At 33.0% G+C, this 72,089-nt stretch overlaps 1 protein-coding gene across 4 annotated transcripts; it reads right to left on the bottom strand.

The window, feature by feature from the left end:
- Window positions 1-28,353: 28,353 nt before the first annotated feature.
- LOC143054529 (RNA-binding protein 24-like) lies at window positions 28,354-44,988 on the bottom strand. 4 transcript variants are annotated; one of them, XR_012971716.1, is made up of 5 exons: window positions 44,570-44,988; window positions 43,212-43,350; window positions 39,362-39,419; window positions 38,134-38,222; window positions 30,761-30,927 (listed from the first exon to the last, which is right to left on the bottom strand). XR_012971716.1 is itself a non-coding variant. In XM_076227551.1 (4 exons), the coding sequence occupies exons 1-4, from the start codon at window positions 44,741-44,743 to the stop codon at window positions 30,621-30,623; spliced, it is 678 nt and encodes a 225-aa protein (XP_076083666.1). In that variant the 5' UTR covers window positions 44,744-44,980; the 3' UTR covers window positions 28,354-30,620. The 4 variants fall into 4 exon arrangements, 2 of the variants coding, with proteins under 2 accessions (XP_076083666.1, XP_076083667.1); XR_012971717.1 differs by having other exon boundaries at window positions 43,239-43,350; window positions 44,570-44,983; XM_076227551.1 differs by lacking the exon at window positions 38,134-38,222 and having other exon boundaries at window positions 28,354-30,927; window positions 44,570-44,980.
- Window positions 44,989-72,089: the final 27,101 nt, after the last annotated feature.

Here is a 72,089-nt window from a genome sequence, read left to right as displayed (position 1 = left end):
GTTCTAGTAGTTTTAAAATAAATATGCAAATCTGTTAAGACCCTTCTGACCGAAAGGGACATTAAAAGACCTAAGCTATTTTACCAATATTTCAATGTTCTATTTGTATGTCTTAAACCGTTCAAATAGAATATATAGAAAAGCAAACTGTTGCATACCTGTATAGTCAAGTGAACCTATAACAAGCGAATAACTGTCCTTACAATAATTTATGATATTGTGTTCCATTATTTTGACACTCGGAAATCTCTCTCAAGCACCACGGATAATACTTAAATAAAAAGACAAATATGAAATCTTGCATCAGGTAACTACAATCAGAATAATACAAAAATGACACAGAAATTAACTATATAGGTCACCATACGGCCTTCAATAATGAGCAAAGCCCATATCGCATAGTCAGATATAAAAGGCCCTGAAATGACAATGTAAAACAATTCAAACGAGAAAACTAACCGCCTTATTTATGTACAAAAAAGAACGATAAACAAATATGTAACACATACACATACGACAACCCCTTAATTATAGGTTCCTGGCTTGGGACAGACACATACATATAGAATGTGGTACAAGCATGCGCACTGTCTTTGAAAAGGTATTGGGGGAGTCCATCACTTCCATCGGAGTCATTCGTCACAACTCGGCCGATTCCGTACCTTCATCTAACGAAAGACGGAGAGTAGCGGAGTCAACCGAGGATTGCCGATTGCCCTCTGAGTGTGGTAGGAACATGTCAAATGGTTGTCATTTGTTCCTTTGGTTGGTATAATATAGATAGATAGTTTATTCTCATAAAACCATGCAAGTACAAAGGTTACAGAGAAGTTAAAAAATAATATACATAAAAATAAAAAAATGCATTAAAAATGCATAAAATTCAAAATTTTGTATGAGATAACATATAAAAGAATATATATATAGACTTATATAGTCAAATGTAAAGTTAAAATTGTTAATCGAGTATTTCTTTGTTCGGTTTTGTATTGTTGACATTGTCTTTTCTAATGTACCTTAAAGTTTAGTTTTGTTTAAGACTTTATTTATGCAATCGAATTGCCTTTTGGGTTGTTGGCATTTCGATGTTGTCAAAGACTGGAATGTTTGCTTCAAATAATAAATGTTCGCTTGTGCCATTGCTGTTGTTTTACTTGTGTTTTTTTTTTAATTGTGTGTCCTCTTAATCGGGCTTTCAAAAAGAAAGTTCAGACATTAGTATATGCTTGTCCAAAGTCAGGAGCCTATGATCCAGCGATTATCGTTGGTAGCTGTCAGTCATATTTGTGTTTTCGTTTATTGTTTTGTCATAAATCAAGCGGCTGTTACGGGGCATTTTATAGCTGACTATACGGCATACGTGTTGATCATTGTTGAAGTTCGTACAGTTACGGCAATATGAATAACGGTAAAGGGGGTATATGTTCATGAACCAACAAACTCTCCAGAAACAAGATAAAAAAATGTTTAGTCTAAGAGGTCAACAACAACAAACATGTATCTATCATTCAGCGCCCAGAATCCCCTTAATGATATTAACATTGTAAACTTAGATCTTTAGATCGTATATTTGATAGAGACTACAATATATCTCTCATCCACATCCATTCGCCGTTACAGAATCTAATGCATCCTGGGTAATAATTTCAAGAGTGTACACCAAAATGTCGTGATTTGTTAAAAATGTCATAAACAATGGAAATTCAACCTATGATGTGACATTATTTTCCTTTTGGGGTATGAACCATGAAATTACCCATGATTCTTTGGATTCTGAAAAGGTGAATTACCAGAAGACAAAAGCATTACGATATGTTTAAAGACAACCACTAACAAGGTTCATAATCGAGCACAGATATACCAAACATGCGCATGGCGGAATAAGCTAACGCGTATAAACTAGTAACAGTCTCTCTGACCCTTTTTGACAGTGGTATTCTAAGCTACATCAAAGAACACATATTATTTGTTCAGACTAAACACTTCTACATAGTACTTGTTCAGACAAAATACTTTTACATAGTACTTGTTCAGACAAAACACTTCTACATAGTACTTGTTCAGATAAAACACTTCTAAATAGTACTTGTTCAGACAAAACACTTCAACATAACACATCCAATCCGATCACAAATTTGGTGTAAACAAATTAAAAACAAACAAAATATTGGAAATTCACAGGTTGTAGTAAACTAGGTTTCTTTATTTGTACGTGTCAATGTCATATTTTATTGTCCGACATTTAAATTTTGATGCTCTGCATGCCAAATTGAAAATTTTTACTGCATACGTAAAAAAATGGTCAAAGAGCAAAATAACTTTTTTTCGCTGCTCAACAGGTTAATTTAAATGGTGCATGTTTACCGTGAAATTGAAAAAAAACAGAAAAGCCCATATTTATGGCATATTTATCACCAAATTCTTTTAACAAGGTTTCGGGAACTAATCCTGTTATATTATGGATTTTGTCAATGGAATTGAATGTCACCCCTGATTTAAAGGCTATTTCAGTGTTTATTTTACGGGTTATCTATGCACCATGAAACTCAAGGATGTCACAGTAGAAAAACATAATTGTTAAATAGAGAGAAATCGCATAAAACTGCAGTTGGTGGTATTCTAATCCTCACATTAATTTGTTTCATCTTGTGATGACATCTCCATGCCTTTTCAAGGTCAATTTGCCGTACATAAGATGATTTATTTTAGATAAATTATTGGCACGGACATTGACTTACATAATTCTATTGAGAGTTTGAGACTCGATCCTATAACACATTAAGGTAGTGGTGTTATATCAAATCTTGTGGATACATGTATATATATAATAATGTTCTGCAAACAAATGTATTTCGATGCAGCTATGTTTTCGCGAGTCGCCCTTTTAACCGGATTTCGCAGCAACTTTGTCGATGCAATTTATTAAACCCAAGTATGCGATATTCACGATGTCTTTAAGCGACATTTCCAGCAGAAAGTAGATATAAGATGCGGTATGAGTGCCAATGAGACAACTCTCAATCCTAGTCACAATATGTAAAAGTATGTGAAAATTGCGGCCTTTGAAACATATTTAAGAAGAAAATCTGTAGAGGAGCTTGGAAAAAATGTTCGTTTTCAGATAAAAGCAGTTTAAAACAAACGGTCATTGTTAATGCTTGAATACTTTCGGTATATTGCATTCAAATAAGATACTACATATTTTAAATCTGAGGTACAAAGAATGACTTTTTGGTCATTATGCCTGCTAGATTAAGTAACCAATTAACAATGAACATATCGAGAGAGACATCACCACACTTAGGGAAATATTTAGTATTCGAGCAAAACTAACATATGTTTAATGAGTTCACGCATTACCTGATTTGCATAGGTAGTGGGAAACGAATTTCAAAATATATATTCAATTTTTGTTTGTTTGATTAAGTAACACTGAACTGAACTTTTTACGAATAACATAATTGTGCTTTTGCGCTCTATAAAGCTCTACACGTGTTTATGCACACATTCTTTTGCTACGTCTCTATAGCAAAAGCAGACAGGAAACAACAAAGGACAATCAAAATTCAAAAGTCGACGACGCCATGGCAAAAAACAAAAAACAAAAAACGACGAAAAGACGATCTTCAGACCTCAAAACTGATAAACATGGACCCCTCCAAAAGGGCCCTGGTTTTTGAATGGTACGTTGTTTCTGGTCCAAGTAAGAACAGTCGTGCTCATGGTAGATTAGCCTCTTTCTGGATTGTCACAATCATGAGCCTCAGAGGTTTAAACACCGTATGCAATTGACTGTGTTACAGTTGGCTCCCTGTTTGGATACAATACAAGAAGTTTAAATATACGTATTAAAGTGACTATAAACCTTTTGGAAGATGAATGAAGTTAAGGGGGCAACAAGATAAATTCAAATAGGGGGGGGGGGGGGGTATGGTTTCAAAGTTTAGTTTTTCGACGCTATCAAAAAATTGTTTTTCCTCAAAATTTAACACTATAAGGTATGAGGAAAATCTGAAATAAAAAAAAAATGTCATCTGCTTGATCACAATATTTGTTTTCATCAAATTGGGGATCAGAAAAAACCATACCCCTTGAAGTTTAATGGTTGCTCCCTAAGATTAACCGCATTTTTAAGGACAATTTTGTTTTCTTATGTAAATTAGGAACGTTAAATCTAGAATTAAATTGCGCAATAGAACAAATTTGTGCTTCGGGTATTCACTTTTAAACATTTTCATGCGTTTCCTGATTTAATTTCTTGGGTTGGGTTTTTCTCTGCCTTGTAAATTGATGATATGTTTATTCTTTTAAAATATAAAAAATTACATTTTTTAAACCTTCAATGAATTTGCGCCAGATGACGGAATGTACGTTCATAGAGTTGGCTCCTGTACATTCAGTATTTACAAACTCGAATACTAATAAGATATTGTAGTACAAAACTTTTGTCGAAATAAAGGTACCCGATTGACTTTTTCTAAGCTCTATGATGAAATACCAAAGGTAGCTTGTGTATTAATCATCAACAGTTTATACCCATATGAATCTCCGTGATTCAGAGTACTTTTAAAAGCTTAACTTTTTAACAAAAACCTGGATTAACTGTGAAAATAAATTCATAGACTTTAAAATGCTGCCGGGTTGAAAGGTCATGTTTATCTTTTGGTTTTGCGTGTGAAATTTGACGGTTAAGATGTATTTACACACCGTTAGAGTGTAGGTAAGAGAAATCGTTCTTTTAAAAAAAATGAGTCATTATAGGCGAATGAAAAATAAGAATAAAGGATAATTTTATAACAAATCACAAATTATATTCACGACAGGTCAATGATTAAGACGTTAAAATAAAAGGTAGAATTAACGAACTTCATTCGTTTCTACCCTCATCTCTGTGCTATCTCAATATTATCAAATGAGTTTCAAAATAACCTTTGAGGACAAAACACGAACGTCTTAATTTTGACTTTTCAGACACGAACTAGTAACTGTATTTAAATAGAATCAATATCATCTTAGAAACCTTGCCGACTCTGTTGTATCGTGGTAGCGTGATCATTTCGATTGCAGAATGGCGAATGGTAGTTCCCCAACCGGCTCAAACAAAAGACTCGAAATTGGTGTTTGCTGAATCTTGTCTAAGCTAGCGCCTTGAAGGAGTAAGACTTGTTAGTTTGGAGTCAGAATAATATGTCGGCGTTAGCATGTTCCCGTCCTGTTATGCATGTAATATTTGCTGTAGGATGTAAACACTAATCGGACTACTAATACAAAGGTTCCTGGTTCGATTCCTGTTCCGGGTAGAAAATTTCAGGGACTGAATTTTCGTCTCTCCCATTACACCATTTGCGAGTATGGTCTTTCGGAAACGATGATAGTCCGTCGGAAGGGGACGATAAATGGATGTCCCGTGTTAAGAGAGCCATATCTCTTGCACGTAAAAGACACCCTTGTAGATTTCGAAAAAGAGCAGGCTTATGCCGCTACAAGGCAGCACTCGCATCCGCAAAGTGGAAAGGGATTAATATAAGTTGCAAAACTTGTTTCCCAATCCACTATAAATAAATATGTTTAAACTAAACACTAATCCACCATCATCGTCGGTGTCATTGTCATCATCGTCACCGTAGTCATCATCATCATCATCCTCGTTGTCGTCGTCGTCATTATTATTGTCCTTGTCCTCCTCTTCATCATCGCCATCGTAGTCGTCATCTTAGAAATCGTAACATACGACATATGTCTATGTTTACCTTAACATGGCGGTGAGATGCATTAATGTTATATATACATTGTTAGATCGAGGCCAACATATTGGTTATACACATTTTATACAATTTTATAAAATATCTTTACATTTAATCATGCACTCATTGAATCATGGTCGCTTTAACAAAGCTGCAATATATTTGAAATATTTAAAAATATTTGAATTATATAGTATGCATTTAATACGTTTATGCTACATTAAACTAAACAATTTGCAGGTTTCAATTGATTTATTTTGTAAAACAGAACGTAATTTCTACACGATTAAAGTAATTATCAAACATTTTTCTTTACTTAATGTTTTAACACACTTTATGTTTAGATTACTGTAGTTTAATGAAAAGTTAAAAGCGTATAAATAACATTCGAATACGAATTTATGTGATATTTTTGTTATCAACATTTTGGGTGTATGCTTGGTAAGGCTTATTTTAAGGTGTATGCTTGTTAAGGACGAGTATAGGGTGCATGCTTGTTTAGGACGAGTATAGGGTGTATGCTTGGTTAGGACGAGTATAGGGTGTCTGCTTGTTTATGTAAAATTATAGGGTGTATGCTTGGTTAGGACGAGTATAGGGTGTATGCTTGTTTAGGACGAGTATAGGGTGTATGCTTTTTTTGGCCGAGTATAGGGTGTATGCGTGTTCGGCAAAGTATAGGGTGTATGCTTGTTTTGGCCGAGTAAAGGGTTTATGCCTTTTTAGGTCAAGTATAGGGTGTATGCTTGTTTTGGCCAAGTAAAGGGTTTATGCCTTTTAAGGCCAAGTATAGGGTGTATGTTTGTTTTGTCCGAGTACAGGGTGAATGCTTGTTTTGGCCGAGTATAGGTTATATGCGTGTTTAGAACGAGTATAGGGTGTATTCTAGTTTTGGTCAATTATAGGGTGTATGCTTTTCTTGGCCGAATAAAGGGTGTATGCTTGTTTATGCCTAGTATAGGGTGTACACTTGGTTCTGTCAATTATAGGTTGTATGCTTTGTTAGGTCAATTATAGGGTGTATGCTTGGTTATGTCAATTATAGGGTGTATGCTTTGTTAGGTCAATTATAGGGTGTATGCTTGATTATGTCAGTTATAGGGCCTATGCTTGTTTAGGACGAAAATAGGGTGTGTGCTTGTTTAGGCCGAGTATAGGGTGTATGCTTGATTATCTCAAGTATAGGGTGCATGATTGGTTTTGCTATGTAAATGGTTTATGCTTGGTTTTGCCAGGTATAGGGTGTACTCTTGATTAGGACGATTATAGGATGAATGCTTGCTTATCTCAAGTATAGGGTGAATGCTTGGTTTTGACAAATAAATGGTGTACCCTTGGTTCGGTTGATTACAGGGGATATGCTAGCTTATATGAAGTAAAAGGTAAATGCTTGGTTTTGCAACGATGACTGTTAAGTAGGATAACTGGATTTTAGGATCTTTACTTCATTAACTGTTTCATATTTCAAACGCATAATATTTTTGTTATATAAATACTTGTTAAGTGTTTTAAACTATATAAGTCTAGTAAAAGCCTTGAAGGTCAGTATACTTTTTGTAATTTTGTAATTTGACTTCTTTGTAACTTTAGAGTTATTTGAAAGCGTAAAGAATAACAACTTGAAGTGCTATCATTTAACTGTATATTTTTTTTTCCTTCAAGTGTATTTTTTTTTCTCTTTTTCTCTTTTTAACTTAATGTAGACACGTCCTCTCTGAATGTCTCGAGTGGTGACATTTTGAAAAGCCACAAGTGCTCTTTTTTTGTATTTGACATTGCCCGTCATCTTTAAGATTATACTGCATATTTAAATTGGCCATCAAGGGCATCTGTACGAAAACAATGTAGCTTTTTAACTCCTAATTGAAGAGCCCCAAAATTTATTCGTTGGGATTCGTATCAAATTTTCTTAGTATTTGCCAAGGAATTGTATATTTAAATATACAATTCCTTGGTATTTGCATAGTGTCAAGGCGGTCAGATTTATTAAAGTAAAGAGAAGAATGCATGTATCGTTCATGAGTGTAAATCGTCTATTAATAAAATAACATTTTTATTTATATCTAACAAATATATATAGATACACGCAGAAATAGACACTAGCTTGATATGACTGATCGTTGATCTATTTTTACATGTATTCTTGATGTTCCTAGAATAACAATTTTACGGATTTATGTGTAGATATATTCGAGAACCTTTAGTTCTACTATTTTAAGGTGAGGGTAATTTTAAACAGTAGCCCTTCGATTTTACACTTGAATTTCACTTTCTATAAATAAGTAATTCGAAGAATCTATTGTTTACGATTTTTCAATTTGATATGATTAAAAATTCTATGTAAAAATAAGGAGATGTGGTATGATTGTCAATGAGACAACTATCCACCAGAGTCTAAATGAAGTGGACGTAAAACAATTATAGGCGACTGTACGGTCTTCAACAATGGGGAAAAACCTATACCACAAAATATCTTCAAAAGGACCCGATATGAAAAATATAAAACGATTGAGAAATGCTAACATGACGATTGTCCCTAAAAACGGATGAGAAATAAATGTTCATTATAATATCATAAATGTACTGAATCAAATGCGTGATGTCGTCACAGTTCCTTCAACCCACTTCTGGTAATGGATGACACAACATAATATTAATCTAAATAACAAATAGAAGCTCAAGAACAGTTGAATTTGATTATTTGCTTGTAATTACACAATTGATAATAACTGTTGAACTTATTTACATTTGCACATGGTATAATTAGTTTCATTGCAAAATGAACATGACTTGAAATATAAACGTGAATATACTTGATTTAGAAGGTTAGTAATGGTGACTGTTATTACGACACTGTCAAATTTTGATTTTTCTGGAACTTTACGACATTGCTGAAATTTCATTATTTGTTACTTCTTTTTACGACATTGCCGTAAGTTCATTATTGTGAACTTCTTTTTACGACAAAGTCAAAAATCAAATTACTTGTATTCCAACAGAGACATATTATAATACATGCGTTGTATGTCTCTCAGTCTCAGGAAAAGAAGAACTAACCACTTGCTTGGAATCAGAGTCTGATTCCAAGCAAGTAGTTAGTTCTTCTTTTCCTTTCTTCGTAAATTATTCCACATGAGAGCACCATCTGAATTTCTTAGAACCCTGCGGCAACACCTAAAGTAGAAGCTTATTCGTATGGATTTGTTTATAGAGGCATATACGCCTGAACACATGCAGTAATGGTAACATGTCTTGAACTCAGAAGAAACTATGATGAGCTTTCGGGTTATGAATAAAAAGAGATGTAGGATAAACGTAACCGAGGCAGCAATCCAACGATACAAATGAACAAAATATGTTTACTAGTATATAGGGCAATAAACAGTCTGCAGGGCAACATACAATCTTCAGGGCAACATACATTCTTCAGAGAAACATATAGTCGTTAGTGTAACAGCAATGTCCAAGAACAATTCATGCAGTCTTTAGGGCAACACATAATTTTCAAGGCAATATACACTATACAGGCCAACATACAGTCTTGACGGTAACATAAAATATTCATAGAAACGTACATTATTCAGGACAACATACAGTCTTGACGGTAACATAAAATATTCATAGAAACGTACATTATTCAGGACAACATACAGTCTTGACGGTAACATACAATATATTCATAGAAACGTACATTATTCAGGACAACATACAATATAATATTCATAGAAACGTACATTATTCAGGGCAACATACAGTCTTGACGGTAACATACAATATTCATAGAAACGTACATTATTCAGGACAACATACAATATAATATTCATAGAAACGTACATTATTCAGGACAACATACAGTCTTGACGGTAACATACAATATTCATAGAAACGTACATTATTCAGGACAACATACAGTCTTGACGGTAACATACAATATTCATAGAAACGTACATTATTCAGGACAACATACAATATAATATTCATAGAAACGTACATTATTCAGGGCAACATACAGTCTTGACGGTAACATACAATATTCATAGAAACGTACATTATTCAGGACAACATACAATATAATATTCATAGAAACGTACATTGTTCAGGACAACATACAGTCTTGACGGTAACATACAATATTCATAGAAACGTACATTATTCAGGACAACATACAATATAATATTCATAGAAACGTACATTATTCAGGGCAACATACAGTCTTGACGGTAACATACAATATTCATAGAAACGTACATTATTCAGGACAACATACAATATAATATTCATAGAAACGTACATTATTCAGGACAACATACAGTCTTGACGGTAACATACAATATTCATAGAAACGTACATTATTCAGGACAACATACAGTCTTGACGGTAACATACAATATTCATAGAAACGTACATTATTCAGGACAACATACAATATAATATTCATAGAAACGTACATTGTTCAGGGCAACATACAGTCTTGACGGTAACATACAATATTCATAGAAACGTACATTATTCAGGACAACATACAATATAATATTCATAGAAACGTACATTATTCAGGACAACATACAGTCTTGACGGTAACATACAGTATTCATAGAAACGTACATTATTCAGGACAACATACAATATAATATTCGTAGAAACGTACATTATTCAGGACAACATACATTCTTGCCGGTAACATACAATATTCATGGAAACATACATTATTCAGGGCAACATACAGTCTGCAAGGCAACATATGGTTTTCTGGACAATATACGGTCGGGTATGTTGGGCAACATACGGTCTTCACAATAGAAAGGCGTCTATATGCCAATTGCAAAATTGTTCCTTAAAAAATCGTATCGTTTTTTGTAAATAAATTAAACGGAACTATCCAAGAATAAATATCAATACTAAATTCTCCAATAAACAAATAAAAATATGATATGATAAATTTATTTAATAGTATACCAATTCTATGAAAACCAATAAAATCGAAGGAACAGATAGAGACATGAAATAAAGATATGCAAGTACTAGTAAGACTTGTTTAAATTTGTGTAGTATGAGAAATATACGATATGAGATAGTAATATGTAAAATCAATCTTCCCAAGGAGGTTATATTAATTAACTTAATATTCAACCTCCATACTCATTCATAAAAGGTATCAGGACGCATCTATGATTAAAGGATCTAATGAAATCATATTGCGATGTATTATTGAGTATTTTCAGTTTAATAGACAATTAAACAATACCGTGTCAAATACATATATGTTACATTATATCTACAGATGTTGAAAGTTGATAGTCATATTAAAACTTCTCGTTTTCAACATAGTCCACATGGTACGGTATTAAATATTGTATTTTTTTAAAACTTTATAATCAATACTATCTCTAGATACACAGTAGGCGAACAGGTTATGCTTGTTATATGCAAGAAAAAAACAACTAATACATTTAATTGTAGTATACTTGAAATTATTACGTGATTTGGATAAATTATCAAATACAGTGAAACCTGACTAAACCGAATCCTGCATAAACCGAAAAGCTGTCTAAACCAAACATGTTCATAAGCACCGTCATATCAAATTGCATGCGTTTTGAACCTGATAAAACCGAACATAGGCCAAACTGAACAAAATCTTAAGTCCCGAAGAGGTTCGGTTTAAACAGGTTTCACTGTATTTCATCAAAAAAGAATAAAATTTCAACTTTTAATAAACCTGTAAGTTCGAAACAATCATTGGCGTAGTGGAAAATCCTCTACTGGCATAATGGTGAACATCTAGGAAGTAAAACCTTTTTGCTTTGTGGGTATTAAAAAGGGCCCAATAATCGTATTTAGACTCAGAATGCAATCAATCGATAACACTGGATTTGCTGTTTCGAGCACAACTTGTGTACATTGAGTACTGGATAAAGTTTAATGAACCAGGACCCTGGATGACATTTGTCTCGTTAACAATCATACATCATTGCCTTATTTATAGAGTCTGTTTATCTTCAATCATAACAGACTTATACACAGTTATATTTTTTTTCATTTCATTCTTTCAGTGTAATATTAGATACCTGTTGCTAGAAATTTTGTATAGCTTGCTAGCTGTTCGGTGTGAACCAACGCTCCGTGTTGAAGGTTGTACTTTTATCTATTATTGTAACGTTTACTATTTACACATTGTGACTGGGATGGAGATGTCTAATAGGTACTTATACCACATCTTCTTCTTTCTCTTAATTTCTGTGCACTGCTGTGTGTTTTTTGTTTTTTGTTGTTTTTTTTTTTTTGGTTTTTTTTTTTTTTTTGGCTTTACTGGGTGAATGCAGCATGCATAAATGAACAAACGAACGAAATTTAATTCTAATTTTTAATTTATTTATGTATTCATATTGAAATAATAAGTAGGGGTGAAACACGTGTTAAAGTACATACGATTGCAAGTTTTCATTTAAAACAGCTCGACAGTTTATAAACAATAAAGGTACCATGGCGAGAACAGAAGTAATAAAAGTCTGAAAACACGTCTTTAGCACTCAATGGTATCTACTGTATAAAATTTTCCATTGTAAAATTCAACATTGTCAATGTAGAAAAACACAGTTTGCACTTTTACAACCTGTTATAAAGTATTTGTTCTAAAATGATTCTGGGAATTCGAATTAATCAACATATGATAAGAGGTGTAAATAAATAGGTACAACAATACCTGGGCGTCAACGGGTACTCTTAGCACTTGGGGCTATGGTTGAATATTTGATCGAATGATTTGAATGATACAAATTTGAACGAAACATAGAAATATACTCTACACATGCACCAAGTCAGGAATATGACAGTTGTTTTTGAAGTACGGATTTTTTTCTTTCACTGACCATATAAACAACAACTAAGGGAGCTACCATTTGATTTTTATAGGGGGGGGGGCTAGGATGAAAAACTGTGTCCTGCCTTTTTGTTTAGTTGTAATCTCTGTCCTGCCTTTTTATTTTTCAGTCTATTCGGTCCTGCCCTTTTTTCTTAGCTTATCCTGACTTTTTTTACAACAATTGTCATCCTGCCTTTTTTTTGCCAAGTTACTCATCCTGCCTTTTTTTTTTTACTCAAAATCCTGTCCTGCCTTTTTTTCTAATTTCATCCTAGCCCCCATAAAAATCAAATGGTAGCTCCCTAGATCCGACAAAGATGAAGAAAATATAAAAATACATATTCAATATGTATTTACATTGATAGAAGACTCCATTGCACTGTACTTAACAGTATTTTCTTTGAAGTAACCGATACCTTACTATGGTTTATTTTTGTAAACTTCTTACAAACGTTTCCTTTAAAGAAACACTGTTAGTAAAAAGTAATTATCTGAAGTGACCACCCATCTAGAACATGTGTAACTCGTACAGCAAAACACCATTAACAAATCATGTCATCTGAAGACCTTCAGAAGCGCACAGTGATTCTCCTGTGAAGGACAGTTAAAAACATTGATCCGGGTCACTAAGGACACGTGCCATTTGATACTCTTTATTTCCGGGTCACCTTGTCGGAACGACCAACTAAAAGAAAACGATAGCCAAAAAAATCGGTTAGATTTTTATTATTGTTCTAAACAAGATATGTTTCCTCTAGTCTTTTTCTTTATAGAAAACTGGGAAAAAATATTTATTTGTTTTAAAACAAATTACCAAAACCATAAAACAGTCTGCAGCTTTAAAATGGCGGGAATCTACTTGTTGTAATCTACCACGATCCAGTGTTTACCCAAGTGCTTAAGTATCTTGATATAGCAGTAAAATGAAAGCATTATTGGTATATATCAATACAATTTGTCACTTCCTAACATAAATACGCTGTCCTTTTACAACATTTTAAAAGGATGTCGTAAACCCGAAGTGGTCTACATTGCGGTAAATAAAGTTAATAATTCAGACAAAATATAAACTCACTTTCCAAGTAATCTGGTGGGAATTTAAAAGCGATCAGTTAGAATGGATGTTGTAAAAAAATATAATGTTAAACTACACATGCATGTATCTAGTAAACATTGCGTTATACAAATATAAGAAATGCTAAAATTGTCAATGAGACAAATGTCCACCAGTGGTTAAATGACTCATTCCACATCTTCTTATGTTTATAGAAGTTAACAACTATACGTCACTGTATGGCCTTCAACAATGATCAAAACAGTTTTGCATAGAAAGCTAGAAATGGAAATGAAAAAGTATCAAGCAATTTCAAAAAGAAAACCACACCTGTATATGCTCAAACAAAGCAAGAAAGGAAACTGTGACAATCTCTGCTGTACAGACACCTGCATGCAATCATACCACATCTTCTTTTTTATATGATATGGATTTTTTTTCTATTCTTGATTATTTTGGAAATATCATAAATGTAGGCCTACTCATTACTGTTTTATGACCAAAGCAGAAAACTAAAGGCTACTATTATAAAAACAGTTAACACACACTAGTATGTAAAGATATATGATGGCGGATCCAGGGGGGGGTTCCAGGGGTGCGCACCCCCCCTTTATTTTTTCCGATCGATGCATTTGTATCGGGACATATGTTTTGCACCCCCCCCCCCCCTTTGCCCTGGGTGCCCTGGGTTAGCACCCCCCTTTCGAAAATTCCTGCATCCGCCCCTGTATCAGAGGAGTATCTGCTCTGAAACTATATATAAGTTTGTGCGGACCATTGAGTGGCTTTATTTTGGCACAATATTGTTCTATTACATCATTTAATTTTTAAGGGAAATTCCAAATATTATAACGCCGGCTGCTGTTTAAAAAAAAAGTAGGTTTATGCGCCTGCGCAAAAACAATTCACTCAACAACAATATATAACCTTCTTTCGCATCCGAAATGAAAGTATTTGTTGTCTGATGTAGATGTTCTTTTAGGAATTCGGGTAATGACAAGTATCAGAAAGTGTACATGCGAGTACGATTTATTTATTTATTTTGTTCAACATAACATTACTGTAGCTTTGATGACGATAATGACATCTCCATTTTCTTTTGTTTCAGAAAAGATTCTAATGACATGTGTATACATATTCTTATTTCTATTACAGAAGTGCAGCTGTCCTCCGTCTTTTTGAGTGTCCTGCTTATTATTTTTATGGGAGGAATTTTTCTTGATAACTAATACACTCGTGTGCTATTTGCGTTATAAATTGCGAATTTAAGTGAGCGTTATAATGACGACAATCTAAAACCCTCGACTTTCGGGTAATTGTATTTTAGATAAAAACTGAGTATATAAACAACACTATTAAAAATTATGTAGAATAAGAATAAGAAGTTTTTATTTGTCAATCATGACGCCCATGAAGAGCAGAATAATTAATATAAATAACACAATTCAAAACTATGAAAGATTGTATGAGGAATTAAAAAAAGTGTAGAAAGGGCAATTTTTAGATATACAACTTACTCGGGCACAGGGATTGCCGTGCAATGTCCAATCAAATGGCATCAATTTTTCACAAAATATATAACATTTCCATAAAAATTTTACAGTAGAATTTGTTTTCTGTTAACATTTAAGACATGAACAGAAGACAATAACGGTTTTGTTTTATTACATTTGTTAATTTGCACTGACCATAAGGCCACAATGTAACTCTTTACCTTATATTTAGTAAAAGTGATGAATTCAATCCGTTTATTATATATATATAGGTGTTTACAACTAAAAAAAAATGCATTCGTAATACTTTATTTTATATCAGCTTCACTCGGCAAACCTCGGGCCATCAAACAAGTAGAAGTAGCGGAATCCTACGATGTTTGTAGAATGATATTATCTAGAGCTGTGTGATTTTGGTGTCATAAGCTTGCTTCCAATAGGAAGCTAAAAACTTTTTACACATTTTGTAGGATATTAACTGCTTATAATAAATAACGAAAAATGCTAATTTCAACGTCGAAAATTAAATCCTCATCATCTTCATAAAAATGCACATATGCAAATGTAATGATGTCAGACTTGCACTACATGTTCATGAATTTTTCAACATTTTCAAGTGGGATTTTAAAAAGCGGGAAAACAATATGACAATTTAAAAAATCATTTTCTTTTTCAAATGTGAAATACTTTTAATTCGATCTTGGCAACAAGCAGTAAATAATATCTAGATTGTCCTTAAAAATCCTTAAAGATCTTTGTATGAGTTAAAAATGCTGTAAATTTCTGATAACTCAAAGAATGAACCTACTTAAATATGATGTAAAACTTTATATTCACTTTTATAAATGGTGATTGGTTGAACTAACGTTGCACTTCCGCGTCTGAAAACGTCTTTTCAATAAGGTGGCATAATACCCATATAAATATGACAAACATCCCACCCACCGCATGGATGTTAATCTTAATTGTCATCTATAGTAGTCATGTTATAGTAGACGGTACATGTTAGCTCGAGAACACTGTTTAAAACATAGTGGCGAAGGTTGATGATTTTCTTTTGATACTCCGGCCGCCATGAAAAATAAGCATTGCTGAGAATGGCGTTAAGCACAATCAATCAATCTATTCATTACATCATTATATTGCATTTCTTTACAACAAATTAAAAAATAATACGCTATCTCAAGTAACAACAAGTTTGTCTAAAATGAACAAATTTATTTAACCGGGGGGGGGGGGGGGGGGGGGGGGTTGTGTGGTGAGGGGTAAACAGGAGAAAAAGGGAGTAATAAAGTAAGTGGATCATTGTAGTTGCATGTCATTGACTACCAACGAACGGCCAACAACACCAAATTCCCGACAGTAAAGTTATGGCATGATATTGGCGCATGCACATGCAATGGTGTGAGTTTAGATATACACATGTGGTGGTGCGAGTTTTGGAATACACGTGCGTGGCGGTTTGATTTTGGACATGCACGTATGGTTTTGTGAGTTTAAACATGCACGTGTGTCGGTTTGAGATTGGGTGTGCATGTGTGGCGGTTTGAGTTTGAACATGCACGTGTTGCGGTGCGAGTTTGGAGATGCACGGGTGGCGGTATGAGTTTAAAAATCCGAAAAGCTCAATGCAGTCATTTGTTTGGTTAAATAAAATTGATTATGTCACATTTGTTTCCATAAAGTGTTATCTGGTATTTAAATTGTTTAATTGCCTAGATTAATCGTTTAAAGGTACTTCGATCGTCAATCTGAACTCAAAAAAAAAAACAGCGGGAGTAATTTATAAACTTTAAGTTCTGTGGTTTATTTCATTGACCATACGAGTGCACTTCTCTCTAAATATTTGCTCTAAAATATAAAAATATAATGACATTGCAAAAAGATGATCAAAGATTTAGACATTTTCACACAATACGTTTTTTATTGTTAAACATCAACACGTAACTGGTTACAGACTGACAAACGCACTCAAGACCTTGACTATTCTCATGGTAGAATAAACTAATTAATATCAAAATATTGTTAGTGCCGATCACCAAGTGAAATATATATCATTAAATGAAATTAATATGAATATTGAACATGAATCTTTGAATGTTATTTCACCTAACACAACAATGTATTCGTAATGTAGGTTATCGGGGCATTCCTGTGTATGTTTTCACAGATTACCGTTTGGTCTTGGGTAGTTTTCTGCATTGATGACACCCTTGACAATACATATCTAAATCGCATTTCAAAAGAACAACAGAAAAACATAACGTACCCTAAATGAACCCTCAACAAATCTTTAATGAAAGTTTATTTTGATTTGTCACGAATACTAAACCGGATACTTGAATGTTGATATTTATAAATATTTTCTTAACAGTTTTATAATATTACAATCAAATCTCACCAGAAACACGAGAATATGCAAATATGGAATGGTACAAGAAAGATTTTCTGATTCGACGCAGAGTAAGAACATTGGCGACGTACACCATGTTTAATATTACCATTGAAAATCGTCCACCTGATTAACATTCGTCACAACTCGGTCGATTAGAACGCGAGCAGCGGAGTCACCCGAGGATTGCCGATTGCCTGATTAACAATCTTTTCTTTAACGGTATGCGGTATCTACAAGTATTGGTGGTTATTGGCTGTTTTCTGTCCTTTGTCCGGGTTGTTGTCTCTTTGGCACATTCCCCTTTTCCATCATCTAAATTTTAGTAATTGTTGCCACTGGACGTTAAATAGTCATTCATCATATCGATTAGCTCCAACGGGTACACTTGTCAACGTATATTTGTTCCACCTAACAGAAGTTCCATCAGAATCTTATATTCTGATGGAACAAATATTCTATACCATTTATTCTGGTAGGAACATATACGGTCATGTTTATTCCAGTGGAAATAATATTCCAGAATACTTATTCATTTGAAACTTATATTATGAAAGAAATTCTTGTTCTCAACCAGCTCAATACCAATATTATGGAAAGCCAAACATAAAAACCTAAAGTGCTCAAACATAATACATTTTAAAAATTAATGTATTCCATTTGACAAAAATAGTCTAAAGCCCAAGAGAAAATCTTAGGAGCATGGGTGGAATAGTTGATTGTTTAGGTTTTGATTTACACGCCTTAGTGCAAAAAGGCTATCTCGTGGCGAGACATCAAAGATAGATTGTGGATTTATAAAGATAAGGAATATCCTGGGGTTTGTTGTTACATATATACATTTAAATTCATGAAAATGACGTACTATAAACACAATCAGTAACAAATAATTTACATTTCTGCATCTTAAACTGGCTCCCAGTTAGCATTGTTTAACGGATACCAGATCTATTACACGAATACAGTTGCTAATTAAGATTTAAATAATTGATAGATATGTATATATTACGTTTTAATAAAATCTCTCCGTGGGGCACATGATAATAAACTGTGTTCGGTTAATCAAGTGCTTTGTTATGTAATTGTATAACGGCAATTTCATCTTAAATACCGTTAAATGTATAGGTAGTGATGCATTTCAGCTTAACCTACTTCAAGAAAGCACGTGTATTTTAAAACGTCTTTTAACTCGATTTTAATCGATTCAGTTGACGAATGATGACTATGTTAATTAGATTTTAATTGACAACTGGTTTATATTTAAGAAGGGTTACTTTACATTGTCTATACGGTGTATCGTCTTAAGTTCCACTGGTTTTAATTTCCAAGTTGTCTTCAATTTCTACTGTTGATGTAAATTGTAGTAGAATCATAGAATAGGTGTAGTCTCTTTCCATAAGCGTCAATTTCCGTATACCCACTTTACGTTCAGAAACATCAATCAATCAATCAATCAATCAATCAATCAATCAATCAATCAATCAATCAATCAATCAATCAATCAATCAATCTACCAATCAATCAATCAATCAATCAACCAATCAGTCAATCAATCAATCAATCACGTTGGTATCAATGTACAGGTCATCTACCGAACAATGAAATCTAATTCATCACTCCTACATGTGGTGAAGGTTCTGCTGCTTACCCTTCCGGAGACACATGAGATTGACCTGTAGACATATCGTCTGCTGCTTACCCTTCCGGAGACACATGATATTGACCTGTAGACATATCGTCTGCTGCTTACCCGTCCGGAGACACATGAGATCGACCCAAGTTTTTATAGACTGTAGACATATCGTCTGCTGCTTACCCTTCCGGATACACAACAAACAAATGGTAGTTTTAAAGACCTTGACTGGCTACACAGAGACACATGAGATTGACCCAAGTTTTTATACATTGTAGACATATCGTCTGCTGCTTACCCTTCCGGAGACACAACAAACAAATGGAAGTTTTTAACGACCTTGACTGGCTACACAGAGACACATGAGATTGACCCAAGTTTTTATACACTGCAGACATATCGTCTGCTGCTTACCCTTCCGGTGACACAACAAACAAATGGAAGTTTTTAACGACCTTGACTGTCTATACAGAGACACATGAGATTGACCCAAGTTTTTATACACTGCAGACATATCGTCTGCTGCTTACCCTTCCGGAGACACAACAAACAAATGGAAGTTTTTAACGACATTGACTGGCTATACAGAGACACATGAGATTGACCCAAGTTTTTATACACTGCAGACATATCGTCTGCTGCTTACCCTTCCGGAGACACAACAAACAAATGGAAGTTTTTAACGACATTGACTGGCTATACAGAGACACATGAGATTGACCCAAGTTTTTATACACTGCAGACATATCGTCTGCTGCTTACCCTTCCGGAGACACAACAAACAAATGGAAGTTTTTAACGACCTTGACTGGCTATACAGAGACACATGAGATCGACCCAAGTTTTTATACACTGTAGACATATAGTCAGCTGCTTACCCTTCCGGAGACACAACAAACAAATGGAAGTTTTTAACGACCTTGACTGGCTACACAGAGACACATGAGATTGACCCAAGTTTTTATACATTGTAGACATATAGTCAGCTGCTTACCCTTCCGGAGACACAACAAACAAATGGAAGTTTTTACCGACATTGACTGGCTATACAGAGACACATGAGATTGACCCAAGTTTTTATACACTGCAGACATATCGTCTGCTGCTTACCCTTCCGGTAACACAACAAACAAATGGTAGTTTTAACGACCTTGACTGGCTACACAGAGACACATGAGATCGACCCAAGTTTTTATGGACTGTAGACATATCGTCTGCTGCTTACCCTTCCGGAGACACAACAAACAAATGGAAGTTTTTAACGACCTTGACTGGCTATACAGAGACACATGAGATTGACCCAAGTTTTTATACACTGCAGACATATCGTCTGCTGCTTACCCTTCCGGAGACACAACAAACAAATGGAAGTTTTTAACGACATTGGCTGGCTACTAAGTATACAGAGATACATGAGATTGACCCAAGTTTTTATACACTGCAGACATATCGTCTGCTACTTACCCTTCCGGAGACACAACAAACAAATGGAAGTTTTTAATGACCTTGACTGGCTATACAGAGACACATGAGATTGACCCAAGTTTTTATACACTGCAGACATATCGTCTGCTGCTTACCCTTCCGGAGACACAACAAACAAATGGAAGTTTTTAACGACCTTGACTGGCTATACAGAGACACATGAGATTGACCCAAGTTTTTATACACTGCAGACATATCGTCTGCTGCTTACCCTTCCGGAGACACAACAAACAAATGGAAGTTTTTAACGACATTGACTGGCTATACAGAGACACATGAGATTGACCCAAGTTTTTATACATTGTAGACATATCGTCTGCTGCTTACCCTTCCGGAGACACAACAAACAAATGGAAGTTTTTAACGACCTTGACTGGCTACACAGAGACACATGAGATTGACCCAAGTTTTTATACACTGCAGACATATCGTCTGCTGCTTACCCTTCCGGTGACACAACAAACAAATGGAAGTTTTTAACGACCTTGACTGTCTATACAGAGACACATGAGATTGACCCAAGTTTTTATACACTGCAGACATATCGTCTGCTGCTTACCCTTCCGGAGACACAACAAACAAATGGAAGTTTTTAACGACATTGACTGGCTATACAGAGACACATGAGATTGACCCAAGTTTTTATACACTGCAGACATATCGTCTGCTGCTTACCCTTCCGGAGACACAACAAACAAATGGAAGTTTTTAACGACATTGACTGGCTATACAGAGACACATGAGATTGACCCAAGTTTTTATACACTGCAGACATATCGTCTGCTGCTTACCCTTCCGGAGACACAACAAACAAATGGAAGTTTTTAACGACCTTGACTGGCTATACAGAGACACATGAGATCGACCCAAGTTTTTATACACTGTAGACATATAGTCAGCTGCTTACCCTTCCGGAGACACAACAAACAAATGGAAGTTTTTAACGACCTTGACTGGCTACACAGAGACACATGAGATTGACCCAAGTTTTTATACATTGTAGACATATAGTCAGCTGCTTACCCTTCCGGAGACACAACAAACAAATGGAAGTTTTTACCGACATTGACTGGCTATACAGAGACACATGAGATTGACCCAAGTTTTTATACACTGCAGACATATCGTCTGCTGCTTACCCTTCCGGTAACACAACAAACAAATGGTAGTTTTAACGACCTTGACTGGCTACACAGAGACACATGAGATCGACCCAAGTTTTTATACACTGTAGACATAACGTCTGCTGCTTACCCTTCCGGAGACACAACAAACAAATGGAAGTTTTTAACGACCTTGACTGGCTACACAGAGACACATGAGATCGACCCAAGTTTTTATGGACTGTAGACATATCGTCTGCTGCTTACCCTTCCGGAGACACAACAAACAAATGGAAGTTTTTAACGACCTTGACTGGCTATACAGAGACACATGAGATTGACCCAAGTTTTTATACACTGCAGACATATCGTCTGCTGCTTACCCTTCCGGAGACACAACAAACAAATGGAAGTTTTTAACGACATTGGCTGGCTACTAAGTATACAGAGATACATGAGATTGACCCAAGTTTTTATACACTGCAGACATATCGTCTGCTACTTACCCTTCCGGAGACACAACAAACAAATGGAAGTTTTTAATGACCTTGACTGGCTATACAGAGACACATGAGATTGACCCAAGTTTTTATACACTGCAGACATATCGTCTGCTGCTTACCCTTCCGGAGACACAACAAACAAATGGAAGTTTTTAACGACCTTGACTGGCTATACAGAGACACATGAGATTGACCCAAGTTTTTATACACTGCAGACATATCGTCTGCTGCTTACCCTTCCGGAGACACAACAAACAAATGGAAGTTTTTAACGACCTTGACTGGCTATACAGAGACACATGAGATTGACCCAAGTTTTTATGGACTGTAGACATACCATCTGCATTATTTGCATGTATGTAACTTAATTTCCGTATTAGCGAAAGAATACATGATTTTGGGTATAAAAAGGCCTTATGGGTATACATGAGAAAAGCATTGTGGGTAAAGGAAAAGCATAATTGGTATAAGAACATGATTGTGAGTATAAGCAAAGGATTGTGGGTATATAAGAAAAGCATTGTGGGTATAGGAAAATTATTGGGGTATACGAAAAGGATTGTGGGTATACGAAAAGGATTGTGTGTATCCTGGTATAAGAGAAGGAATGTGAGTATACGTATTTGCCAAAGTAACCAAACATGACTTAGATTTAAAAAAAAACACACAAAACAGTACCGTGTTAGCATCAGTATATTTATACCTTTCTCGATAAAAAAAGAATACCTAAAATTCAGGTGAATACACGTTAAGAAGTTTATTGACTTGAACAGTCAATAAGACTAATAAAATGTCACATGTAAATGGTCTATCTTCCTTGTCATATCAAAATGACCGTTATAAATTTTAAATAGCTGTGTGTAGCTACTTGAATGAATTGAGCTCCCAACAAAACTTTCACCGACCAAAATAAATATGAAAGATTACTTTTATTATACGATAGTCTGATGTATATACTGTATCAGATAGTGGCCATTGTGGAGTATTAAGTTTGTTTTCTTAATACCATACAGTTTGTAAGAGGGTTTGCGGGACAAAATCATAGTCGACAAACATTTAACCCGCTTGTGTGTGTCTAAAGTCAACAAACATTGGTCTATTATCTCTATTTCAACCATCTATTTGCGAAAAGAAGTGTTAAATTGCCCTTAAGAGCTGAAGATCTGAAAAGATCTGCTACTTATTTAATGGTTTTACTGAAACATTAGTTATAATCTTCCGTATCTACAATTCCAGCTTTGGCTCCGGGCATTAGAAAGAGTTCCTAAAAATGATGATAAGCACAACGAAAAACTTAAAATAATATACCGATTACTTTTGCATGTTTTCATTCTAGTTTAATTTCATGTATTGCTCAAATATAACTACTAGCATATGCATAAGATATTTGATGTTTTATTGAGAAAATATAACTCGACTTTAATTGAAATGAATGTGCAAATAAGTTAATATTTGATCATATTTTATTTTGTGTTACTCCACCCAAGATTAATCAGTGCATGCAAAGGTATAGGTGCAGTACCATCGTTATGATGGAAGCTCTTGAGATTCAATACGATGTTTGAGTGGATTCTTCATGTATGTTAATGGCGTGTTCGGCCAAAGTATGAAACCTCTTCATGTATTGTCTTTGTTCACATCTTATAAATGTTCGTTTTCGGTCTCTGCTAAAGTCTTGAACACATTGGCTTTATTCTCGCTAGAGAATTATGCACAACCATGTAATGGTTTGAAGATCATGTTGCTTTGATTTTCTATTGAATCCCTCTTCATGTATGCCTACACTTATTCCGTCAATAGGGGTTCGTGAGGATGTTATTCCCCTAGAGGATTGAAACCTGTAAGCCGGTTATACAATTAAGGTAGATAGGGTGTCTTCCTCCATCTTGGATTTGAAAATACCAGAAAACAAGGTCTAGATCTTTAATAGAATGTGCAAATTTTTAGAGTAGTAGTTAATTCATGTGTAAAAAAACTTCCACTTCGATAAAGAAAATGACATGGTTTATCATATTTATGGTTGTATTTTACAAAAAACAAAAAACTTTTGTTTGATCAATTTTTTCCAACTTTGCCACATAAGGGGAGGCAACTCAAATGCAAGGTTATACAATTAACGGGATATAAAACTATAAAAATTTACATTGTCGGACATTTCATATAAAGTTATTATCTAGAACAGCACCCAGCCACTTTAGTTCCCCAAAGATAAACATTATCTTGCTAATATCTGGTCAAAATTCAAGTGGGATCTTGAGTTTTCATTAGGTTTCTATTTGGGTAATGTTCGTTTGTTTCGTATTACATGTTTTATGAATGTATGAATGGAGACGTTATGTATACTATGCATAAGATAACAGCATATTACCACAAAAAAAAAAAAAAAAAAAAAACACAAAACAAACAAACAAACACAGAAGTCAATATCGGATTGTGTAAAAAAAAATCAGATCTAACCCACGTATACTAAAGAATGGTCAAGTGTATCGATTTGGCCTACTAACATGCAATTGTAACCTCCTTGTCAACTTAAATATCAACAAATGTCGTCACGTCCACATAAGTTGTTAATTCGAACCAGACACGTGTCAGTTGCGTTCGATTCCACGATATACCATACAAAGAAAAGAGAACCACGTATCAAAGCTATACAATTTTTCGGTGGAATTAATTTTCATGATATTCTTGTCTGGGGTTGTAACATATATTAATAATTTTGTTTGGAATCATTTTTATATTGCTTAAATAATTTGACAATATAAAAAATGCTGAAAATGCAAGGAAGGCAAACGCATTTTTTCATTAATTTCATTATTAAAACGTCCATGAATCAACAACCCAACTACATAAAAGCCAATCTTCAAATCGTGAAGTTCTCTCATAATTCTATAACAGTGGTGGATAATTTTTTCTTATGTCACCAAATAAACCACAAACCCCAAATACTCCCAAAAAGCAATAATGTAAAGATATTACATATACTTATAAAGCAATGAACGGGGATATTGCCTTAATTGGGACAGGCATATGCACAAGTCCTGAATGCGATGGGGTTAAACTTGTTTAAATGTATAAATATATTATGTTGAAGACTGCTTGAACACAAATAATGTACAAATTCATGTATGAAAGGCCTTTTCATTGCTAGTCTCTTGGTTAAATGTACTTTTTTTTCATCCTTATACATTTTTCTTTAAATACCCTATAATTTCAAAATCCACGTCATTCAAGCATTCAGTTTGCTGATGGAAATCTGAAACTTTTCTTTGAGGTGTCCAATTTTTTTTTTATTCAATTAAAACATTATAAATAAGTAAATTGAGATGTACTTTTAAGAATAAGTGCGGGTGTCTTTGTTTTGGTCAGTTTATTTATAAAGACTTTTAATAGTCTAAACAAAACACCAAACATAGCACAACAAATCTTTAATTTCCACTAAAAATGGCAAATATTGATATAAGAAGCCGTTCAATTTCTTAACCTGGTGACACTTTAAATTTAATGATTAAAAGATCAGACATTATGAAGTGACATAATTTAGGAAAAAGTATTAAAATTTGTATATACCATTTTAGTAAATATTGTCATATACATGTATCTTCAAATTCATTGTCAGATCTGTTAACTCCCTGCATGTTTAACATGTAAACTTGGTATAAATCAATTGAGTGCGGTTTGTAATATACATCTCTTCTCAAGTTGGTCACTGCGTCATTGTCGACCTGTAGACAGGGGTCAACCAAGGCAACTGTGTCCAGTCAAATGAAAGGTCATTGCGTATACGACAAGCTTGCGAATAGTTTGTTAAAATGAAATCTAAGTGGTTAAAAGTTTATGTTTTAACTTTTATGTGATGCTTGTTCATACTTAACACATATATATCTCTGTCCTTTAATATAAAATGCTTTAAACTACAGTCTAAGACAATGATTTTTCAGGGCAGTTTCCACTGTATATATCTTACAAGTGCTACTGGTAGTAGATCATATATACGACAAACAAAGATGAGTTATGTGTTTTATAAATTTTAAATAATATCTTGGTAGCAATTTAAAAGTTTCTTGAAATATTTGTGGTCACTATAAATGTAGGTCAAAATTGTTTTGTTACTGTCGATATACTTTTTTTTTAATTTCAGGCCAAGCCAATGATAAGTGCGAGAAATATTGTAACCTACACTTTTCTTGACTGACTAATGCGGTATGGGCTTTGCTCATTGTTGAAAACCGAACGGTTCTATGTGGACTGGGGATATAAATGTTCATATAAACAGACGTGCCGGTGATATAGGTAACTGTTTTTGGAATGTCAAATATATCAAAGGGGTGGTCTTTCGCTGAGGTAATATACCTATAGGTAGACATTTATCTGCCAATGGGTCATACTAGTACATGTTCATTAACTAGTAAGAAGCCTATAAAAACTGAGTTCTGATCTATTTATCTAATGATATCAATGATCTCATGTGGTTAACGTCCAAATAAGATATGATAGCTTGGAAATATATAAATGTGATATGTTTATAACATATATGAATAGGTAGAGATTTCCGCAATAAACGATACATAAATGGTAGTGGCTTTCAAACCGCAGCCTAAGTCTGTACATAAATTTATATGGTGAGACCCCGCATTCCCATGCATGTCTATGTGGCGTTCGTAGAAGTTTGTTTAAAGCAAGAGTTCTACGTCCATTTAAAGATATCCTCTTGTCCAAATAACTGTCCAATGACAGGTAAATAGACCAACAAAACTGTTTGTATTCGTATCAATCTGAGATGTACCTAGAGTCATCCAATTTGCCGTTTCAGATTCTAATGCATTCTGGGTAATATTACCAAAAGAATACACTAAAACGTTGTGATTGGTTTAAAACGTGATAAAAAATAGAAATTCAACCAATGACGTAACGTTATTTTCATTTTGGTGTACGAAGAAAGAATGAGACTACCCATAGTCCTTTAGATTCGAAAAAGGCGAATTAAGACAGATTTATTGTACAATGGTAGAGATAAAACACTTCAAAGACATGGCTCATAAGATACAGGTCTCATTTTGATTAATTGAGTCATTCTTTCTTGAATTTCGGGTTCTACCTCGGTATGTAGAACTTGCAACATTGTGTAGAAACATGTTATTTCTTTTGTTGAAGACCGTATCGTATGTTGACACATGACTTTTGTTGAAGACCGTATCGTATGTTGACACATGACTTTTGTTGAAGACCGTATTGTATGTTGACACATGGCTTTTGTTGAAGACCGTATCGTATGTTGACACATGACTTTTGTTGAAGACCGTATCGTATGTTGACACATGGCTTTTGTTGAAGACCGTATCGTATGTTGACACATGGCTTTTGTTGAAGACCGTATCGTATGTTGACACATGGCTTTTGTTGAAGACCGTAATATATCGACATACCTGTCTTGTGCATGCCTTCGGGTTGCTCTCAATGACGTATACCCAAGTTTTCCGTATATCCACCTATAACCAACGTGTACGCTTGAATAATCTATTGAGCCTTGCATATCATAACCAAATACATGTAGTATGCTTTCAACTCCGAATGACAACGTTGACCTTACGTGGTCGACATCTCAAAGAGAATTTCAATCATATTGGTGTAAGGGGCCGTCTTGATCTTGTAGTGAGGTCTGAGTATTCCACATATCCTCCATTTTGGATGACTTTGATGATAAGCAGCAACAACAGGGTTGTTACTGTGTTTAAGGTTTCGTTCGGTGCATATTTTGATTAAGTGTTATGTTTTATGGCAACATATATAATAAGTTTTATATGCCCCCCCCCCCCCTTATATAAAATTTGTTGTCGTTTCCTCCATTTTGAATGACTTTGAGATTATAAGCAGCAAAAATAGGGTTGTTTCTTAGTTTTTAGTTTCGATTGGTGCTTATTTTGATTTCATGTTATGGAAATGGCGCCATATCTATTATGTCTTTAGTTATATCTTTTTGATTGTGTTAAGCTCATCTCACTGGTTACTTAGAGCTGCCTTTTATACAACTTCCCATATTTAGGTTAACAGGATACACCATAATAAATATATAAACAAACAATAAAATCTATTTAAAATTTTTATTTATTTCTTTATGATTTTTAACATAGGTAAATTTATTTAAACATAATAAATTGTTTGTATTTTAACATAATGATTATGCTTGAATGCGGCTGTACACCGTCCTAATAATAAGACCACTATACTGATATGATATTCAATAATGCAGAGTTAGGCTAAGTTTACAAATTGAACGTTTCGTACAAAATACTATTCAATGTGATTCTTGTGCTTCAACTGTAAGAAAAAATATGAAACCATTTGTTGTAAAAAGTTAACAAAACAACTAAAAAATAATAAATTATAGTATAAGAATTTGATCAAGATTTTAATGCAAAATATGAAGTGTTGTTCTATACCCATATTCTTTAATGTTATTTTGATTTTTGAAACTGGCAAAAAAACCTGAGTATTTGAACAAAACGAAATTTAGACGCTTTGGAATGCATCGAAAATTAACCAAAATGTTTAGAAAAGTAACATAATTTAAGTTGTACGTTCCGAATACAAAAGATGGATTGAACTACACACTACTATGGAAATGGACGGGGAACTCATAAGGGGTAATGATTGTGAACCATTTCCCAGAAAATTTATTAGATAATTGATAATCTTCAATTCAATTTTATTCCAAATTCCAAACGTTCTTTTTGGTTTGTTATTTTTCATTCTTGTAAACAGTTTTAACTGTTAAAGCCAAAATATGTTTAAAATTTGTTCTCCAAAATTAAAAAATGCATAGATTTTCAACATTTACAAAGAGATATCATGCATGTACGAGATTCTAGTATACTATGAAATGATTGGACGACACCTTCACGACACATAATCACGTGACCTATTTGTCTACAATGAATGGCAAGCCATACAAATTCATTCGCATATAAATACATTCTGTAACAAACTGGTTCCCATACAATTAATATTTTCACGTACAATATCACCCATAGCTAACATCACAGATATTGTACTACTTCACATGCATAAATGACAAGTAATATGAACATGTATTCTGACGTCCGTATCGACCGAAAAGATGGAATACAAAAAACGAAACGAATTTATGAAATGGATTTCTTTTATTTCAAAAGATAATACTTTGGACTTCGTTAAGTTAAAATGAAGTGAATCTATAGCGATCCTCTGACTAAATAAATAAAATGATTAATGTTTAATGAGGTTCTAAACCTTTATCTAAAAGAGTAATATTGGAGTAACCTTGTTTTTATTAAGTGTAAGGTTTGTCAGGAAATTGGCGAACATTACTAGAACTACTTTGAATATTAGCACTTATAAATTCTATTAATTTCGGTTTGACTATTTTGATTTCCTAAGTCTAACATAGTCTACATTTCCTTAATTTCTAACAAATAACATTATCAACATTTAATATAATAATGGAGTATTTACAAATGGGCACTACTAGGGACCAACTCAAAATTATATTCGAATGCAACACTGTTTGTAACGCTCAATTTCATTGGATAACGCCACAATTTTCAGGGCATCAATCCCGCAATCTCCTGTGTCAAATAAATAAAAACAACATATTTTTACTGAATGCACTATAAAGAAAGAAAAATCGCCTTTTCACAGGACGGAATATTTTCTTATACTTTTAGTGTTTCACACTTTGAATTACTAAAAAATGAAGATAATAATTTTGAGGTGGTCCCTTTAATACATAATAAAACATTGTATAACAATATGTCCATGAGACTATGCTAACAATGTCCTCCGATCCAGCATAAAATGTCATGACAAACTATAAGTCACGTGAGACGTTAGCAAAATTTGTATGGTCCTCCCCATATTTGTCCTTTACAGTGTTCACGTGACCAAGATGATAAGGCAAGGCTGAGCACACTGGACGGAGTAACCATTATAACAACAATAAATAAATAATAATAACATTAAATATGTGAACTGTTAAATTGGACGATAAAATGCTAAGCTTATAATATTATAAACAATATATACCTATTTTTGTACATTAAATATTAACAATATTGACTTGTATGCCATTCTTCACTTTCATACATCCTTTACCCATAATGCAACAATCAAATATCCATCGAGCGTACATCAAAGTCAACAATATACATTTTCATACATTTAACATCTTTGATTCTTTCGTTATAACAGACGTTTTTTTGCATAGAGATCGAGATGATGTAATTTCTTCTCTTCGAAAATATTTTACAAAGTTTATAAATCGTCCGGTGACTGGGCGGAGTTTGATTTTATTAAAAGTATCTACTTATGTGACGTCATCATTGCATCCTGTCTGCTTGTATCTGTTGGGGTTGAAAGTGAATCGTTGGAGTTCCAGCTGCTATTTGCTGAGGCATGGCATAGGTATATGCGGCACCAGAGGGCGTTACGAATGCATTAGCAGATGTTCCGTATTGGTAAGCGGCTTCGTATGCATTGGCGGCAGCGAACTGAGCGGCATACGCTGAATAGTCAATATACTGTCCGGCAGCAGTTGGAGAAATAGCAGACGACAGACTTGACGCTAACATATTTGGTGTCGTTGCAGAGACGTAGGCAGTTGACGGATAGATATACTGTGGAACACTGAAAAATAAATAAACAACAATAAATCATCTTGTTCAGCTTAAAATCAATTTAAATAACAAATAGTGAGGGATAATAACTGTGAAAAAATTGGCGTTAATTGTATAATTTATAGCAAAAAATAGCTAATGGTATAATTTAAAGCTTTTTAAATTGTTGTAATTTTAATTACCCGTTTAACATAAATATTGTTAAAATGTAATGTTCAGACTAAACAATATTGACGATCTCTTATATTGACAGAGGTGTTAAACTGGCCTTGAATTTTAAATATATCGTCTTGTATCAAGTTAATGGATCACTGTCGCGATCCCTGGTGTGTTTTTTTTCTTCAAAAATTGACTTCGTGCTTGAAGAAAACTTGAAAAAAACTTTTGCAAATTAATTCAGATAATAAAATGACTTCGGAAATCTTATATTTCCATTCGACAACTTTAATGTCATACTCTATCTAATTTAGTGCAACTTTTATTTTACTTAATCTACACATAGTGGCACCACGCAATAGATGTTCATTTTAGACACCTATCACTTTTACCCCCTTTCTGAGATAATTTTGAAGAACGAAAATAGATAGGAGTGACACAGGGATGTTCAACACACAAACCTTTTTTGGTTATTGTGTCCCAACTTTCTATATTTCCTCCTTCTTTGGCCAGATCTTACTTAACCCCGTACATCCCAAATCCCTTTTATATATATATCTTACACCGTTATAAACCACGTCCCAACTTATTTTCCCACCAATATCCCACATTTTTAATTATTTTCCCTGTATATCATACATCCCGAATTAGTGTCCCTCTATCTCATATCCCTTTTTATTGTTATCGCCTTTATTCCACAAAAAACGACATTTCCAGTTTTTACCCCCTATATGTCACATTCAAGAAGCGTCTAACCCCTCAAAATAAAATGATTTTGAAGAAATGCAAGTTGTCCAAAAAGCATTCCTGTTTTAAATCCAATTCATAACGTAAGGACATTGATTAAAATATTTCTTTATTTAAATCAATATACAAGGTTAACAATATGACACTTTACTCTTTTTACACGAGAGGTTTTCTTCGATCAGACAGTATAATTATTTGGGCTAATTGTAAAAGTGCTCATTCACCCTCGTTTATTTAAAAAAAAAAAAATATTTTTGTCTGTTTTTTCAAATCAATAACTGTGTACTAAACACCTGATAATCATTCTGTTTAGTTTGGAATTTTACCCCTAAGAACACGCAATTAGGTTCAATACGGAATACTGGTTATTTAAAGAAAATACATCACATCCGGGGACTTTACCGTCCTCTCCTGTAGACCGATTGACCCAATGACATTTTTTGAGAATTATTTTCAAAATGGGAGAACTGTTTCTTCGTGCGACATTAAAATTGAAACTAAAGTGGTGAATTCCTATAACAGTTTATGAATAATCAAAATTTCTCTTGTCTCATTTCAGAAAACCATAGATTTAATTATAAATGCCATGCTGTATGTAAGGATATTGTACAACTATGTATATAAATATAGCCACTCCAACAAACTTTATAAATATATATGGTATAGAAAAGCGATAAAGAAAAAAGAACGGAGTGAATATACTAACATTTCGAAGCATAAAGAACACCAGAGAACCTCCATAACTCTATAGAAATCTAACCAAATACCATAAACAAACATGATACATATATATTGGACTTCCTCGTGCCCTTTGTTTCAGTGCAGACGACAATTTGAAAATATCAATTGAATTTTCAGTAGACAACATAAAAATGAACGATAAATCAATATTACATTGTAGGACAACAAATGGGCTGTATTTTAGACGTGTCATTTTAAAACCACTTGAAATCCGAAAATACGGAAATGCAATATATTATTTAAACCCGTGTAGGTTTGAATGCGATTTTCCGGAGGCTCAAATCCGAAAACAAAGCATATTTAACAACTATTCAAGATTTTATAGATGCTAGTTATTTAGTTTAAGTCTGTCTCATAGTATTAGAGAAAGGCGTATGTTCCCTAGTCAAAAAAAGGAAAATAATCTGCAAAAATATTAATTAATCGAATTCATGTTCATCTATTTGCGGCAGTGACAAATATTTCAATATTTTGAAAAGTAATCTTCATTTATATAATACACCTAAAATGGCGGATCCAGGGGCAGGTCAGGGTTTTTGAACCCCTTTTTTGACGTTCAATGCTTTTGAATGGTACATATGGTTGAAACCGGCCTTTTATCCTTGGTTGGAACCCCCTTTTAAAAATAACCGTATCCACCCCTGAACCTTTATATGAATTATAACTAATTGTATTTATTTCTGTGTCTCTAAATCTAAAATACTGCCGTTACATTGGAAATATAGTTAATTAAACCCGATTGTTTTCGAAACAGCTGTATTTTTTTTTCCTTAATTGAATCAACAGTCGGTCGAGTAGACTAGCATTAATGGCAAATTCTACAAGTGGTATTTGAATAATTCTTTTACTTCAAAGTTCATCATTAACATTATAAGATTGTGGGTTCAATTTAACATCTTTGTCTAATTCATTTATTGAAAATACGGCAGTTTCTATGTGGAGTAAAACGCAAAAGGGACCTCTGTTGAACAGTTCGTATTCACTTTATTGAAATCAAACTGTTTCGCGGATGTTAAAGATCCATTTCCGGTGCAACACGCGCGGCTGGACAGGTAATTAAATTTCTAGTAAGTTATGATGATTTGTGTTAAGGTATGCGAACAAAATTCTGTCTAATTGAGAAGATCCGATCGCATATGGCATTGATAGACTAGTATTCAACAAAAATGTCTTCCATCAAAAACTTTTAAAACATATTATTATGTTGGTTTGAAATAAAAGTAAAAATAAAACTACAAAGGTTCGGTTTATTGCAAGACCCCCAAAAACCACAATAACATGGCATTGAAAACCACAATAACATGGCATTGAACTGAAAATCAAGTTTCTATAGATTTATATTTTTTCCATCAAAAATAATGTTTTAAGTCCACAATTGGCGTATGTTCATGATAATGATAATTTTGTCTTTAACTGTCTCTCCCTTAATCACCGATAAATAAACCATCGGCGATGAAATTGAAAATTGGATATTACTGCTGCTTGAAAGGCCTAAAATGTTTATTACGTCAATAACGTGCATTCCCAGACATACATCAGGTAAAGCATTGGTTAGCATTAGCTTGCAATAGAAAGGTTCTTAATTTAACATATACTTACTAGTATATAAAAATAAGAAGATGTGATATGATTGACAATGAGACAACATCTATACAAGAGACCAAATCATGTAGATGTTCGCAATAGTTAGATGTAGATTTAAAAATTTAAAGGCACATGTTCAAGTAGAAGTTTAACCCAATGCACACTTCTTAAGGTACAAATTCTCAGTCCGTTAAAACAATTAAATCAGGTTACAGTGTATATTCTTCCATTGAGGTTTATTCACATAAAAATGAAAATAAGTATAAAGGTAGAAGAACTGCACTTTATACGTGTTTGGAAAAAAGGGGGTATACATAGTTAAAATTGAGAATGGAAATGGGGAATATGTCAAAGAGACAACAACCCGACAAAAGAGCAGACACCAGCCGAAGGCCACAAAGGGTCTTCAAACCAGCGAGAAGATCCCGCAATTTTTTGTCATAGAGCGAGACATCATGGACAATGTATCCTTACGCAACCCCACCTCATTTACCTTTCAACAAATAACAGTATGATACACGTAGGTGTTAAGATCGGGTCACCTATTCCTGTGATTAGTATGTTTTATACCACAAAGAGTCTTAAACAAAAACAGCTGATTGTGTTTATAAATTTTTAAATATCGTGATGAAAAACAAACAAAACCTTTTAAATGTTTCTTGCTCTGCTTAACTTCTTATACAAAAATCTTTTATTTTTATTATTTATTTAGTTCACAAATAGTATTGAAATAGAAATAAAAGCCTAGGTACACACACATATAGTTCAATAGTATGATTGAATGCATTGTAAATCTAATGTTTGTTGAGGGATTTTAGTCTGAGAATGTTTTATCTGTTTACATTTAAATCAGGAAAACTAAGATTTTAGACAAGTTCTCTCACACTTATCTAAGAGGTCATTTGACATGTTTACATCTTTTGAGGGATATTTCTGAAACGGTAGTGCATCGAAATGGCAAAATGGATCCCGATTTGATTTGTTTATTTCATCAAAAAAATAATACCATGTAAAAATCAACCTGGATTTGTCATTTATGAAAATGCTCCCTACGTTCGGTTCGTATAACATGTTTTTATCCGTTGCTTCTTCCATTCACATAGTTCCCGCAACGATCAAGTAAAGTGCAAACACGTTATACGTACTTCAATCACAATGAAGAATTTAAGAATGACCAAGTTTTTAAAAATTCAGAAAATCTATATCCAATACAGGTACCAAACTCCTCAGAACAAGGAAATGAAAAATAAAATCGCTTAGCACCATAAAAACAAGACTGATTAACATTCATAATTCCCCACATGAAAATAAGTCGAAACAGTTTCTTTAAAAATATATATATATAAACGGAAAGAATGCTTTGATTAACGATGCTATGTTTACATTCTATTATGGGATGAAATGAGCTCCAAAGTACGTCATAATAGTTATAAAATCAATGTTTTGAAATGAACACCAGAAGAGCTTCACGAGTTTGAATTATTAATATGAATGTTTCAATTTCGACCTCGAATCTGCATAGATTGATGCAAATATCAGATTCAAGCAACTTTCTTCAATATCCGAGGAATTAAAAAAAAAATGGCCATTCTAAGGTTCAAAGAGAGAAATATTTCATTATTTCATGAAATGTACCCCTTTTAATTTGTTCAGACTCCTGTTTTTAATGAAGCAATGTTTTTCTGGTAACTAGTTCCAACGTAAGTAAAAATTGCATAGTATCTACTTAAAATCCTCTAAACCGTGGTTAAGCAATGTAAAATATTTAATTGTGGTAAGCTGAAAATCATATCTATTATTAAAATTTAAAAAAAAAACCTTCTTTTTTTTTAATCCAAAAGGGTACTAAGAAACTAACTCTTATATATATATTGATTGTTGGTTGATTAACGTCCTGTGGCAAATATTTCATGCAAGTTCAGGACGAGAACAGTTAACAATAAATACGTATATATACACATATTATCGAAGTTGTGATGTACACAGATATATCTTGTAGATTTCTTTACGTCTATCCAAGAGAGAAAATTTAACTTTTTAATTAGCTTGTGCGTGGAAGATTTGAGAACTGGGTGTTGAAATTCTTCATTACAAGATGAAATAGTGTAATTATAATGCCTGCCTTCGGCTTACAACAAATTCTTGACAATTTACAACATAAATAGAAGAAACAGTTGCAGGAAATGTCTAAACTTCCGTTATTACACTAAATCCAAAAATACCGTCAATTAAAATTCAGACTGAATAAAGTTGAAAATTTGAGCCAAGGACCTGACAGCATTTTTATCCTATGGAAAGAACAACGAAATACCCGTTGTTATGTTATTTCGGAAACATCGCGTTAAATGACGAGAGCTGAAGCGAGAATATGTTGAACATAACCAAACGGGTCGGTTGGAAATGTTTACGTTTTATTATTTTTTTATACTTAACTTAACAATATTTAACCTCGCTCAATGGTTCATTTAAACTGATTGTAACAAGATGAACAAAACCAATTTCTAGCGCCAAAAAGAGAATTTGACACAACTAATGACGCATTGCAATACTAAACTTATTGCTTACTGTGAGCAAATAACAGGAAGTTGAACAAAATGGCGCGTTTACATTTACTCGCTAAATGTTCGGCTACCAGTGGTTTATGTTTACATACTTAACTTAAACAAACTTGACAAACTTTCATCTGACAATAGATGTTAATCAGTATGTTCGACAGTTTAAATCGATAATATTTAAATACATGATAGCATTTATCGCGGAAACGTCTGGGTCTACCTAAAACGAGGTCTACAAATCACATTTTCTGACAACGAAAGAATTTTACCAACCTTTATCGCTTGCTTAAGTTTTGTTTAAAATGAATGCATTGCATTTGAAAAGCGAAGATCTATTAAAAGTGGAAATCATTGATAAGATATTGAATGATATATTCTACAATTAAGAAGATTGTGACCTGTCCAAGTATAAAATAAAATGTGATAAATTAAGGAATGTGTCCCTGACTATATATATTTCAGTCCAACAAAAATTTCTTGTTTTTGAAAAGTTTTGGAGTCAATAACGGTTGACTAGTAAAATCATTGATTTTGTTACGTTTTTTTGTATATATTCTTTCGCAGATAATAAAACCCTTAAATAAAATTCAATGTTAGCAAACTAATTGAACGTCAAATTGCATGTATATCATTCAAAGACTTCTTTCTGTCTTTAAAATCATTTAACATGTTGGCACGCGCGGGGTTTTAACGTGTTTTGATGAAATTGATTAGAGCCTCTTCATCAGTTAAAAAAGAAATAATTTTTAATTTATAGTCGCTTTTAATCAAGCATGAAACATTTCTTGTAAAAATATTTATTCTTCTTCCTGGAGAGTGAAAGCTGCACATTTTAACAATAATGCACGGCACGTGGCTTCTATCCATTTTTATGTCTTGTTGTAAAACAAAGTCGTTATCTATATTCCAGCTGTTTTGATGGGGTCGTAAATTATTTTTATTTTTATGCTGTATATACCCCTCTCTGATTAGTGAAGGACATATTTCTGGTTTTGATCCAGTCTGCAAGTGCAGTTAATATTGAAAGTAATGTTAGTGTCAGAGGTTGTCATTTTCTCCCAAAATAATAATGCCCATGTGACCAAAAATCACGTGATGTATTAGTCTAAAAGTTGTCGTCTGGAAGACATTTGAATAACAGTGCAAAAAATCACCACCGCAATCACTATCAATGACACACAAAGGGGAAATAAAAATTATAAAATATAAACTAAAAATAAAAAACAACACGTGTTTTGTGATTTTCAAAATTTAAATAGGAATACTGCAAACTGTCATTTTACCACGTTTGAAAATTCACATCACGCCAAAAGACCATGTCATGAATTATACAGAAGGATTTCACACGAAATCAAGCAAAACAGAAACGGAAGTTTGAAAACAAATTACCAAAAAACTACACATCAAGCATTCAAACTGCCAATCAGATTCACCGTTATATATTGGCTTTATCCTGATAATCTAAATTCCGGATCCAATCCGGACTTATTTCTGTATCAAGTTGCCCTCTATGTGCTATATGCTGATAATAAAAATGAATATTTGATGGATATTTTTTTTCAGACGATAACACGAATATCATGGCATATATTTCAACATACAGCAGCTTTCATTGATTTAGCATGAAATTTGTTTTGCGATTTGTATCTATGTAAAATGGGTGGTCGAATCTATAACATGTTAAGATGCATAAACTAGACTTTGTTCATTTTGAATGGGATACGTAAACAGATATATGTATCAAAGCTGAATTAGTAGTTCGTTTAATTAATTAATTAATGCATTACTAATGAGTTTTGACAAACACGTTCAAAGTTTGAAAACACTTATTGAATAGGCTTGGAAAATATAAATTCTAGTTCACGAACCCATTCTGGATTAATGTTTCGGTAAAATTTATCACAATTTCCAAAACCCTTTGTTTCTATGTATGACGAACCTATTTCCGGACTGGAAATGTTTTTTGCAAAGTTTGTGACCTTGTTCTTATTAAAAGGGACAGTCTATAACAATTACATAATTTTGATACTAAACTCATGGGTGTATAAATTGAAAAATACATTTACATTTACACATATACTCGTTAATTAAAAATAAAGCATATTTGTGTTTCCTGCCTCTTGCCTTTCCTAAATTATAATGCCTCACTTTAACACATTTGGTTAAGGTCAGTTAAAAGTCCAGAACATTACACTATTAAGTCATAGATCATTTATCCTACCAACAAAACCTACTTTCTTGTCAAGATTCAAGAAACAAGGATTTTTTTGTTTGGCCTTAATAACAATTTAGCTGTGATATTTGACAGTTAAGATTGCTACCAACTACCTATCGTCAGACCGTACAATAACAAGAATCTGATCCAACCCTAGACTTGCTACATGTCCGTTCCTAATTATGTTATTTTTTGTCAATTTTGTCCCTTTAACAATTTTACTGCTATAACTGGAAGAATACCATTATACTGATATCTGCAGGATGAAGTCTTGCTCCAAGGGCATTCAGTCGACTGGTAGTTATCAGTAAACATATAAATTAGTAAAAAGAAATAAAAGAAAAGGAATTGTAGCAAGTCTAATCCAACCCCTAACTCCCTTTGTCTGATCCAATCCCCCCAAACTCCCCATTTATTCTTATCAAGTATGTATATATTTTACTTACCCAGCATATGTCATTGGTACTGCTGTCGGTAACCCTGTTTTAATAGCAATTGGAATACCTGGAAAAATAACATGATTATTTGAGCTATAGGTATTAAATGTGAAGAATTATACAGTCATCATAACTTTCCAGTAAGTCTTACTAAGTCTTACTATAGGTTGTTTGGTGTGTGATAATTTGGATCTAAGACGAATTATCCAGTCGTAAAGGGGATACATTGGTTTCCGAGTATTCAACCCCTAATATTCGTCCCCTTTTTAACTTGAAAAAATACCCCTCAGAATAACAAAAGGTGTATAGCAAACGTACATTCAAAACTGGTTGACGATACCAGGTTAATATATTTTGTGTTGCATTAGGTTAAGCATTCGCCTTTTTGTTATAAATGGATTCACAACATATTGCCTAAAGTCATGAAAGTGTCATTTCAAAACATTTATAATGGTAATGAAAAATTATATTTTAAAATAAGAAACTCGTTCTGTTACAGAATCATAAACAGTATTTAAAAATATATTAAAAAAAAGATTTACATTTTTTTTTTTTCAGAATAAGGAATTGGACTATATCACGTGGATAGTTATAGTGGCATCGCTGTGTATGTAAACAGAATCACTCAAGTTGTTACGGTTATGAGACATTTCATGGAGTATGAATTCAATATACATTCTTTAAAACCATCAGTGCAGACGCGGATTCAATTGAATTACAACTGATTACTAATTAACCGGGTCAGGAGAAACAGTTCCGCACAAATTTAATAAAGTCAATAAACACTTTTTCTATTTAAATGTTTGTATATTTTAAATTTTTCATTGACATATAATGTTATAAAATGTCTCCTATTGTAATGGCGTTATAAACAATTAGTCCTACTCAGAACAGAAAATCTATCCCGCATGCAAAGACTTGTTGGCAATACCACTAACTAACAGATCGAACAGTCCTTATAAAAGATCCATGCCACGCAGCGATGATTTTTAAATTTTAAAAGCTGATTAAATTATTGATGTCAAAACCCTTTTGTTAAATCTAAAGCCTTTTATTCTATTGTGTGGAAAACAATCAAATGTTTTAAATTGTAGATCGCACTAAGATTTGAGAGCTTACCTTTAAAAATCCCATATTAAAAGCCAGTGCTATTGTGTTTGATTCGTATTAATTTACAAACATAGTCAGGGATTTAAGTATGAATTAAAGGGATTATTATAATTAAAAAGTAGCAAACCGACTAAATATGACGTTGGAACCATATGAAACATTTCACTTTATTAAACACTACCAAAAGTAATTCATAACTGACCCTAAGTTGAACCATTTGTGTATTAAAATATTAATACTTTAAGTCGAATTTGCGGGCAGATTTGTTTTAAAAGAAGAGGGGAACAAAGACAAAAGTCCAACATGAAACGATGTCTTTAGTGCGGAATTACGTTGTTGGTTTCTTTTAGAGGTTTTGCAATGTTGCCAATCCTACCAGATTTGTCGTTTGTTCTACATTCGACTAGTCTGACAAAACGGTCGACTATCAGTCTGCCAGATCCAACACTATGCAATGACGTTTAACAAGAGCTTGTGAACCTTAAGACCATTCAAATTTAAGCTTAATTTGGGTTAGTTTTAGAGTAATCCTGTTCATGACATTTCAGAACGAAAGTTGTACCTACCCATAGAAGAAGCATACGCCTTTTCAGACTAATCTATTAAATTTGATTTTGAAATTAACGACTTGTAGTTATACCCATTGGAAACCTCAAATCTTCAAAAACCTCTTGAAATTTGCAATAAACATTTAATTTAACAGCCCCTGTGTTAGAATTAGTATGTTATCTACACAAATTCAATGTCTATTTCTATACTACTTGAAATTCTAACCAAGACTTTTACGAGAGTATGTCTTCTATACATAATTAAGAAAGTATTCGCAGATTTAGGATATTTATTCATTGAAAGTGGTAATTTTTTTTAGAAAAAGGATACGAAAGTAAAGCTTATAAATGTATAGATATACCACATAATGTAAAACAAGGCTTATTCGTGTTCTTGACCAAGAAACACTAATGGATACATGTAAACCGTATATTGAGGTTTGTCCTAGGTGGTCATCTTTTTCTAATTTCGTCTCAACTCTCAGTGTGAACTTGTTCACATGTGTGAAAAATCTAAAAAAATTTAAAGTATATGAGTTGCTTTGAAAAAAGTGTCGGCATCCAAATTTCGAAAATGTGCAATTCTTTGACATCGAGAAATTTTTAAGAACGTAGTTCAATGAATTGTTTTTCCTACCAAAAATCAAGATAGTTTGACTGATTAGCTTCCCCCAAAGCAAGCATCAGTCATTTCTTATTCTTACTAGGTTTTTCATAAATGATTATCAACAACGATATGACATGTCAACTAAAGAATTGGAACGAAAAGATCTTTTCTCTTCGGAACACTACTAGTACTATTCCACCGGTTCCATGATTACATGTAACAATTGCAGTTCTGAGTTGACAAAATCAGCAAGTGCCTGCTGTTTAATAAATGGAATTTAAGGTTTGTAGGCAGTACGCCTTGTTTCGCACCAGATTCCTCCTCCTTCAAAATAGATAATTACATGCCTTATCTACCACATTATCAAACTGAAGGAATTTTTAATTATTTGATTATAAACAGGTGTAAATATTCAAAAGTGAAACTTCTCTTTCCATCGGAACTCCTTGTCTTACTTCCGATATTGTACACAATCTAGTGCACTTCTCGTATTGATTAAGACAACTTGTATAAGTTTGATTTCTAAAACATCAATACTTCAGCTTTCTTTTGAACAATTATAAAATATACATTGATAATACTTCAGTATGTCAAGATCATTTTTTCTTTCTTTTAAAGACGGTAATAAAAAGGAAGACCCCCATTTTGTTTTCTTTAAGACAGCAATAAAAAGGAAGATCCCTATTGATCCCCTGCTATATAATTAGGCTTGTGTCTTTTGTATGAAATAAATTACTAAAACATATGTTGATAGCGATGCTAGCTATTAGTTTTGAATCTGAACTCTACATGAAGATTTTACCATATCAACAAAATGGCGTAAAGCTCGCCACATCTTGAATAAATCGACATTTATCGTCTGATTGAAAAGTGAAATGTACAACGCTAAGTCTTCTGCGCATTCCACAGTACAGGCAATTTTTGATTTGCACTCCAAAATTAATAAATACAATTTTTGGGTTGATTAGTAATGTAATACCGACACGGTCGTCTGATATTTTTGCATGTAATTAGGGGTTAAATTTAATCAGCCTTGTTTGTTCTTAATTAGAAAATCATGTTTGGAACTAGCTTAAGGCGAAGGAAAAGAGTAAAAGTGTTAGCCGGCGTTGAAGTGTACAGAATGTTTGTTAGTATAAGTTTCAATATTGTTGATAAATACTTTCCTACATTTCAAAGATGACATGTTTGCAACTTTCCTTTCTGTTAACGTCAATTTCCTAAACACTAAAGGTTTTGTTTATAAACCGCAAGACTAGGGTCAACTTCTCTAGATCTTTGCTACTTTTACTTCCGGAATATATACCACTACTTAATCTCATATCTTGGGAACACAATACAAATGAAACTATATGCATAACATTTTCTTTAAAAGGCACACGCCACTGTTTTTAAGAATTTGAAAATAATTATGATGCTCTCGACCACACAAAAAAAATCTCAATTTACTAAAGTTAACCCCTCACAAAATATGTGACTGTGCATATGTTTACTTGAGCTTAATCATTATGAACCCAAGATTTGAAATTGTTTTAGATATAACACAAAACATGTTGCAGAAACAAAATACATCTTAAAAATGAAAGAAGGTTACCAGATAGTGAGAGACCAGTTGCTATACCTCTTGGTTTGGCACCCAAATACGCCAAATTGACATTAGCTTTCCTTCCATCTATGATCGGATTTGGTTCTTTGCAGGCACGTTCTGCACCATCTTTATTCGACATCGTTACCTGCAATAATTATTATATGTGTCATAATATGAGAGGTTCGTCGAGGGGTTTGTCATAAAGCTGTAGTATTTTCTGGGGTTCAATAAAGAGACCAAAGTGAGAGGTTCATTGAGAGGTTTGTCATTCAGGGGTTCAATGAAGGGTTAGAGTTCTCAATGTTATTAAAGAGACCAAAAATTTCCAAACCAAGGTCTTTTGTGACCTGTTTCTGAGTCATGTTTATTTTGTTAAGAAAGTTATCAAGATATCTTTAATATGTATAACAAAGCATAAAATATTAAATAGAGCTGAAAATCTTTAGTTTGACTGTGTACGTATACACTATAGTTAGAATGTATGTATACACGCACTTTAATTATTCACATGAATGTTTTTTTAAATGACTCTATCACTAAATGTTGTATGAGCTCACATTTCTTCTTACATAATGTATAATAAAACTTTATTCTTCAATACCATATGAAAAACGTGGCCTCCAAATAAATCTCTTTGCAAGTTAAAAGGCCCTCTCTTCAGTTATAGTAATCTTGATACGGGTATTTGTATGTACCGTACTTAAAAGAGTATAAAATACAAAATAGTTTTAAATCATACTGCCTCGTAAATCAACGTACTTTATCTTATCTTTCACTACGATCGAATGTAACAACGTGTTGATGGCTTATAAAAATCAAATTTATTTGTCTTAAATTATTAAACGAGAAGACGATTAAAAGGGAGAGCAGAGTATACATATGTTTAAATGGTCATATTTTATGTCTTGAAAGATGAGCTACATGTACATGTAGAAGCTACCGTTTACGATTGTATTATTGTGTATGTAAGTATAGACTTTAGAAACTGGGGTAAAACACGTAATATCAAATTATGGAAGTTAGAAGAGAATAATATAAAAGTTCTTAAAAATGCATACTTGAAAAATGAGCTACATGTATAGGCTACTGTATACGATTGTACTACTGTGTGTTCAAATATAGACGTTAGAAATTGTGGTTAAACATACGTTATATCAAATTTTAGAAGTTAAAAGAGAATAATGTAATAGTTCTGATAAGATTAGCTACATGTATTAGCTACCGTTCTTATAAGTTGAGCTACATTTATAAGCTACCGTATAGGAATGTATGTATAGACCTTAAAAAGCGGCTTAAGCGTATATTATATCAAATTTGGAAGTTAAAAGTGAATAATATATTAGTTCTAAAAGATGTATACTTACAAAGCCATAGCCTCTGCTTTTCCCTGTTTGTCTGTCTGTTATCACAACCGCTTCTTCTATATCACCAAATTTATCAAAAAATTCTCGTAAAGATTTGTCCGTTGTATGGTACGGTAAGCCACCAACAAATATTTTTGTTAGAGTAGTGTCTTTCTGTGTAATTGTAGATGCCATTTCTTCAATTTTGAGAGAATAAATAAATAAATTAAAGCACTAAAACAATAAGTTATCAATAACACAATAAATTAGTATCACTGAGTATGTAAAATATCCCAAGTTACAAGTCTACTGATATAACTTTATCTATCCTATGTGGAAATCACGACTAATATTTTTTTACTGTGTTTTTAAATCTATTCTACAGTAGACTTATTCCACGTTTTCATTATTTGGCACACAAACTAGTTATCGGTAAAAACCGTTATTGTGATATGGGATATATGAGAATATAAGCTCCGCCCATTTGAATATCAAATAGACCACGTGTTTGACTCCGCCCACAATACCTCCTCTAAGCATATACAAAAAATGTATATCAATTTACCAATATTTATCAGATTTTTTCACGCTTTATATTATACATTTTAAAGTTTAAAGTTTTATTTAGGCAGTTAAATTTTTATGGTCTTTTTTAAAATGCACAGTTCTTTGATACAAGTCATGGTATCTTAACTGGAGACAATAATGCAAAACAATTTATTGTACCGTTACAAAATTTTATCAGTTACCTGTATTTTTTCATTTAAATGAACACGTTTTGGCATGTCTCCAATTTGACATTAAAGGTCTATCAAAATATTGGTTTTAACCTGTCAAATTCAATCAAAATTATTTTATTGCTATTTACCTTTCTTTTATATAGAGAAGAAATTTAAATTTCCAGAGTAACAAAATCGACCAAAACCTAAAGGTTGTTCAATGTTAAACTTCGTTTAAAACGAATAAAATTTAGAATTGTGCAACAATTTTCAGCATGGGATAAACTGCTAATTCTCATTTGCATAATGCTTTATATGCTAATTAATTGATTGACATTGCGATGGATACCGAAAATCAACGTCATTCGGGATGCCTCATGCGTAGAACAAAATGGCACCCCAACGAAGTCGGGATTGTCTGTTTTTAGTGGATTATTTCGTTGTATTTTTTCGTTTTCTCTATCTTTACAAGGGATAAATCTCTATATTTGAAGGTGAGAAGCAGCGTGGATTTGAATTTGCTGTGAACTTTTTCAGTATATATATTCTCTTTGAAAAAAAAAACACTAACCTAATTCTCTTTCCTTTATTTCTTTTCCTTTTATTTTAGATGTTCAATAAAGAGTTTTCTTCAAATAAATTCTGTCTTTTGTGTGTGTTTTTTGTCTTGTTGTTTCAAACCTTGTTTTTAGTGTTTCTTGTGTGTTTGTTTTGTATTTTTCTTTCATTCAAAATGGTAGCCTATGTCCGAGGTATTTTTCCATTAGACACGCATAATAAATAAAAGAAAGAAAACAAATATATATTTTAGAGCTGCCAGCTTGCTTTACATTAAAAGGTCATGGTTTTTGTTTGTGCTTTACATTAAAAGGTCATGGTTTGTGTTTGTGTGCGGTTTTGTAAAGGTTTTTGTGTGTGCTGTGTTAGTGTTGTCAAATGTTGTACGATTCGTACTCCATTTTTCTTGATATGCCATTTACAATCAAAGCCATAATAAAAACAAAATAATTGCAATAAAAAAATGATTCTACTTGACGAAGGAATACTATATCAAACAAGCCCCAAAAAATATATAAAACATGTCGAGAATAAAATACCAAACAAAATACAACACAAAAAGAAGGCTAATCAACATGTCATTTTCATACACAAATTCATTTCATCCTCCTGCTCATGGGTCACTGAAATCGTAAAAAACTGAATTCAACGGTATGATCTGGTTAAAATGAAAAGAAAAACGACAGCAACCAAAAACCAAAAAACAAACCTAAATAAATGTTCAGTTTTCTCATTAGAGATTAAACAAATGGTGTACATATTTATTATTTTGCTCGTAGACGCACATAGTTTTCTATTAATTATTCATTACTTCTTAGCTTCAATCATACAGAAAACTATGCCTTTTCGTGCATTTATAGAGTAGACATTTTGTGTCATCTAAGAGTTACAAAGCTAAGTATAGAAGATTATAAATATACAACTGGTTAAAGGGGTTAAAATCTGGACGTTTTGTAATATTATGAATACACATATGACCAAACAAATTCTTTATCATGATTATTACACAAAGTTCGTCATTTTAATGTGGTTTTATCTTTTTCACAGAAATAAAAGAGGTAGTCGTTTAAATAATTTGTGGAACTCAATTCAAGTATGAAATTCGATTTAGTAAACTTTAAATAAAACGTTTTCGGCGATTGCCATTGTTGTCTTTAAAAGAACCAACGACAATTGAAATAGATATAAAATCAGTTATCAATTTTTCTTTCTATTATTTCAATGTTTGTAATTTTTGAAATTGGTGTATAAATTTATTTATTTAATTTATATATTTACATGACCATTGAAGCATGAAGTTCATTCTGTATTTCAAAACAAATCCAAACTGAAGAAACTAATGAATTATCTTGAAATAAAATATTTGAAAATGAAATAAACATCCTAATTCACAACATTAATTGTTTTAATCAGAATTGCCTAACGTGGAGTTTAATAGAATACAATGTACTTCTATTATTTTTTTTCCTTTAAAATATTTGGTAAATAAAGTCAAACAATCATCGGGGAAAGGTTTTATTTTTGAATTAATAGTTCATGTATTTTTTTCATCACTCTTATTTGTTGAATGAATTTTGTCACTAGATCAAGAAAGTTAACGAGATTAACGCCATGTCAACTTTATGGCATTTGCAGATTTCCAGTTTACTAGAAATTTTGCCATGCTATAAACATATTTTGTTAATTATTGGAAAATTAGAGTTTAGATGATTGACAAATCGAGATAAACAACAGCGGTAATTAGAAGTAGACAAACAAAACATTGAAAGAAATCCCACGTGGTATATTAATAACAAATGCTGAATCTACGAATTGCAGTAACGCAAAAGTTTTAAATAATAATAATTTAGCAACTTTCATATTAAGTCCTTAGTAATTAAACATTTGAAAATTTTATAACAGGGCTATTCATTACGTTTGCACACAGAAAGGTCATGCAAAACACCTACCCAAAACTTTGTTTATAAAAAGGCCAAGAATGTGAAATTCACAACAAATTTTGGATCTATAAACACTGAATAACGTGGGGAAATTGTATAATTACAAGTATCATAGATTTATTAATATACAATATAGATTTGTCAAATGAAGAACACATGTGGCAGTACAATTAATTAGCCCGGGTCCTTACGACACGTAGCTAGATATCGGGCCGGGATACCAGGCTAACAATTAATTGTATGTATCGCCCCAGTTGTATCTTCTTCTCAATTTCAACACGTCAATGATACACAGTTTAAAGACACACGGCACAGATGCTGTCGCCCGTCTAGTTTATAGAGTAAGGAAATAATTACATGAAAATCTAATGCCTTGCATATTCTTTGTATTTCGACTCTTCACTCTGCTCGTGGCACTTGATGTTATTTATGTAATTGTATTGAAATGTGTACAATTATTTCTATTCTTTTGCAATTTGGTTTGTAAGAAAAAACGATATAGTCTCAGATTACTACGTGGAATAGGAATCTCAGCTCAATGGAATCATGGAAGAATGAATTTAAACTGAATTTAAAAAGTTAGCTCCATGTTAAGTATGTTTCAAGTTTGAATGGTTTTAAACTGGTAATTTTGGGGCCCTTTATAACTTGTTTTTCGATGTGAGCCCAGGCTCCGTGTTGAAGGCCGTACCTTGACCTATAATGGTTTAGTTTTATAAATTGTTATTTGCATGGAGACGGTTGTCTCATTGGCACTCATACTACATCTTCCTATATCTATTGGTACCAAATATACGTGTGCTTGCTTTATACTGAATACACATAAATTATGACTGAATGCGGTATTATATATATATATATATAGATATATATCTGCTCTTTGATCGGGTTGTTGTCTCTTTGATATTTTTCCATTTCAATTCTCAATTTTATAACACGAAAACAATTCCACTTGTGTTTGAGATTTGCGACTTCTGAAATCAGCTAGCAGACCTTGGAACCATACAATAATTTAAAAAGTGCTGACTGGAATTATATGATTATTTCAGACAGTTTTTAAATATGTGTTGGTAAATAATTTATCATTTGTATATTTACAACGTGTTTTCATTGTAAATGAAGAATCTATCTAGTTAGCCTATATAGGCTTGTCATTGCTATTTGTTTTAATTGTTAGATCAAGGTGTGACACCTTCGATATCAATACGAGACTGATATGATCTTTACGTAAGTACAAATAGATCAAGTGCAGCAACATGCTTGTTAAGCAATATAATTATTTAGTAAATAGTTTTATAATTATCTTGAGACTTCCATAAGACATTCATTTCGATGTCTGAATTTGACAACAACTTGCATGGATCTGACAACATGCGTAATTGCAAAAAAAAAAAAAAAAAAAATGAACAGCCCAAATACATGTATGTCAATTTTTTATAAATCATTTTTCTTTATTGAAAATGAAATTGAATGGTGTTTAAGACCGATAAGATCTTAATGAAAGTACAAACAAGTCAAGTACAGCAGCATGGATGTTTAATCAATATAATTGTTTAGTAAATAGTTTTATAATTATCTTGAGACTTCCATAAGACATTCATTTCGAAGTCCGAACTTTACAATAAATTGCATGGTTGGTTCTTAAAACATGTCATTTGGTCTTTTTTGAAGAGTTGTCTCATTGGCAATCATACCACATCTTCTTTTTTTTATATTAATTGCCGAAAAAAACTAACACTACATACATGTATGTCAATATTTTTAATAATTCATTCTTCTTTATTGAAAATGAAATTGAATGGTGTTTAAAAAACTGCATATAAATCACATGTACTTCAATGTGCAAAATTGTAAAGACAGTAAAGACAGACATCTGCCAAATAGTCCTGGGAATGAATAAAAGGTGTGAATTTTGAAGTCTTTGAATGAGTAAATGAAAGATGCGAATTTTGAAGTCTTTGGATGAATAAAAGAAAGATGTGAATTTTTAAGTCTGGATGAATAAAAGAAAGATGTGAATTTGTAAGTCCAGGAATAAATAAAAGAAAGATGTGAATTTTGAAGTCCAGAAATGAATAATAGAAAGATGTGAATTTTAAAGTAAGAAAAACATGTGTCGAAAGTTCAAATACCAAACAGTAATATTTTTGCAATGAGTACCATTTTCATGAGGAATTTCAAACAAGACAACATGTGTTCAAACTTAAAAACTTTTAGCATAGACGGTCTATCTAAACAAATACATAAGTTGATATTCTCAGGTAATTATAATGTATGGCCTTTCACTAAATATGTACCGAGGTGACATGGGGCTCTTTGAAACGTTGACCTATATTTTATTTGAGTTATAGAAAACTATTAAAATGTTTAATATTTACTTTTCTTTGTGAACCTTTACATACAATAAAAAGACCGCTAGCCGACACAATTAAACTTTCGTTTATTTGTATATATACCATTTTGTTTGGCAGTCGTTTATTTAAGGATTATTTGAACATTTTTCTTTTATTATGAAAAGAGTTATGAAGTTAGATCTGTCATAGATAGAAATATATATATATATATATATATATACAACTCGTCTAAACATCAACCCAACAATGTTAGATCTGTAAATTTGCTTTCGCAAATTTTTGGTTCTTCCCTCGCCGGGATTCGAACCCATGCTACTGTGATATCGTGACACCAAATCGCCTGCACTGCAGCCGTCCCGCTAGACCACACGACCACCTGGGCTCTCAAAAAAAGAGCTTTCGCTGGCCGTGTGTTACCTTTCCTCGTCAGTTTTAATCTAGTATATATATATATATATATATATATATATATATATATATATATATATATATATATATATAAGAAATCCAAAGTTCAGTCAAATATTTAACACAATAAAAATTTGCCTTAAGGTGGTACCTAACACTACAGGGAGATAACTCTGTAAAGTCAGCTAAACGTTTTAGTTATGTTGTGTTGTAAAGGGAATCATTGATTAAGTTTCTCAATGATCAAAATAAGTGTTTGTCAAACTGCTATATAACCAGTGTATTTTTTCTGACAAAACGGTTGGTTCAAAATTTTTGAAATTTTTATATTTTTGTTAAAGGGTCAAGGTAAATACTTTGTTAAAATTTCATGAAAATTAAACGAGCCAAATTGATTTTACTGAAAGTGTTAGGTACCACCTTAATAGTTCACTTCAATCTTATTCTACTGCGAGGTTTTAGTCTTGCAATAAAGACCTCCTTCGATAAATTCTTAAATGTTGTCTTCAGTGGCTGCCCCCCCCCCCTGGAAAACCCTCTCGATCCGATATTAAATGAACAAAGAATACACTGGATCAAACTTCTATACTTTCGTTTTCAAAGGGGCTTATAAATCAAACATTGGGATGGCATTTTTTTCTCAAATTGGAATCATTTTTATATTTAAAAAAACACATCTGAACATCCAACTGATATTGTGAAAACATGATATTGTACGATTTGCAAACATTGCATTGTAAATTTTCACAATGAATTGTGTATTTCAGTTTTTTTATGTAGTCTGGTATATGTTTATTCTTATTGTCTTAATAAAACTACAGAATAAAGTTTCGGGCATGCTAATTTGACCTAGACATAGGGTTGTGTACTATGTGACACTCCGTTAGAAGACCATCAGACATAGCTTAGATTCAACGTTTCAGGAAAAAATATGTTTTTTTTATGTCTTCTTATTTGAATTATTCATAATTTTAATTTACACGCATACTTGAAATATCAATACATCTCTAGTGCTTTTCAATTAAAAAAAATAATTCAGTTATCAAAACTTATTATTGATTTGAAAACGTCTGCATTATAATTTTAATTATTTAAGAAGCATTATGGGAAAACTGGGATTAATAAATCTTGGTCAAGTCGCAGTACTAAATAAACGTTCTATATAGATATATAGGAAGATATGAGTGCCAACGAGACAAATCTCAATCCTAATCATGATTTATAAAAGTTAACCATTATAGATCAAAGTTTTGGTGCACTCTTGTCCACAAGACGAACAATAACAAATTCCACCTTCCACACATCAGCCATTAAGTGACGAAAAATATGGAATTCATTTGGATCACAATGTGAAAGGAATTTATAACAGAGATATGTTAGTTTGTTGGTGCTGACAATACTCGTTAAGGCGTGTCAAACGATCGGCACGTCTTAATAAACAGACAAGATACATTGTTAATTGGAACCAGATTGGAACCCGTTGTCCATTAGTCTGTTTAATCTACATCCGGTTATCACACATGACATAATCTCATTAGCATATTTACACAGTCGGGATTATCAAAAGAGGGATTACCCATCCCGTGCTAGGGGGTACCATATGGCAGATTCCTCGCATGCGTACGCGATCTGGAACCCCTTGGAGGGCTATAATCAACTGATAATTGAACGATTAGTTTTATTGGGATAAGGGATTTGTATATTAACAGCCCTTTCAAAAACGGAAATAGTCTTATCATTTTTGTACGTGTCATGATTTATTAAATTTGCTAATATTAGTCAAGTTGCATATGGGTTAAATTAAAATATTTGCAGCGGAAAATTAATTAAAAAAATATGTCAAATATTAAACGATGACATTTATTTTTCTTTAATGGTTCACCTTATATATCTAGACGATAGCGGTCCATTCAAAGACTTTAACACAGTTTTAACAAGGAGATTATGTAACCTTCTTGATTTTAATTAAATTTCATAATAACTTAAAAAAGTACTTATTTATATATTTCAATGATTTTTTCTTGTGGGTTTTAGAAAGTTGTGTGAATCAAAATATTTTCAAAACAGAAAATAAATGTTCAAGAAGCAGTGTCTAATCTTTAATTTGGAAGTTATTTTTTATATTCAAATGCAACAAGGGTACACTTAGCGTTCTAGAGCCTTGAAATGTGTTCCCGGAGATGTAATACCCATGGTGGTTCATATATCTATGGTAGTGACACAAAAAAGTCATATTCTAACTGAGATTCCTGCTAAATTGATCTATATCCCAAAAGAGAATACAAGTAATTTAAGTGATTCTTAATTACGTTCTACATTTGTCAATAATTTCAATGACACATATTTTATATATGTTCAAGAAAAGTCCTGTGAAAAATATCATGATCCGGGATGAAGGTTGGAAAAATTGGGCTGCCATTGGAAATAATGGTACTTTGGATAACGACAGATTTTGATTTGCCTTGCAACATTACACATATCGAGTTCTCGAAGAGATGTAGAATATTAGTGTTTAAAAAGGAAATTCTTTTATCTAAAAATGTCAGTAATACACGAATAATAATCAAAATTATATAACACTCTACCTATATAATGACTATTATGATTTTAAGATCGCGACTAATTTAAGTATTAGGTGTTTTCTGGCATTATTCAAAATGCATTTAAAAAAAAGCTTTTTCTACAAATCGCAGCAAAATTTTATCTTGATGCGGTTTAATAGATAAAATGGAGGTTGGAAAATGTTATTTCATAAATTTTGCATTTCTGTTAACAAAAATCGTAAGCATGATGATCGATTGTTGTTTGCTTAACGTTCAGTGGAAAATATTTCATTCTTGGTTAGGACAATTATATCAACAATTACATGTAATATAAAAGATTAATTCTGCAATTATGGATCGAAAGGGACGAAACAGATGAAAGGCTGGAAATGTGGATTGCAGCTGAAAAAGAAGGGTTTGTCGGAAAGGTTTTAGAAACTTTTCACCTCGGACCCCTGACATCAATCTCCGGCGCAGAGTGCATATATGCATTCCATACATGCTCCGCAATACTGCAGTAGTGTTACGAAGTGTTGAACGGAATGTATATGATCTCTGCGCCGGAGATTGCCCTCACATAGTTGTTTCAATGGTTCTTTACTGTTCGGAGAGCGTGGTACACGTTGCATCTTTACGTCTTTTTTCTATTTTCTTCTTTAAAAAAAGGAGATGTGGCATAATTGCCAAGAGACCAAAATGACATAGACAATTAACAACTATAGGTCACCGTACGGTCTTCAATAATGAGCAAAGCCCATACCGCAAAGTCAGCTATAAAGGCCCCGAAATGACAATGTAAAACAAATAAAGCTAGAAAACTATATGCCTTGTATAATGTAAATACTAGTATTTCGACAATATTATGTCCATAGATTTTCAACACACGGTTGTAATCATGAGTTATTTACTTATGTTGTTCTAAGATTAATTATTTACACAAACTGAAGATGCTATTAAGTGTACATAGTGCGTAGTAATTCTAGCTCTTTCTTCTCTGTCACAGTAATTATGTACACGTGCCAAATACACACGACTATCTCCTGTCACAGTAATTATGTACACGTGCCAAATACACTCGAATGTATATTCTGTCACAGTAATCATTTACACGTGCCAAATACACACGAATAATGATTGAAACATAGAAGACAAATAGTTTTATACACTTGGAAAATAAAAACAAAATTGTTCGATTTGAAGATATCGGCAGATTAGGGGGACAAGGGAATCAAGCGACTGCCAAACTCGACAAACTGATAGACTATGTACTCAGTCTGCACTTTTGTAATCTCAGATTTTGACATTGACATACTTATTAACTACTCTGGGCATTGTTAAGTTTTTAACATTTTTTTATACCGTCTTTATTTATTATGTATGCAAACTTGAGATTAAAAAAATACCCACCTCACTTTATGTTGAGTGTATAGCCTGCGCATGAGTTGAGAATATTATACGATTTCTATATTAGGCTTAAATTTAGCAAATTCTATTTTAAAATCGAAAATTAATAAGATCTATAAAAATATTACACATAAAAATGGTTCGAAAGTAAAAATGAATGGGAATGCCAATTTTTTTTCTTTTTTAAAACAAATCAATATCGTATTCTATGAATCGTTAGTGTACTCAAGGATGTTATAATATACGTCCTTGGTGTAATCCAGTAGCAAATATTTCAGATTACAACAAAGTGTTGTTCAGCAAAATGAATAATTCAAAATTATCAACATTTCAGAAACGTATTTTCTTTGTACCGCGGTAACCTTTTTATGTAAATTCTGAAAGCTACCATATGTCTATTTGATCAACAAGACTGTTTTATGTAACCATGTTTGCTGTTCAAATACACATTGTATACTTTTGATAAAACATGGCAAATAAAATAAACAATACAAAGAAAATATATATTTATCGTTATATGTTAAACTTTTGGCTACATGTGATTAAATAGCTGCTTAATTATAATTTATTAACATATTATCTACAATTATCTAACCACGACGGTAGCTACCGCATGCTTTTTGGCCATATGGGTTTTCTTGACGGCGCAGGGTTATCTCGGCTGCGATTCCAAACATGCAACGTTTATAGAATGCATGTTTAAACATATGTTGTCATTTTTTAAGGTTAGATTGCATAACTTTAACAATATAATTCATAAAATATTTTTAGATTTTGGTCGCTAAATATTTTACAGTTACTATACCAGGCCAGTGGCAGACTTTTTTTTGGAGCGGAAGGACCTCGATTTAAAATAAAATATTGAATTTTCTATAAACCATTTATCAAACCAAACTTTTATCGTTGAATTGGATTATTTTTATAAATTATAACGTTAAATGACTAAGAGACTGTTTGTTGATTTTGCTAATTATACATCGCCATCTCAGGGGCGGATTCAGCCATTATAAAAAGGGGGTTCCTAACCCAGGACAAAAAAAGTGTGGGGGGGGGTTTCCCAACTACATGTTCCAATTGAAATGTATTGATCGTCAAAAAAAGGGGGGTTCCAACTACATGTTCCAATTCAAATGTATTGATCGTCAAAAAGGGGGGGGGGGGTTCCAACCTCATAGAAAATGCTACACACAAACAGACAGACCAGATGTGTTAAAAACCACAGGACTCATTGTGCTAGCTATGACTACAAGCCGCACCGCCGACAGCGATATGTCCTACAGTGCCCGTGTTGCATAAGAAAGTATCTGAGCATAATGAGATGCAATCAGTCCTTTAGGGAATTAAATATTCTTTGCGTGCACTTGCAAGAATTTTACAAAAAGAAAGATAAGATAACATGCACTCGTTTACTCTAGTAAACTTATATCTACTTTCCAATACAGTACGTATGACCGATGTTACATCTCATCGACGTTACAATACTGATCTGAAGACGGTTTCACTCCCGATTACAATGGATTAGTGACGACTCGAATAATGGTCGGTCGTCCGAGCTCAGCTAGCGAGACTTAATGTTGTTAGTACCGGTTTGTGAATAATTTCGCAAATATCAGCTCTGTACTCGCCAGCGAACAAATACAAATAGATTTTTAAAAAAGCGCGCTGAAATATTAGGAGTTTAAAATAGTAAACGTCTCAAGTGCACTTATACTTCATAAGAAAACAACCTCTTTTGTCTTACACCATTTTTAAATTTCGATAAAGAATTTCAGATTCGATATAAGTTTTATGACATTACACGGCCTCGCCAGGGGAGATAATGCCAAATTCTGTTTGATCTTCTCAAGTCCTAATAAAAAGTAAATGACAAACAAGTAGATAATTCAAACTTTGTCAATACATCACGTGACATCTTACATAACAAAACAGATGTTGTTTATAAATATCCTACTTATATATGTGCTATATCATGAAATATATTTGCAAATTTCTGATTAGAATTTTGTCATTTTGCACTCAAACCTCTTGGTATTGTTATAGATTTCATTAGCTGGGTAATATCAAATGAAGTAACAAATCGGGAGATAAATTTGTACATCTTTTCGTGTCGAATCTATGGAAACACAGCAGCGTTATAAACATTAAATTATCCAGTGCAAATGCATATTTTTAATTTGAATTTTAACATATGGGAGGTTATAGGAAATGCATGTTTTATTGGAGTTAAATAAACTTTTATATCGATTTGAATGTCAAACTACAATGTTATATGCGTGTGTCTACATTTTTTAATGTCTCAAATTCGGTATGTAAACAAAATATCACTATCAAGCTTTACCCTATTAATCCAGTCATTACATTCATCTGTGAGCGAGGGGCCGTAAGTCAGTTGGAAGTGACAATCTTTGCGAAAAAAATATGATTTATAATTACGAGTAGAATTCTACTGATTTAAGAGTAGTTATCAATATGAATTTTATCGTCTGTGACATGGATTCCGTTCATATTGAAACTTTACTTATGGATCACCGAGAGTGTAATAGACCTTCTTCATGGCACCCGTAACACATCTTCTTAAATCGAGTCAAACACACATATTAGACCGTCATACAGAAAATACGACTGAATTTGGTCTCTAAAAAGGGCAATAGTTCTTTATTTGATCAGGTGTTGATGCATGAGTTAAACATTCAATTAAGTTCATTATATTGCCTTTTTTTTAAAAAAAGGTTTGGCTAAAATTTTGAGAAGACTTTTACATGGGTTTATGTTAATTTATCAATATTAATACAACATAAATGGTATTGAATAATCCATATACTAGTGTTGTCTGAATTTTTATGTCTTTTGAATGAAACCCTGTTTAAACAACATTTCATTAAAACCTAGCCCGAATAATTCAGTCGTGATATCCCGGGGCTCTACGTAGGATACCTTATCCAGTAACTAGCCACCCGCTCAGATTGTAAACTGGACCCCTGTTGTGTTCACTTTTCGCTACACTTCGGTGCGAAGCTATAGATAGAACAGCGGACCAGTTTACTCAGATTGATACTACGCCGCACACTTTTTGTAGATAAGAGCAAAACAACAGCAGGGGTCCAGTTTACCTTATCCTGCAAGAAGCAGAATTAAATCGATTACGGAGAGGGATTGAATTATTTGGGTTTTTCAACTTGACTTTTGATGTCACTAAGAAGCTAATGATATGAAAACCGTTCGTCCAAAACGGAGAGAAAGTTCTTGTAGATACTTGTCGCTGGACACGCTTTTGAGTCTGTGATAAAGAGGGCATTTGTGGTGGTGCAGTTTTAGAGGTTAACAAGCTGGTGGTCTCGGATATAGGGGGTAATAAGTGGTGATGTGGGATATAAAGGGTTCAAACGTGGTTGTGTGGGATTTAAAGGGTTCAAAAGTTGTTGGTTGTGAAAAAAAATGTAGGACGGATTTATTGTGAAAAATAAAAATGCAGGAAGGACAGAATTTCAATTTAAAAAATGCAGCACAAAACTGTTCATCTTAGCCCCCACAAAAATCAAATCGTAGTTCCCAAAAGAAAAAATTTAATTGCAAATTCTTACCACTACAAACCAATACACATTTGTATTGAACAAAAGGCGCCAAAGGATATAAGTCATTGTAATAATCACTGCGCTTCAAGCTTAAAATTATGTATTCAAATACAAAGTCAGCGATTTTTTGGGACGAGTCAAAACCTAAAACAATGAGCGTTAAAATTAATTCTTAAAATATTCAAAATATTTAGACAAAGAAAATGTTTTAATACGGTTTCAAATTTTTCTGTACTTGACCTACTTTTTCTTAAAATTTCTCTTTGTTTCATTTACACGTTTTGTCTAATTTAAAAAGTAAAAGGTATTAACTTTTCTAACACGTGGCCTTCAATGGAAAACCACAAGAAAAAGAAACGAATTAAATATATAATGGACACTTAATCTCATTGTTAGGTTTTCAAAACGGTATTATCCAAGTAGAAAATTCATATAGTCTTCTCTATAAGATTTAATGAAGCGTTTAAACCGATAAAACGCTTCTTTTATAACAGTTCATATAAAGATTTACAGATTAAATGTTTAATATAGAAAAACGTGATATCTGATATTCTGTTTAGCACCGATTCTGTTTTCTTTTGAAATTTATTTCAGAATTGTAAAATACATTGTCATTCATGTCTGCATATTGTAATGTATATTCAAAATTTATATTGTATTTTTCATTTCATTTTTTAAAAATCAAAAGGAGAAATATTTAAACAAGTTAAATGAAACGAATCATCGATGGCTGAAATTCGTTTATTTCTTTTTATAATTTGATTAAACCAAAGATATATTTTTTTAATTTTTAATATATTAAATACATGTATATGTATATCGTATAAACACTTGTCTATTCAGTTGTTAATCTTTGGAAATATTTATTGTGTTGTTGGGTAACTGTCCGCTTTAACACATTTCTCATATTTCATTAAATCTTTTCAAGTTAGGTTTTTTTTTGTCACAGTTTTATGACTAGTGACAAATATCAAAAGTTACGTAAAACAAAACCAGCGACATTTTTATGAAATATAAATCAGGACAATTTTCACGTTTTAACAGTACAGCGACATAGTTTATTATAAAGAGTAGGGGTTTCCTTGAAAATGTCGTATTGTATGCTGTAGAAAATTCCAAACAGATAAAATTAAAAGCTTGTTGGATACCAAAACATCACACTCAGTATGCCGACACTGATAAGTTATTAGGGGTGCACGAGGGGTGTAATCCTAAAATTTGCTGAATCCAGAATTTTCAGGAAAAATAATAGCCGAATATATAATTCCCAGGAAAATAGTAGGTAAATTCTGAATTCCCAGGAAATAATACCAGAATTTCCGAAACAAAGCAGTCTTTCCTGGAACCTTGATAAAATATATTTACTAGTTCGTGAGTTCCAACAAGTGTATATCCCAAATTCACGCAAAAAAAGGCGTAACCTTGACGTCCCGAAAAAGGTCCTTCCTCCCCTCAAGATACGACGGATATCACAAGTGGAATAATGATCGCAATATCATTAGGTCCTAAACCAAAAATAAAAACGACTTCGGGTAAAACTCTTTGACATATTTTATAAAAAAACAAATAAAAAGACGTAACATAAATAACAAAAAAAAAAAAAGATAAAGCCGTGAAGTAAGGGACTAGCTAAAAACCACTGCTTGACATAAACGAACCCTTTACATAACCTTTGTAATAACAGCATGTTTTCGACCTTAGTACATTTTCTTGACAACCAATGTTTACTTTGGCAATTAACGAAAACAATAGCCAGGAAAGTGACTAAATAAACAAACTGATGAAATGTATTTTGTAATCAGAGACATCTAAACCAACCAAAACATTCAGACAATGAAACAGATTATCTCGTAATGATGTATGATAATTGAAAAGGCATGCCGGAGAGGAAACAATGCAGTTACGGACACAACAATTGTAACTTTGCAGAAGTAGTATCTGCGATAATGAACAAAACATTTAGTAATTAGATACAACCAGATGTTCCAAACTACAAAGCGACACATTGTCGGTAATGGTCTTTCCTCATACAGTAAGACTTAAAAATTCAAACCACAATCTAAGATATGTTGACATAAAAAAAAATGCTACAATTATTCAGAACTACCCGGTAAACAGTATTGGTTTTACTCCTTTTTGAGGACCGTATGGGCCATGATTCATTTTTTTACTTTTTATTAAGCTATTTAAGAATATTAGGTATATCTGAGAACATTATATTAAACTGACACAAGAGCTAGTGTCGTTCCAGTCTCCATTTCATAGCGTGCATATCTATGGACACGTATAATCGAGGTATATTTGAGAATCTTATACATGTATTCTTCAGTCCCTATGTCATAATGTGCATATCTACGGAAGCGTGACATGGTGCAATCGAGGTACATTTGAGAACGTTATAAACTTATACGAGACATGTATTCGTCTTGACATAAGTGTATAATAACACTATCTGTCATTATGTCATGTGATTAAAAGGGTACTTACAAGATTTACAGAGAAACAGAATCTCTTCTCCTTTGTCGGTAATGAAATATTAGATTGGGTATTATAATTTTAAATTTCACTTCTTTGATGCATGATAATTGCACCGATGTATAGATAACAAGATATTTTTAAACCAAATTTGAAAATTATTTCAAAATTCACATTTATTCAATTTGTTAATAAACGACAATTTGTGATTAGTAAAATGTATAAACTATTGCTTGTAAAGATATCTACCCCGCCAAGATCGATTATCTTGGAATTATGAAAAACGGATTCACGCACTTTTTTCGTGTATCCGTCATTTAGCTCAGGTTTGATGGCTTCCCGAAGTTGGCCATGAGGGAGTTTAAACTAAAATTGAAACAACATAATGTACAGAAAATAAAATATCTATTTTACAATCAACAAACAAGTCAAATCTTTTTGGACATTGTTTGGTTCTTATATATTTGGTGTCAGTAGTTGTAGATTTTTTATGATTTAATTCCTCATTACAGGCCTTTTTTGGACGTTTTGAAAATCAACATATTTTCAACACAAAAAAAAAAACTAGTAGGTGCATCTAAATTATGAGGCCCTTTGTGATTGCTTCATCTATTGAATTTTTAAAGCTGTTTTAACTCGTCCACGTTGTTCCTTTAAAGACACTATTTTAGCTGTTCGTAAGCAGACAAAACCCGCCTTGATCGGTCTAAACAAAGACACATAATGCAATATATATATTTATATATCTAGTCTAAATAAATATTTGTTGATCAATAATAAACGAGTTTAACATTAATTCAGTTTTCTATATTGTGTTTTGTGTACTATTTTTTGTCTAATTGGTTTTTTTTTCTTTTTTTTTATTACGCGGTGTCTTGTCATCTTACACATATATAGGCTTTGGTTACCTCTTGTCACCTTACACATATATGTCGTTACAAATGATTTCGAATGTACTCAGGTATCTTTTGTCCTCCTTTAAGCACATGGCTATTTTCTGATTTTCTAATAATTTTCTGACTTGCAATGCGCAAACCTGTTTTTATTTACATCGCGATCCATATCAGTAATAAGGAGACTGAATATCTCTGCATAAAGATATCACATATGAAAATAATAGACAAGGAACGTGTTGAAATATCTTGATCGTAATCATCAAACGCTCACGACCTTTCAACGTCAATGTGAACATTTCATCTATGATGTATATTTCAACTTCATCAGCCGTCATGCGCGAAATTGACAACAGCGCGTGGGGGAGAGCATGATATAGAATATCATTATTTGTCTTGTCAAATTAATTCTGATTGTGTGTATGATCCCCCAGAAGTCTTACTTAATATCCACAGAGACAAATATTATACCGATAATTACTGCAATATTGAGATTACCTAACTTATGTTTGTCGGGACCGACCTACTAATGACGTTTATTCATAAGTCTTGGAATAAAGCCAGTTCTGAGAAGTACAATTAAGAACTGCTTTGTACTTTTTGTTAATATAGTACTTCCAAATTTTACTATCTTATACTACACTTAGTTAATTATCAATTTTGATATCTTAACGAAAAGCTAGAATATACTTTACTGAAAGCAAATTGTACCTATCTTGCTCTCCGTCAAATAAAGGCAACAGTAGTATACCGCTGTTCAAAAAGTGTGCTTTAAACAAATAAAATTCAATGAGAAAACGTATGATTCGACTCTGGTCAGCCGTCATCAAAATACATTGTAATTCAGTCTCTCCCAATAGTCGATCTCTGCGAGTAAGGACAGCCAATATAGAAGGCTTGGATTGGGTTTGACCGAAAAAAAGAATAAAAACTGGCAAAATGAGGAAAATAAATGATTAAAAGAATAAAGAACGGAGAAAAAATATGGACAATAAACAACAGAGAAGAATTGTGTGCTACAATATAAAGAAAAGACAATATCAGACAAAATTTATAAAGAATAGAGTAAAACAGACAAGTTTATAAAGAATAGAGTAAAACAGACAAGTTTATAAAGAATAGAGTAAAACAGACAAAACTTATAAAGAATAGAGTAAAATGGACTAAAAAATTAAAGAAAACTGAATTTAAGGACCCCCAATCCACACCTTCACCGTAGAGCAAACTGAATTTAAGAATCCCCAATCCACACCCTCACCGTAGAGCAGAGGAATCTAAGGACCCCCAATCCACACCCTCACCGTAGAGCAGAGGAATTTAAGGACCCCCAATCCACACCCTCACCGTAGAGCAGAGGAATTTAAGGACCCCCAATCCACACCCTCGCCATGGAGCAGAGGAATTTAAGGACCCCCAATCCACAATCTCACCGTAGAGCAGAGGAATTTAAGGACCCCCAATCCACACCCTCACCGTAGAGCAGAGGAATTTAAGACCCCCAATCCACACCCTCACCGTAGATCACAGGAATTTAAGGACCCCCAATCCACACCCTCACCGTGGAGCAGAGGAATTTAAGGACCCCCAATCCACACCCTCACCGTAGAGCAGAGGAATTTAAGGACCCCCAATCCACACCCTCATCGTGGAGCAGAGGAATTTAAGGACCCCCAATCCACACCCTCACCGTAGAGCAGAGGAATTTAAGGACCCCAATCCACACCCTCACCGTACAGCAGAGGAATTTAAGGACCCCCAATCCACACCCTCACCGTGGAGCAGAGGAATTTAAGGACCCCCAATCCACACCCTCACCGTTGAGCAGAAGAATTTAAGGACATAGTTTAATGGTTACTTTAGACTGATCAGAACTTAATGAGCTTCTGCAACTAGTTTCACTAACCCGAATAATGTCAGTCGTTATATTCCGTAGATTTCCGTCTAATCTCCGATTGCTATATGGCTCTAAAGGGTTAATAATTCGAGTTACTAGTTCCTACGGCATACCAAAAACCATTATACGGAAAGCCAAAATCAATATAAAATTCCAAACCAATGTATGGAAAGCCAAATTTAAAAATGCACGCAAGAAAGGAACTAATCAAAATTGCTAATATAATAATGAAGGTCCAATTTTATATCTTTGGTAGACGGTTAGACCCATTTTAAGGTTAATATTGAATACCATGAAATAGTTTTGATTACAAAAATTTAAGGAACATGGTGTAATTAAGTTTGTAAATCTGTTGTTTCACCGTTCAAATTTATGTAAAGCATGTGTCCTTTTTTTTTTTACCAATAGTGATCTTTTCATGGAGTGTTGAGTTTCGCCAGATTTATTTTAGTATTTTCTTATGCATTTATATTCTCAAATGAATTACTTTATACATGCTGTTTTCAAATTAAAAAGAGTAAGTAATTTTAACGGTACTTTAATCTCTTTAATTCGGATTATATTTTTTCAATCGACCCTAATCCACTTATCAGTGGATTAAAGGTAAAATATGAAAAATAATAATGAGTAATGTACAAAATATAAAGATGCCACCACTGTTTGAACTTGTTTACCAATTACAGAATAACAAATCGTTAATTAACAACAACAAATTGTTGACTTTAATCCCCAAGGGTTTTATGTAAGCTTCTAAATTTAATATACGTTTGTAGCAGAAGGGGGTAATTACCGAGATAATCCGGATATTCTAAATAGGTCATTCGGAATTAATTTGTCTGTGTGTTATAATCCGGGCACCTTAAAATAGTTACAGGCGATTTAAGAGTTCGACTACGAGGTGAAATGCTTTCACTAAATTCATACATGCAGTTTATGCTAGAAGACTCAATTTCGAATTCATTTCTCGGAAAAGTGGCCGTCCGAGATAAAAGTCCGGGAAATCTTAACTGCCATTGAAAAATGGGGCTATATACTAGATATAGGAACAGACATTTTGCCTGGTAACAGGCCACATTAGGACCCCTGAAGAGAATGTGGTTCTCTCTCCTCCGTTTGATTGGAAGTGGCTACGTACTTGTACATCCCGAACAGCCCAACAGACTCTCCACTTTGGTATTGGTTCTGCTGCCGGTTTGTAAAATACCTGTCGTAACCATATTTCTATTCCCCAGTCACCCCGAATTGGTGGGATTTCGAATTAATCCTCCATGTTGTATGCATAATGCCTTCAAGTTGGAGGTTTATCATGCGATAAAGCAAGGTTGAACATAACATTTGCACCGAGCGAGACAGATCAATTAGACAACATTTTGGTTTGCATGCCACCATTCCGAGTAGACGTGGCTGCATATCTATACACATCCCACAATCCAACGAACTCCACTCTTTCCCATAGGTTTTACCCCCAGGATGGTTGAAGTCTAGTACTGAGGTGACCATATTCCTTTACCCCTATCAGTCCTTTGAGTTAAATAATCATCTACCTTTGGGGACCAACAAATACAATATTGTTTTATTTTCGTAAAATATATAGTTTCTTTGAGCGAACCGTTATATGAACTGTTTCATTGTTACATTCGATGATTTAGACATATAACATGATTTTCATATTTTATTCACCAAATTTTCTCTTAGATGAGTGATCGCATTATGTACTCGTTTAGCTTTGTATTGGAAGGCAGTTCATTGTTATGGGGTATTTTTGTTTGGATCCTTGAACTATAGAGTTACTAAATGATAAAACGATAAAACTGTTGACATTTCTTTGTACACAAAAAGGTCAAACTTAGAGGTTAAAGTAGACCAAAGGTTGTCGTTTCTAGCTTGTTCTGAAACGTATAATATACTCTACTAGAATTACACAGTTTGTTCCCACAGCTAGTATAAATATAGCACGAGAGAATAAAAGAAGGATTTTGTTTTATTTCTTATTTCTTGGTTGATATGTATAACTTTTACCTCTAATATAAAAAAGAAGATGTGGTATGATTTATACTAAGCAACTGTTATATTTATTGTGAACTCTTTTCACTAATGCATGAAAGGAAATGAAAACTGCATGAAATGGATACACATATACTAAATATATTTATTCTATTACTCATAAGAACGACAAAAATATTAACTTTTTTCAAGTAGTCACTGAATTACTATCTCTCTATATATGTGGTATGATTGCCAATGGCACAACTCTCCACAAGAGACCAAATCTAGGCCTTTATAAAAAGAAATCTCTATGCAGTCTTTAACGAGTAAAATATACATAGCTCAATTCGTCAAGAATAGAAATACAGGATGCTTTTCTTCGTTTTGAAAACATTGGTTTGAAAGATGGAAAAAAACATGACATAGATGACATAGGAATTTTTGTGATGATATTAGAGTAAGACTTAGAGACCACCGAAATCATTACAAAGAAAGTTTGCCATCAATGATCTTGCATTACATGGCTGTCCTTTACTCAAAAACTGGTCTATTAAATAGATAACAGTTATTTTCTTAAGACGTTAAACTGAGATGTCTGCGTTTGAGGCATCCATTGCTCAACTAATAATATACCCTCCTAGTACGATAAAAAAAAAAACACAAAAAAACCAAACCGGTGACTCAACAATTTAATAAATTTATTTTAAACTATTTATTCTACAATTTTAAAGAAAGATATAGCAAAAACATCTGCTTAGGGCTTTGTAAATATTAAAATTCATAAATTCATAAAATATAAAGGTATAACTATTCAATTAAACGCATATGAATGTAAATATTGTTCTATGACAGATTTTGTCTAACAAAACACGACCACAATTAATATATGCTTTCTAATAAGCACTTGGGTGGGTTTTTGCGAGTTTAAGTTTGTAACGTATTGAAAGTGTTAAGTTTAACAACAATCAATTTATTAATTTCTGTTCATGATAAACACAGAATTCAATAAACTGATCGTCTTAGATAATTTAATAAAATAAATTGAAATATAAATTTCTCTCGAAATGTTTTCATTTGCAAACATTTTATAATTTAACAAATATATATTTTATGACGTTAACTTGTTCAAAAGTACAAAACATAGTTAACTTAAACAAAACCACAAAAGAACCAGTAGCCATGACGGTATCCAGTTTGTTATTATCTTGAATGTAACGTGATATCGCGTGATTTAATACGTATAACGGAAACCCATCAGATAACGTCACTTATACAATAGAACGTTTTTGTTGATCATTTAAGAAGTTAAAGACTTGAATAAAACCTGACTAGACTAGATGACTTGTCAATTTCTTTGTTTTAAATATCACCAAATATATTCGAACTTTTTTGTTAACAAGTACCTTGAATTATTCAAAATATGTTAGATCGTTTACCTTATACAATTTTGGAGGAAATCTTGTTGCTTAGTCTTTAGTTTTTTTATTGTGTTTTTTGTACTATTATTTGTCTGTTTGTCTTTTCTTTTTTAGCCATGACATTGTCAGTTTATTTTCGATCTATGAGTTTGACTTGTTCTCTGGTATCTTTCGCCCCTCTTTTATACTCGGCTCACTTTACGACAGTTTACATTAGTTACATTTTGCCGTAATAGTTACAACACTGTGACTTTTAGATGAAAAACAACAACACAAGAGTTGTCAATTTGCACTAGGGTTTTTCAAGTTTATTTGACAAGTTCTGTATCGCTTCCCCCACACATGTAGTTATTTAAATTTACATGTCACAAGTTACTCATTGTTTCTGGTCGCTTATAAGGCAGCAACCATTTGATTTTCGGGGGGGGGGGGGGGGGGGGGGGGGCTATGGGTTTTTTTTCTGGACAAGTCAAAAACAATTTTTGTCTTTCAATTTTAGCATTACATATAGTGGCAGCTGAGGGTGAAACAAACAATTTTTTTTTCTCAGAATCAAAAACTAATTATTTTTTTCTCCAAAAACTGGAAACAAACTTTTTTTTTCCAAAAAAAAACCAAAGGCCCCCCCCCCCCCCCGCCAGAAAATCAAATGGTTGCTGCCTAAGGTGACTATTAGTTGTTAAATTCTACTTAATTTTGTCTCTTGTGAAGAGTTGTCTGTGGACAATCATACCACATATTCTTATTTTTTAACTATAATGTCATTCAACTCACAAGGTACGAGTCAAGAAAAGTAGATAAAAACATATTGAAAATATAATGTGTAATTCTTATATTGCTTGTTTTTTGCAATAACATATACAATGGATTTAACCTTGTCTGCACATTTTGACTGCTTGAACTCATTTTCAAACGAGGAAAACATAATATTTTTGCATGCTTTTTTGAAATGATGCAAGTTCGTTTATAACAGACACTTTCCGGAATGTAAATAAAAAGAATAAAAAGATTTTTCCAAATCAAGCGAATAATTTCTATTACTCAAACTGGCATCGATCTTTTACAAAACAAAAATTTTCCAGACAACGAAAAAAAAACAAAAAAATATCTGACAAAAAGGCCAGTCTGGTTACCAAAGTGGTTAAATGTTCTAATGAAATTAGCCAATAGTAATTACAATCGCAAGGATGACTAGTTACCCTTTCATCGGAGAGATTATTAAAAAACGGAAGCGATTTAGCACGTGCTTTCAAGCGCGAGGAACTTGCCAACGACAAGCGCATGCAATAAAAATTTCAACAACGTGGGTCAAAAAGTGTTGAATGCAAATCTACTATAACGAACCGTGTAATAGGAATCCATGTTTTTCTTTAGTTTGTTCATTAGAACTTCGGAGTACTTTTACAGCTTAATTAATAGGAGTTATAACAGCTTTTTTCTTAACTAACATTTCTTATCTAGTTTATAATTGCATTTTAATCCTGTTTGTCAAAATGATGTTTTTACTTATTTTTTTGAATACAGGAATATTCTTAGTTTGTCTCTGACATAGTACTCCAAAATTGCATGTTCATTTATATATCATAAAAAAAAAACTGTTTCTAAATCTAGATCTTCCATGGAAAGTTTTGAAATTAATATTCTGGCACGGTATGGAACGTTGTCTCATTGGTAATCATAACATCAGTCAAGAAAATATTTACAGCATATCCCTATCTTTACTCCCTATCGTCTCTGCCCCTATGATCCTCTTCCATCCCTTCCTCTGATCTCTGTCCGTATGACTCCCTCTTCCCTACCCCTTTGGTCCTCTCCCCTCCGGTCTCTGTCCATATGACCACCCCTTCCTTACCCTCCCCCTCCTCCGGTCTCTGCCCCTTTGGTCCTCTCCCCCTCCGGTCTCTGTCCATATGACTCCCCCTTCCTTACCCTCCTCCTCCGGTCTCTGCCCCTTTGGTCCTCTCCCCTCCGGTCTCTGCCCATATGACTCCCCCTTCCTTATCCTCCTCCTCCGGTCTCTGCCCCTTTGGTCCTTTCCCCTCCGGTCTCTGTCAATATGACTCCCCGTGTATTTCTTCCTCACATCAATGGTTGAATATATGTATTGAATGCCATTTGTCATTGCTGATTCATAGTCTAGTCTTTTTTTGCTGAAAGGAATGTTTATATACGCAGCCACGTCAGGTCAAAATGGGGAAAAAATAGAAGGATGTGTTTAATCTAGTTTTCTTTAGATACTCAAATTGGGAAAATGTCACGCTCTTTGAACTACGAAGAAGCTTGGAGCAACTCTCTGAGAATTGATTGGCATACATTCTGTAAATCCGGAAGGGTCAGAAGTTCTAACCGTTCCCACTCCATTGCAGTAACACACATTTTCAAATCTTTAGACGGGCCTTTACATATCAGTGACTTCTGCAGGTTTCTGATATATTAATGGTTTTCATGAATAATAATTAAATTATAACCATTTCTCACACCATGCTCCAATATAGTGGATTTAATTCAGACAATGTGAGACAACAGACAAGGTCATTAACAGAAACAATATTGTCAAATAAATTCCTGTGAATATTGTATTATCAAGGCTTAAATTTATCATTTTCTTTGTTAAAATGCAAATGCCTTTTATTTATTTGCTTGTATTGATTATCTAACTATAATGAACAATATTCACCCGGGACATTAGTTTTGGGACAGAATATAACACTTCACCATTAATCCTAATAAAATAGTTAGGAACAAAAAAATGTGGCAAAAAGATAACACACTTTCTGTAAGCATAGTCACACTAGTCGAAAAGTCCGGATATTCCAAACATATTGCTAATTGATTGAAAGTTTATGATGAAAGGAAATTAAGTCTCCCTTTGTGAAATAATGTTTGTTTTTAACTTTATTAAATACGCGTATAATAAAATTTAATAAATATACATATTGATCTGGTAAATTGTTACGTCTGGCCTTCCGTTCGGAACACCAGCCTCTAAGTATAGTGTCGCCAATGAAATCGACTTTTCGGAAATCAACAGGTTCATATTCAATAGTTTTTATTTGTTAATTATTTTTTTCAATGTATGATGTTTTTTTTTTTGTCAATTTGTCAAAAAGCTGATCTGAACTTTGTATTGTTCGAAATATTTTTTGTTGATTTGAGTATTATTTATATCCAAATAAAACGAATGTCACGTTATTTGAATATTAAAGACAGAAACACTTTTGCATTACTAATGGTGTCAGAATGCGATCGTAACGTGACCCTTAAACAGTATATTTCTAATTTGTATAGAATGCGCGGGAAATATAGAACACGGATCTATATGTAAAAAAAAGGGAACGAACAAAAAAAAAAAATCCAAGGAAAAATCAAAAAGGAAAATGCTTATCAAATGGCAAAATAAAAATCTCAAACATATCTAACTAATGGATAACAACTGCTTTAACAGACCCAAAATTATTTATATAGTTTTTGTTAATTTCTTGTACATAGTTCCACAACACGTTTAAAAAACCCGCTGAAAGTTAATTATAAGAATATATAACAGCAAAACTATATATTAAACTTAACTTCTCGTACAGTTGTTTAGGTCATTGAGACTGTTAGCCATCGCTATTATAAATAAAGCACACCACCAGAACAATTAGTTTTTGTGAACTAAACTAATTTGAAATATTGTTGTGAAAAATATTCTTCATATGTGACAATTTATTTAATAGAAAGATAAAGCCAAATATTAAATGCTATTAAATTGAACAAGACTGTGATGAATTATAAGGATTCGAAGGTTATTTTAAAAACTAAGTTATTTCATTTCAAACTACAGAAATTGAAATTTAACACTAAAATAGATATAGGAAGATGTGGTGTGAGTGCCAATGAGACAACTCTCCATCCAAATAACAATTTTAAAAAAGTAAACCAGTATAGGTCAATGTACGGCCTTCAACACGGAGCCTTGGCTCACACCGAACAACAAGCTACAAAGGGCCCAAACATTACTATTGTAAAACCGAACAAAAGCATGCTAGTATAAATTTCACAAAATACACTTCTTTTGTTGTTTTTTTTGTATGAATCAGCAGTCACTGTAAACATTGATATACTATCAAAGTGCAATGCACATATTTATTCAAATTAATTATTTTTTTAATTTTGTCAAGAATTAACCAATATATAGGTAATGTAACGTTTCGTCTTGTTGCGATACATTATACAAATACACTAATTATGTGCACAGACTAGCAAGGCGCCCGACAATCTGTATGCTAATTCGAAAGAGTTGTCCCTGCTTGTTCTGATACCTTGTCTCTGCGATTCCACAGATCCTATTTCTAACAACTTAACACTGAATTATTAAATAGAATTAACCTCGGTTAGTCTCGCGGATCATATTATTAACATGAAAATAAAGTAATTTAAATAGCGGGTGTTTTTTTTTATTATTATTGCAATGAAATATGGTAGCCGTTGAGCTCATTGCATGAGTATTCTTTTTCAAAACAGATTTCTGTAATTAAATTATACATGAATTTGATAATTTGACAAGAAAAAGAATTTGTTACAATAATACTATTAGGATTGAATTACAGTGCTAACGACCACGTGTTCATCACGTCAGCATTACATTAAAAAGTTCATTCCACAGTAAGGCATACGATTGCGTTTAATAACTTATTAATTGATTTAATTTCCAATAATTCATAATGTTTTTGCATTAGGCGCACATAAAACTATTTGTGTAATGGTTAATCGGTGAGAAAACAGATTTACTCTCAGTGTGGTAAACACTTTTGTTTGTCACAATTTTATGAACTTTCCCCTCAACCAAGTTATGCTATGAACCATGTATTTATTGCGTGCCTAGCACACCTAAATAAAATGCGAGAACAGATTTTCAGATCACTTAACTGAAAAATTGCTCCAACAGAGGAAGATGGGAGCAATAATTAAAAGTATTTTTTTAAAAAATGCGCTAGGTCAAACGCGTTTCAAAACGAGCCCACACATTTATATGCCAATTCTTTAAAACCATGTTACAGCATATCGTAATTATACAACGCGATAAAAAATAGCATTGAAACTTAATTTGTCAAATTACGGAACAAGTTAGCTAGATATAATCTGTCAATAATATCGTTGTAGCTCAAGGTAGAGCAACCATGGAATCGATGGGAGGTTTCGGGTTCAAATCCCGACAACGATTTCAACCTGACATGATTATTTACTTGTAATCCGAAAATAGGGACCTGACAATCCCATTCGGCAATCCTCGTTAGAATCTGCTACTCTCCTTCTATCCGGATACGGAATAGGCCGAGGTGGGACGAATGCTGACAATCTGAAATTAAAACCCGAATAATTCAGTCCCTCCTCGTGA

This window comes from Mytilus galloprovincialis, chromosome 12 (assembly GCF_965363235.1).
Source record: "Mytilus galloprovincialis chromosome 12, xbMytGall1.hap1.1, whole genome shotgun sequence".
Lineage (NCBI taxonomy): Eukaryota > Metazoa > Mollusca > Bivalvia > Mytilida > Mytilidae > Mytilus > Mytilus galloprovincialis.
Note: the sequence above shows the minus strand (reverse complement) of the source record. Positions and strands in the feature narration are given on the sequence as shown.

What these genes read in the sequence shown, in the direction of transcription:
- LOC143054529 (XM_076227551.1), bottom strand. Translation starts at nt 44,743, where the DNA reads ATGGCATCTACAATTACACAGAAAGACACTACTCTAACAAAAATATTT. An exon ending in AAAGCAGAGGCTATGGCTTT is followed by an intron (nt 43,351 to 44,569) that starts GTAAGTATACAT and finishes TAATTATTGCAG; the next exon opens with GTAACGATGTCGAATAAAGA. An exon ending in AACTGGTCTCTCACTATCTG is followed by an intron (nt 39,420 to 43,211) that starts GTAACCTTCTTT and finishes TTATTTTTCCAG; the next exon opens with GTATTCCAATTGCTATTAAA.